Below are 72,089 nucleotides of genomic sequence, written 5' to 3' on the forward strand. Positions count from 1 at the left end.
CTGCACCTACAAAATTTCAAATGAATCGCAATTTGCACTACATTTCACGTACAAGTATGAAATTTAGTAGACACATGTAACAGCCCAATACCCTACACAAAAAGTCCTGGAAGCAAAATCGGAAAACCCAACAGGAAGTGAGATATTTAGAAATTTTTCTGCAAAATATTTGCTGTTTTTGTCATTTCCAGAGATTTTATCAGTTAAACATCATGTTTGGTCAGTCTAATCTAAAGGCCTTTGCATCATTAACTGAAGCATTAACTTTGAATGCGAGACAGAATACCCCTCCCCGCCAAAGCAGACAAAGAGCTGGTCAGACTGCCGGAAAGGCTGCGACCGCTCAATGTAGATTCTCAACGCTCTAACAGGGCAGAGTAATTCCAGCTCTCGCTCATCTGACGAGGGAGGCAGCGCTGAGAGGGAAATGACCTGTGCTCTAAACAGAGTTGAGAGCACTTTAGGGACATAGCTATGCCTAGGTTTCAAAATGACCTTGGAGTCGTTGGGCCCAAAGGCAAGCAGGGTTCACAGAGAGGGCCTGTAAGTCGCCAACATGCTTAACCGATGCTAAAGCAATTAGCAGAGTGGTTTTGAGCGTCAGGGGCCTGAGCTCAGCTGACCGCAGCGGCTCGAAGGGAGGTCCCTTGAGCGTTCTAAGGACCGTGGAAAGGTCCCAGGTGGGAACAGTAAGAGGGCGTGGGGGGTTTAACCGCATAGAACCTCTCAGGAAACGCACAACAAGGCTGCCCACTGACTGGCCCGCGATGGGAGTGTGGAACTCTGCGATGGCTGCTACGTACACCTTGAGCATTGAAGGGGTCAGACCCTTATCTAGACGCTCCTGGAGGAACGACAGTATCAGAGATATGTCGCACTCAACAAGGTCTTTGTTACGTGCCAGGCACCAGTCAACGAAAACCGACCACTTCTGAGCATAGAGGCATATCGTAGATGGGGCTCTCGCCTGAGAAATGGTGTTCAGCAAGTCCCCGGGGAGGTTTACAGGCTCCCGTCGAGGGACCAAAGGTGCAGAGCCCAGAGTTCTGGCTGAGGGTGCCAGAATGTCCTGTTTGCCTGAGAGAGGAGGTCCCTGACTCGTCTGATGACCTGAGGGATCAGAGCGATTGAGGAAAAGCATAAAGGAGGAGGCTGGGCCAGTCGTGGGCCAGCGCATCTTCCTCCTTTGAGAAATAAATTGGGCAGTGAGAATTGTCTTCTGAGGCAAAGAGGTCTACCTCTGCCTTCCCGAAGATCTCCCAGATCGTGCGAACTGTCTGGGGGGTGGAGCATCCACTCGTCCAAGGGGATGTTGCTCCGAGATAGCATGTTTGCTCCCAGGTTCGTTCTGCTTGGTATGTGCGTTTCTGAGCGACTGCAACCTTGGCAATGCCCACTCCAGGAGGCGCTGCGCCAGCACACAGAGGCAGCTGGAAGAAAGGCCGCCATGGCGATTTATGTAGGACACTACCATCATGCTGTCCGATTGGACTGAGACATGGCGTCCAGTCAGGAAGGCCTGGAAGACGTGAAGGGCTCGAATCACAGCCAGCATCTCGAGGCAGTTGATGTGGAGATGAGTCAAGCAGAATGAGTCGAAAACTGCCCCCAGGAAAATGATACGTTGGCTGGGAAGTAGTGAGCTCTTGGCAAAGTTGACCCTGAGTCCTAGGCACTCTAAGTGGCTGAGGAACACAGATCTGTGATGTTCTAGCTCGGTCTGCGACTGGGCCAGAATGAGCCAATCGTCGAGATAATTCAGAACCTGGATTCCCATCTGTCTCAGGAGGGAAAGCACCACGTTCATGCACTCCGTGAAAGTGCGGGGAGCTAGGGACAGCCCGAAGGGAAGGACCGAGAATTGGTAAGCCACGCCCTCGAATGCGAATCTCAAGAATCGCCTGTGGTGGGGGGCTATCTGAATGTGAAAGTAAGCATCTTTCAGATCCAGTAAACAGAACCAGTCCCCGGGGCAAATCTGCGCGAGGATCTGTTTCAGCGTTAACATCCTGAACTTCCGTCTCATGAGGGAGAGGTTCAGGAATCTGAGGTCTAAGATGGGTCTGAAACCACCATCTTTCTTGGGGACGAGAAAATAACGGCTGTAGAATCCCGACTTGCTCTCTGAAGGGGAGACCACTTCTATAGCCCCCTTAGCAGAGACATCACCTTGGCTCGGAGGACATGAGGGTTGTCCATGTTTATCGTGGTGGAAAGTATCCCACCATAGCGCGGGGGTCTGCGAGCTAACTGTAGCGAGTAGCCTTGATTTACTATCCCACTTTGACACTCTGGGGATGGCCTGCCAGGCCTCAGCCCGTGTGGCAAGGGGTAGAATGGCGTCAGATGACGGGCCACTGAGAAAGTTGGGAGCCGCCGGGTCCAGCGAAATCTTTGGCCGGGGCCCTTGACGCTGTCTCGGGAAGGAGAAGCACCTGGCGAGACGTGCTCGCCGGTGCTGTTCCTTGGGGGGGCGCTGCTTGGGAGGTGGAGGGAGCAGGCTTGCTCTGCTGAGCTGGTGCAGTCCTGGGGCAGCTCGAGGCAGAGGTAGAGCTGGAGCACTTAGGCAGGAAGTGTTGCATAGCCTGGGACGACTTCTGAGCTGCAGTGAAGCATTCTGTGAATCCCTCCACGGCTGGGCCAAAGAGACCGGTAGGAGAGACCGGGGCATCCAAAAAGACCGTCTTGTCCACCTCCTTAATTTCGGTCAGGTTGAGCCAAAGATGGCGCTCAAGCACGACCAGGCTGGCCATGGACCGTCCGATGGCCTGGGCTGTGGCTTTTGTGGCGCGCAGGGCCAAATCCGTGGCGCTGCGGAGGTCACGAAAAGCACTCACCATGCCCGTCGTCATCATGCAGAGGGGCTCTGCATGTGCCACAGCTGTGGCGCGGCATTTGCAACAATGCCGCCACCGTGAGAACAGCGATTGAGGGGCTCTTTTAGAGCGGTGAGGGCCACTGGAAGCTCTTTTAGAGCGGCGTGAGCCGCGGGAAAGCTCTTACAGGAAGCGGTGTTTAAACTGCGGGAAAAACGCTCTGTAAACAGCGCCGGATGGCGGCAGGAGACGCGCTGAGAGGTAGCCGGAAGCGGGAAGCGGGAAGCGGGAAACGGGAAGCGGGCGGCTCGAGAGCGGCACTCGAGGAGGCAGTCTGCAAGGGCATCGGCGCTGTCGTCGCTGGTGGTCTTAACTCAATCCGTTGCAGGTGCCTTTTCACCACGGCGAGAACTTCTTCCAGTCGGCGAGAGCTTCTTCCAGGCGGTGAAGGCTTCAGCTCGAAGATCCAGCAAAGAGATGTGAAGTCGTCGCTGAAGGAGAGAGAACTGAAATCCTACGGCGAAATGCCCACTTATATAACCATAAGCCCCGCCCGTTTTGGCTGGAATTTTCACACACTATTTCGCCATAGGCTCGCGCAGCTACGCCGCGGCGTCATTGGTTCAACAACTTCTCATGAGTTAACCAATGGCCGTGCAGTTGCACTGCATTTTTGAAAAAGGCTTCAGCAGCTTTATTCAAGAATCAGCTTGAGCGGCGCAACAAAAATAGACTCAGCACCGAAACGAATGCGGTACTGCCGCTACTGCTCTGCTCTGCTCCTGCGACTCGCTCCCATGCCACCCCTGCATCTGGTGTAATGCTCTAATCTGTTAACATGGGTGTCGGAAAAATCACGCACTCCTTATAGAGGGTATGCATCGACGTCACTTTCCCGTCGGAATGCGCTCCCTCAGCTGGACTGAGTGGCAAAAGAATTTAATTGGATTTAATAGGGGAAACTGCGAAAGCGCAAGTAAAACAAACAAATTACACTAAAGATTGGACTCGAAAGTGTTTCTTACAACTTGTCAAATAAACCTAATCCATGGATATTGACATGCAGCCAGGAGTCGTGTTTCCTGACATTTATATGTGCCTGATTTCGACGGCGGGGAAATACATAAAGCAAATCTGCCTGTGAATATTTTATATAACTACAATATAGGTAGGTTTAAATCCACGTAATCACTTATATCAATGTTAAATATATCGTCATGTTGTCCAGCCCTAAAACATATAGTTTTTGTCAGTGTTTATTTTAAAACACACATTATGCAGAATATAAGATGGAACATATTTAATTGATGATTTGTCAACATAATATATAACAATACAATATATACGGTATGATTTTACCTCAAAATCCAACAATTTGATACAAAATGATAACTGCAAATACATGTTTCTCTGCCTGGAGTCCAGCTGTTTCTGTGAATTGCAGCGATCCATTTGCTTCTTTTTTCTGTAGCTGTAAATATATACCTCAGGTTTTGTGTCAAAGCTATTTGTACAGTCAATCACAAAGCTCATTCCCGTTGTGGATGTGTTTTGTGTGTCTTTTGCGGCATTCACGTGAAAACCAATGCTGCTGCTCAGTCTTTTGCCACTCAGTGGGTGTGACCACAGTCATAACGGTCGACGGTGACGTCACGTGCATACCCTCTATTTCCGCTTGTGGTGTGAAACTGGCCTAATCATCACTGCATAGACTTCCACCCAGTGGCCAGTAGTTGTAACTGCAACCAAAATTTCTTCCAACCAAGATGGTCAACAGACAGCAAAAAAAGTTGATCATGGCAGGAAAATCGTGCCAATCCTTCTATCATAGAAGACCCTCAAACGAAAACATATGATGACATGCAGGCATGAAAGAATAAATGAACAGGCTGCTCTCAAATCGCTCTTGCTGTACTTTGACGCCATACATCACAGTCACATGGCATCTGCGCTGTCTCAAGTTGGACAAAATTTCTAACTGCCATGCATTGCTTCAAGTGATTATTTTTATTTATTTTTTTTAATGTGATATGTTGCTACACACTTTTTGCTATGTCATATGATGTAGGCTAAATAAGAGGGGGGGGGGACTCAAAAAGGGAAATTTTTGCCCCATATCTTGAATTTTAGGGACATTTTAACTACATTCCATAGGCTCCATCATGCAGTGAGTTGTTGCCCTGCACCATATTTGTCATCAGTCAACTGTATGTAATGTCAGATGACCTACGTACGTCTGGGATGGGCCATGAGCATTAAATGCATTAATAACTTTAATTAACATGTTATTTTCAAAGTAATTAATTAATCTAATTTTCAAAGTAATTAATTAATCTAATTTAATCTGCGTTAAATCGACAGCCCTAATTAAAACATATAGGGGAAAAAAATCCTGACTCACAATGACAATGACTCACAAGGCTGTCACAATTCATGCACCGGGGGCTAGAATAAAGTGTAATCTGTAACAGTGTGAAGTCTTTTCCTTTTAATCTTATTTTTTTTGTATTATATATAATACAAAAATATAAGTATTATATTTCTATTATATATATATATATATATATATATATATATATATATATATATATATATATATATATATATATATATATATATATAGAAATATAAATATAATACTTATATTTTTGTATTATATAATTTTTCAATTTTGGAAGTGTTTCTTGTCAATGTCAAGTTTATGTTCAGTTTGTTTGTGTTTTAGGGGCCGTTTACATGACACTGTTTTCAACTAAAAAACTGAAAGCGTTTTATGTGTTTTGTCCATCCATTTACATGACAATGGCATTTTGGGGCCTGAAAATGCAAACTTTTGAAAATGAGTTTCAGAGTGCATGCTTTTGAAGACGATACCATTATCGTCTCTGTGTAAACTACAAAAATGTGAATTTATGAAAATGGTGACATTCACATGCGTATTACATGTTCAATCTATAGGCGTGTAGTGTTTCTTTACAAAGTGCCATGGCCAACTGCTGGCCTGGCAGCATAATACAGTGTTATTAAATGTTTTTGCAGTGAATAGGGATCGTATTGTCATTTTTGACAATGTTGTCGTCTGTATGCGAAAAAACGCAAAGGAAAACTTCCATTTTTAGTACATCGCTGTTGTGTAAACGTACCATTAGTTTGGTTTTGTTCTGTTCCTGTTTGCCTGTGTTCTCGATCCTTATTTATTTCTATAGTTACTGGTCATGCCCTAGTATGTTTACATAGTTGTGATTAGTTTCACCTGCATTTAGCTCCCATTTTAGTGATGATACATGGGGCAAGTTTTTGAGCAATGTCGCCAGGAAGTGTTGCCAAGCATGTTGTTTGGGCACTTTCCCATTGAGAATGGGCAACAAATTTGAAAGTATCCATATATAAATTTGTTGCCTATTCTCAATGGGAAAGTGCCCAAGCAACATTGCCTCACAACATTGCTCAATAAGTTGCCCCGTGTATCATCACCTTTTGCTTGCCCTGCGTATTTATACGCTGTGCTTTAGTTACTGGTTGGTTTGGTTCTCGATGTGTCAATGTATGGTGTAATTGTGTAAAGTTTGTAAAGTTTAATAAATACTGTTATTGTTATCTCCTTCGTCTTCATCGTGCGATTCTAAACGTGACAGTTGAAAAGCCTGAATCACATATAAATTCTCCATCTGTCACAATATTTCAATTTATGTTTTACTACCAAGCACTATCTGGAAGTGAGTGATTTCAACTGGGGGAGGGATCGTATCCCATTCACACTGTAGTTCTCTTGACTAGCTAAAAACCAAACACATAATTCTGCTTTCACATTACAGAATAACAGAGGCAGTCTTCTTGGTGCTATGTCCACTTAACAGATTACAAGGGTTATTTTCACATTCTCATAATAAAATCTACAGTGTTTTTTTTTTTTTTTTTTGCTTTTCAGAATCTCAATATCATCTTTGTCTGTGGCAATAATAATGGACGGTTCTTTTTCCGAACTACAACGCTTGTCAGTAATACACTGCAGATTACAAATACAGTAAGGATAATATTTTTGAGCATATTGTTTTAGCACTTCTACAATCCAATGGACTTTTTTAAATTTTTGCAAGAATTTGTTTTACGAAATTATTCTGATGAATCAGTATTCTTTTTTTCCCCCTTCAGCCTAATGTAACCAATATCCAGGGTTTGATACAGTCAAGCTTGATACAGTGTGTTTTCAAAATCCCAATTGATGAAACCGTCACCAGTTTCCTAAGCAATGTCAACATCACAAATGTCAAAATCAGCAACAAGCTTAACGTATTCCTTGACATCTTGAAGGGTTCAACAAGTGGTGAGTTTGTTTATATTTCAACACATTACAGGTTGTTATAGGATATGTAGAAGAATTACATTTCATGAAAAGATCTGTAATACAAATACAGTGGGGTCCAAATGTCTAAGATATTAAAAATCTGGCATTGGAAATCATTTTGATTAATGACAAAGATAAAGTAATCTTCTTTGGTCCTTCCATGTCAGCTGACTTGCTAACAAGTTAGCGCATATGTTATAATAGTTGAGAATTATTTCCAAACTTAAATCATATGTGACTTTTCATTATTTGCAAAAGATTATCCATGCTTATTTTATATCTGGCCTGGACTACTGCAGTTCTCTATAACTAGGTCTCCCCCTGTATTCATTAACATGCTTGCAGATGGGTCAGAGAATGCAAGTCAAGTCAAGTCAAGTCAGCTTTATTTATATAGCACTTTTTACAATGCAGATTGTGTCAAAGCAGCTTTACAGTGATAGAGGGAACATAATTTTGGCTGCTCTAGAGCTGCTCTAGAAGAAAATGGTGTCATTGTCCATCTTAACCCTCTGATGGTCTTTGGGGTCTTTTTGACCCCAAATGACGTTTGATAATTTTACATGGTTTAGTGTAAGATTTTTTGGAAAATTCAGTTTTAAAAGTAAAAAAAAAAGATCACTTTTACCAGTAGATGGCTGCAGAGCCCCACTATTTGCTATTTGACTAAATGAAATACATCTTTTCACAATTTTTTTCCCCAATTGGATTCATATCTAAATATTATGAAATCACAATTATAACAATAAAAATGTATTTTTGTCAACGTTTGACATTTTTTTCTATTTGAAAAAATACTTAGAATCCATGTGCTTTATTTGCTGATTTGTTATTGCTGTTCAGTTCATTGCATTTTGATATTCATGTATAACTGAGATTTCATAATATTTAGATATGAATCCAACTGAAAAAAACTTGTGAAAAGATGTCTTTCAGTTAGTCAAATAGCAAATAGTGGAGCTCTGCAACCATCTACTGCTGAAAGTGATAATTTTTCAAAAGATGGGCAAAAATCTTTCACTGAACCATGTCAAATTACCCATGTTATCCCCACAAATGAAAGTTAGAAATGTGGGTCTTTTATTAAAGAAAATTTTACATAAAAAGCTGTTTTTGTACAAGAAAATATTTTTACATTTATTTATATACATTTAAAAAATATCATAAATCTTCCAAAAACTGCACAAAAGTAAGAACATTAATAAACAGTGTAAAATTACATTTGTTTAAAAAAATAAGTATATTTTGTTACTATATTACATTTTGTTGCCTAGGGTCTCCAGAGACCCCAAAGCTCAGTTCAGTTTGCATACAATGGTGTCAATGCAGCCAGATCAAAACACACATTGTTGAATATCAAGAATGTAGCTGCAAGAATGTTGATTGCATGGTACTGAAAATCATGATCATATTACCTCAGTTCTGGGCTTGTTTCATTGGCTGGCAACACTTTATTTTAGGGTCCACTTCTCACTTTTAACTAGCTGCGTTTAGCTTGCATATTACTAGCATATTAGCTGTTTATTAGTACTTACAAAGCATATATTAATGCCTTATTCTGCATGACCATATTCTACATCCCTTAATCCTACCCAATACCTCAACGTAAACACTGCAACGACTACCTTATTAACTAATAAGCAGTAAATTAGATGTTTATTGAAGCAAAAGTTGTAGTTTATTGTGAATATGTGTTCCCTACTAAAGTGTTACCCAATGGCTATGTGTCAATTTTGGAATTCAGTTAAATTTTTCTAATTGTTTTTAAAACCTTTAATATGTTTTAAGGTCCTTTGTATAGCATGGTCATAAGTCCATATCAATGTTTTGTTCTTCTTCCATGGATCATCAGGTTTTGCTTAAGGAGTCAATGTCAGATTAAGTGCTGCTGTCATTAAAGCAAATGGTGGACATACCAAATACTAACACATAAAATATGTAAATTTTTCTACTCAACTTTTCTCTCAAATTGTTTAACTTGTTGTGAGTGAAATAATAAATATAAAAAATGAAAAATAGTAGCATTTTTAATGGTGGCTTCAGATTTGCATAAACACTGAGCTGATTATGAAGATATACTGCCATTTTGCAATTTGTTTTAAAGGAACTGTGCTGGGAACACCAACAAGTGTACTTGAGTCGTCTGTTCTGGTGGATCTAGCTAATGTGAATTCTACTAATGTTGTAAGCACCACAGCTACTCCAGCTAGCACCCCAGCTAATTCAAATGCCAGCATCTCATTCACCAGCCTACTGAGTCATGGTAAATACATTTCTCAATAATTATCCAATGATGTGTTAAATCTCAGTTGATTCCACAATAACATTTATGTTGTTTTCTCAGTGCATACAGTTCAAATAACGCCTTTCTTGTTCTGAATTACAGCTGCAGTTTGCCTTGTCAGTATCTTCTTGCATCTGATCTGATGAGACCCAGAGAAAGACCTGAAGACTAATCATGCTTTAGAACAGTACATGGATATTGTTGGCATGTTTTCTTTAAGTATCCTATTTCTATGGGCTTGTTTCTTAATCTGATTCTTTCTATAAGATTATTCACAAACATATAAGAAACCCATATGTGTTTGACATATACATGGTGTTAAGTATTTTGGACACATATAAAAAACTACTTTTTTATTGTGGTGTTTTAATGATCTTTTAACATTGTTTACTGATAGTGGAAATGATCATGAAAAGTTGTTTTTTGAAAGAGAAACCATTATTACTTGACAAACTGTCAGTAGATTTGTCAAATGACACTGTCACTATTTGTTGAATTTTACTTTCATTTTTATGCTGAAGAAAAAAAAATACTCTGGATCAACTTAAAAAAAAATACTTTTTTTTTTTTTTCTCAAATTATATTTAAGGCATGGTTTAAACATTACAAATTGATTTAATATTAATTTTAAAAAAGAAATAAAAATTTCCAAAGACAAAAACATACAAAGTAAAAAGTAATTTATGGTTGCACTTTTTATTTTACATGTACTTACAGTGTACTTACCTAGTACTGGGTAATATAAGGTAACTACATGGCTTAAGGTTAGGTTTAGGGGTAGGTTCAGGGTTAGTACCTAGTTATTACCAAGTTATTGTAATAACTATAATAAGTACATAGTTGCCTATATGTGTTATGAGCTGCTCAGAGACACGAAGGCTGAGGATCCAAGTGCAGCATTTATTGAAGGGAATTACATAATTCAGGTCAAACATGCAGAAGTCAAACACAAGTGAGCAGTCCAAACAATGATTAAAATCCATATAACAGGCAGAACAGATAATCCAGAGAACATGGGAAATAAACCAGAAACCAAGACATGGGAAAACAAGAATACACAGCCTCTGAATTGCAGTCTAACAGACAAATAAGATCTAGAAATGAGTGACTGTGAAGACCAGGCTTTTATAGAGCTAATGGGGTAAATGAGACACAGCTAAAACAATAACGGCAGATGATGGGAAATTAAGTCATTAATGAAATGATGAAAGTCCTTGGTGAAGTGCCCCCTGCTGACTCTCATGGGCACTCCAGCTGGTGAACATTACAGTATGTATGTACATGAGGAACAGGACTGTAAAATAATGTGCTTGCTAATTTATTATAAATACCAACATACTTAAATTAGCTATAAAATGAAAGAAGAATTTTCACTGAATATAAAACTATAAACATTGTCAATGTTTACTTACTATACTTACTACTGTATAAATGAAAACAACTTTAAAACTTTAATGTTCGTGATGTCTCTTTAAAATATGCAACATATTTAAACTGGAAATGATGATTTTCAATTATACCAAAATAAAAATGCACTTTATATAAATGACACAGTTGTTTCACTGTTATTCACAGTTGTTTCTCAGTGTAGGTGCTATATTTCTATGTAATACTCTATTTTTTTCTGTATATTGTAAATGTTCAAGAATAGAATATACGAAAATAGATCAAATGTTAGAAAACAGATAGATAGGGTTAGATTTGTGATTTGAAATTTAGATTTTTTTTTTTTTTGGTGGTGTGCTGGATTAAAGATTTTCAGAGAGGCTAGCAACAGCAAGCTCACTTTGAAAGCGTAAGATTCCACCCTTCCTTCAGAGCACTCTCCAAAGTCATGCCTCCTTCAAAACACATGAACACAGAGTCTGCAAATCATCACGAGAAGAGAGATTGCATTAAATTACCTCATGTCTCAAAGCACATAACATTACAATAATAATGAATGTAAACAAATAAGCTCTTACTTGTACCACCTAACTGCTGCAGATTCATTTAGTCGTTGATAGTGTTGACAAAGAAACGCATAAATACGAGTCTGAGGAAGTGAACAGCTCCGGGTAGAATATCACGGGTTGCCATTTTGTAATTATGACCTTATTTTGTAATTATGACTGGTTATGACCTGGCGTGAAGGTAGCATATGGCCTTTATTAACCCCCGGAGCCGTTTATATGCCGGAGTACATTTATGATGTATGAATGCACTTTCTTGAGCTTCATACTCGTTCTTCCCATTCACTGTCATTATAAAGCTTGGATGCATCAGGATATTTATTAATATAACTCTGACTGTGTTCATCAGAAAGAAGAAAGCCATATACACCTAGGATGGCTTAAGGGTGAGTAAAGCTTTGGGTAATTTTCATTTTAAAGTAAACTAATCCTTTAACCCTTTCATGCATAGAGGTCACTACAGTGGACAGCTATTTCAAAAAGCATTTTCTTGCATATGCATGGGTTTTGATGAATAGTTGCACATCAACCTCTACAGTGGACCCTAGTGCATCATTGCCACCAAGTGGCAAGCCATTGTATATAGATTTTTTCCCCCCATCAAAACCAAGATGCTTGATGGCCAATCAGAAATGCCATGTTGCTCCAGAATATCAATCTATTCCTTCTATCCTAGGTGTAACAATACGGGACTCAGGCAGGGATCCATTTGCTAGCTTTATTTAAAGTGAGCATGGTCGTACAGACAGGGTCAAACAGGAACAGCAAGGGACAGGCAGAATCGTAGTCAGGATACAGGCAATGGTCAGGACAGGCAGATATCATTCACAGGTCAGGGAACAATACACAGTCCAAAGGCAGGCAGCAGAGGGTCGTAAACAAAAGACAAACAGGATCAGAAACAGGCAGGCAATCAATACAGGGAAACGCTCAGAATTGTAACACAGGTTAACAAGACTTCACAATGAGGTGGTGTGTGAGTGAGTCTTAAATAGTCCAGATAATAAGCTACAGCTGTATGTGGCAAATGATGATTGGTGTGGAGTGTGCATGTGACTGGCAGGGAGGATTATGGGAAGTGTAGTCCAGGAACTGACAGGAATCGTGACACTAGGAGACTCTTGGAGGTGAAAAAAAAAAAATGTTGTAGCATCAAGCAATATCTAATGAGTCATATCACAGTTAAATCTTACAATTATTGATTTTCGATTGGGAGAAAAACAATTTCAGTTACAATTCATACTATTACTGTGACTGATATTTTTTAAAATACTTCATCTGCAGTAACTTTTTTGACTGTAAATAAATGTATTTGTGATATTAGCATATTATTTGCATTAACATCAAAAACTAATGTGATTACGAAATGTATGTGAATTGTAATGCATTACTTTACTCATTAGATCAAAAAGTAATCTGATTACATAATGCATGTTACTTTTAATGCATTACTTTACCCGTAACATCAAAAAAGTAATCTGATTACGTAATGCGTGCTACTTGTAATGCATTGTCACAGAAGAGCCAGGCTCTCTCACCACCCTGTCACAGCGTGCATCATCCCCAGAGTTCTGACGAGACACACCTGTCCACAATTATGCTTCTATCACTGACCTATTTAAGCACACACCTTATTCCCAGTCTTTGTCTGGTCTCAAACTAAGTAACCAACTCATACCTGATCTCCTTGTGTGATTCAGCTTATTCTCCCGTTTCCTGCGTTCTCCAAGATCTACCCCGTTTCTCCTGAAGAAAGACTCCCTCCATTTCCTTCCTACTGCTGAATCTATGTCTGCTGGATATTTCCCCAATTCACGAGATGTGTGCTACTAAATTGTTCTCTACTTGACACTCTGTGAACTCGCATCCTGCACATTTAAAAAGAACTGTATTATTGCTTCATCTCACTCCTTCAGTTAAAGTATCCTGTTTTCTCAGTGCTGTTAATAAACTGCTGATACTTACCGTCTCTGAGTCTTTCTGTTACATGCATTACTTTACTCCGCATTTCAAAAAGTAATCTGAATATGTTCTGCATGTTACTTGTAAAGTGTTTACAGTGATAGAGTGGGGAATACCTGGGCGGGGTTCTGATGTCGCCATGGCCGCCCACAGCTCCTGACCCGCCGTGGACGCCCACGGCCTCTGATCCGTCCTGGAGACCTCCGTTCCTGTCCGCTCCTCTCCCTGCACCTGCGTGCGGTCTGCAGGTGCAGGGAGTCTTCCCACCCCCCCCTCCCTGGCTGTTCCATCTACGGCGTGAGGCCGCGCCTACCGGGAGGTACTGTCACAGTTCCCTTGTCTCCCGGACTCCATTTCCCAAGATCCTCCTGTCTCCACACCTGCACTCACTTCCTCATCTCCCCATCATCCCTATATAATGGACTCACTCCCTTCACTCCTTGTCTGTCCTATTGTTTGTTTAAACGGTTGTTGATGTGTGTAATCTCCTTCGTTTTGTATAATAAATACTCTTAACTACCACACCACACCGGTAACAATGTCGTAGTTTAGATATATTTTTGCGGTTTTACAGATGCTAGAAACACCTTATCATCAAAACATAACTATTATGACCTGGTCATATTTTCTCTTGCCATAACAAATGTGCTTTATAAAAACAAAGTTGCAGCAGCCGAAGAAAAACTAATGTTAAAAATGTAAAAGTAAAAAGTCCAACTAAAGCAAACACTGATTTACATAATGGAGGCAAACAAAGACATTAACCCATTAATTAATCTATGCTAATTGTTCAAGTTAATTGATTCAAAAGTATGAGACCACTACACTGTAAAAAGTTTATAAGTAGTATATAAAGAAAAACCACTGAGCAACATGCTACATAACAAGAGACGCCGGAGAAAACGTGGAAAACGGGGTGGTGCAGCTGTCCGTCTGAAGTTGGCTTGGGCGTCTGGCTCCACTCCTGCCTTGCTGCAGGCCTCAGCACCGCCGAACTTGGTTTGCCGCTCCTGGGATTTTCGCGGCATGGCGGAGCGTAGCTGTACGTGGATTCGCTCGATTGTCCCGCATTCACCTCCCACGACTACCCGACGCATCCCGCTACGGATCCGACGAAGGAAAGTAAATCACTGCAACCTGCGTGCTCTACGTAAAGCATCTGACGCTCAACGGGATCTTCCGCAGCTTAGGATGGGGCTTGCCAATGTGCGATCTCTGGCAAATAAAACTTTCATCTGCAACGACCTCATCTCTTCAAATGATCTTGACTTCTTCTTCGTGACTGAATCCTGGATAAAATCAGGTGATCCGAGTCCTCTTTCTGAACTGACTCCCCCTCAGTATGATTTTTTTAATACTCCCCGGCTAACTGGCAGGGGAGGCGGTCTCGTGACTGTCTTTAAAAATAAAGTTCAGTGTCGCCTTCTACCCATGGCCAGCTTCAGCAGTTTTGAAATTCAGGAAATACACTTAAACTGCCCTCATCCTGTTTTACTCTTACTAATCTACCGTCCCCCCTCTTCCAGCAATTTTATAAATGAGTTTGCTGACCTTTTAGGAGATATCTTGACTAGACACGATCATATTTTAATACAGGTGATTTTAACATTCATGTATGCTGCTCTACCAATGCCTTAGCTAAGGAATTCTTAAATTTACTTTCTTCCTTGAATATTGTTCAGTGGGTAAATGGTCCTACGCACTGTCATGGTCATACACTTGACTTAATATTGACTTATGGGCTGTCAGTGGCTGATATTGACATTAGTGATACTCCACTCTCTGACCACAGACCAGTGCTTTTTTCAACACTGCTCCCTGCTCCACCTAAAACTTTACCACTACAAGCACGTTGGTCTCGCATTTTGACCTCACACTCCAATCATGCCTTCTCTGACTTGTATCTGAGGACCGAAAACTCACTTATCAATGACTTCATCACGCCACATTTAGATGTTGATGAGCAGCTACAATATTTTAATAACAAATGTTCCAACATTTTGGACTCTGTTGCACCTTGAAGGCTTGTTTATCCCCGAAACAAGTCTCAGCCTTGGATCAACAATGATATCAGATCATTACGACAGCAGTGCAGACGATTTGAACGTAAATGGAAAAAAGACAGGCTTCAAATTTCATTTGATATGCTGAATGTCTCCCTTAAAAATTTCCAAAAAGCTGTCAGGGCTGCAAAGCATAAATTTTTATCTGATATCATTGTTAAAAATTCACATTGTTCTAGAACGCTTTTTACGACTATCGATTCTGTCTTAAATCCTCCTGTTAAGACTCCATCTGTGATCTCTTCTTTTGATTGTGAAAACTTCCTTAACTTCTTCTTAGACAAAACCAACACTACTAGAGCACAAGTTTTTAATTCGATACAGCCTGCAAGCCTACCTGATCCCTCTTTCTCCAGTTCACAGTGGAGTGAATTTGAATTGATCTCCCTTCAGACATGTAGGGAAATCACTTCAAAACTGAAACCTACTTTTTCCCCTCACGACATTCTCCCTTCTCGCTTCTTAAAACAGATCTTTGATATAGTCGGCCCAGACATTTTGCGCATGATTAATAATTGTTTAGTCACTGGTACTGTTCCAGCCTGTTTTAAACTAGCTGCTGTGACTCCTATCCTCAAAAAAACAGTACTTGACTCTGCAATATATGCAAATTACAGACGCATCTCTAATTTGCCGTTTTTATCCAAAATTCTTGAAAAAGCTGTTTTTATACAATTGAGGAACTACCTGCAAATCAACTCTATCTCTGATATTTTTCAATCTGGCTTTAAAACCCTTCATAGCACTGAGTCGGCTCTTTTAAAAGTTTTTAATGATATTTTAATGGCCACAGATGCTGGTGATACCTTGGCCTTAGTGCTTTTAGATTTGAGCTCTGCTTTTGATTTTGTTGACCACAAGATTCTTCTATCTCGGCTTGAATACTCGATTGGTATCACTGGTACAGTGTTGAAATGGTTCCAATCTTTTTTGTCAAACAGAAGATTCACAGTCAATTTAGGTGTTCATTCATCCTCCGTGGCCCACGTTACCTGTGGTGTACCCCAAGGATCAATTTTAGCACCGTTATTATTTTCGCTGTATACGTTACCCCTGGGATCAATTATGCATAAATTTGGGGTGTCGTATAGGAAATAGTTTGGAAATAGTCATCCACGCTTTTATCTCAACTCGACTCGATTACTGTAACTCTCTGTACACCGGGTTACCTCTCTCTTCCATCTCTCGCCTTCAAATGGTCCAAAATGCGGCAGCCCGTCTACTCACAGGTAGCCGCAAATATGACCATATTACACCATTTCTACGTTCTCTGCACTGGCTGCCAGTACGACACCGTATCAACTATAAGATTTTGCTATTCGTTTACAAAGCCCTCAATAATTTAGCTCCTAAATATTTATCTGATTTGATTACTATGTACAATCCTTCGAGATCACTTAGATCCCAAAATAGTCATCTTTTATTGGTACCACGATCCCGTCTGCAATGCAGGGGAGACCGAGCTTTCGCAGTAGCGGGCCCTAAGCTGTGGAATAGCTTGCCACCACCAGTCAGAACTGCCTCTACGTTTGCTGAATTTAAATCCATGCTTAAAACACATCTCTTTTCTTGCGCTTTTAACTGTTGATAATTTGTATGTGTTTTTTTTTTTTTTTTTTTTTTTTTTTTATGTTCGTCTTTCTCCTCTTCGTCTAATCTCTATGTACAGCACTTTGGCCAGCTCAGGCTGATTTAAAATGTGCTTTATAAATAAAACTAAATTGAAATTGAAATAACAAAATGAGTATGATTTTTTTTTTTTTTTAAGTGACCCGTCCCATGTACTACACTTCTGCTATGAACTGTTATCCTCTAGGAGAAGGTACAGAATTCCTTGTTGTAAACTGAAAAGGTTCAAAAATTAGTTTGTGCCGGTATCTATTTGATTGTTGAATCTGGATCAGTGATGCCTTCTTATTTCTCATGTGTTCTTTTTTTTAAGATACCTGTGATGGTGTGTATGGATGCGTATGTTTACTATGTGTATGGTACTTTTAATACGTGTACCAGGTGATGTTGGAATGTTGCTTTTGAGTCAGGGACAATAAAGTATATTTCATTTCATTAAATAAAATCTACTACATAATCTGATGACAATTGTATTTCCTCATGCATTTAATGGGGTGTGCTCAATCCGGTTCTGTGGGATTTGACTTCTATTTAAAGTACAAACACGAAGGAATTCATTAATCATTTTCCAATGGTTTGAAGATCAACGTATCTACTAGTGAAAACATCTACAGGTAAAAGAAGTAAAAGAAGCATATCTTATGCAAAGTTTATGATTTTGATTAAGGTTTGCAGAATTTGTTTAATTTTTGTCTGTATTTGAATGTTTATTTAATCCATTAATTTAATCCATGCCAATTATTCATAATAATAGATTCAAAAGTCTGAGATCACTACATTGTAAAAAACTAAACTCTTCTCCTTTTTTATGTGCTTTTTTTAATTTTACTTCTAAAAGTTGAGATCTATTTTTAATTTTATAAATTGAAAATGCATTAGATAAATAAATTGGAACGCATTAAATTAAGTTTACTTTAAAATAAACATTTTTTTTTTTTAAAGTGTAGTTATATTGTATAGTAAATAGCATTTTTATATTTTGCAATTTAATATACTACATTTACCCCAAAAGACAAGGCTTAAGCCTAGTCCCAGACTAAAATGCATGTTTGAGCTGTTTTAACTGAAAACACTTGCACTTTTTTTTCTCTTTGTGGACCATGGACCACAAAACCAGTCAGAAGTCAGTCGCACGGGTACATTTGTAGATTTGTAGTAATAGCCAACAATACATAGTATGGGTCAAAATGATCGATTTTTCTTTTATGCCAAAAATCATTAGGATATTAAGTAAAGATCATGTTCCATGAAGATATTTTGCAAATTTCCTACCATAAATATATAAAAAATGTAATTTTGTGAGTGAATATATGTTGCTAAGGGCTTCATTTGGACAACTTTAAAGGCGATTTTTTTTTTCAAGGCGATTTTTTTTTTTTTATTTTTTTTTTTTGCACCCTCAGATTCCAGATTTTCAAATAGTTGTATCTCGGCCAAATATTGCCCTGACAAACCATACATCAATGGAAATCTCAGTTTCAAAAAATAGACCCTTATGACTGGTTTTGTGGTCCAGGGTCATATATATATATATATATATATATATATATATATATATATATATATATATATATATATATATATATATATATATGTGCAAGATCTTGTGCTTTAGTGGAAGGAACTAAATCTGAGAGATTAGTTACCTATAGGAAGAGTGCACAACCTATAATATTTCTTATTAATTTTATTTTATAATGTTTTTTTAATTTACTTTTTTTTTTTTTTATTGTAACCTTTCTATTCTTAAACAGTTAACTATTTGTTATTTGAACAACTTGAGTAAAACATGCTTGTTTGTAGAATAACATTTAGTGTAGACAACATTTAGTTTAATTATAAAATGTTTTATCTAAATCAGTGTTTCTCAACCCTGGTCCTGGAGGACCCCCAACACTGCACATTTTGTAAGTCTCCTCTGTCTGACACACTCATTTCAGGTAGTGGAGTTTCTTCTAATGAGCTGATGAGTTGAATCAGGTGTGTTTAATTAGGGAGAAAGACAAAACCTGCAGTGTTGGGAGTCCTTCAGGACCAGGGTTGAGAAACACTGATCTAAATTATAATCCATACATAATTAATTCAATAAATGTGTATGATATCAGATGTATCATTCTAATTCAGATTAACTGATTAAATGCATATATAATCTCTTCCACAGACATGGAGAGTAAGCTGATGTTTTTAGTGGTTTGTATGATTGGCTGTGCAGTGTCTTGCATTAAGGCAGATGGCCACCTATCACCACCAACAAATTTGACTGTAAGATTTATGCATTTCCACCATTATTTGGTTCAAAGAACTACTATTTCCTTTTAAGCAATGATGGACAAATAGGTCATTTGTATAGAATCAAGATGTAAGATGTCACGAAAGCAGTTTAGGCTGTTGATGTTGACAAAGGCATAACTAATATTTCTGATTTTTCTTATTCATAGTCCAACATCACCAACAATGAGTGTGGAAAAACCAAACTGTGTTTGGACAACCCTAAAGGATGTGATCCTTCGGGTAGCTCTCAGTGTTTCTTCACCTCAGTTACCTTAACTAACATCAGCATCACGGTTGAGCTCAGTGGAAACTCTACCGGTTACATCGCTTTAGCAGCTGGAGTGACATCTAATGTGTCTCAGGTATACAAAACACATTTTACAACAAACACACTTCTATGCCTCTGTGGACCATACCTTAAAGCAAAGAGGATAACTTGTTTTGACCAAAAGTCATAAAATTGAAAGCAGATTTGGTGCTCAAGAAACATTTATTATTATTGTCAATGTTGAAATTGAAACTGGAGTCTTCTTCCCTGTAGTGAAAGAAATTAGACATTAATGTAGAAGTTTATAGGCAAAACTGATGGCTTGATGACAATGTATACAAGTTGGATTGGCTTAATTAAATGATCCAGTCAACATGTATTACTATGATGCAGGAAGGGACATGTTCGGTACACTTAGTTTTGTTGTGGCTGTGACATATAACTAGTGGGAATGTGATAATATGTTATGGCCACAAAATTATTTTGTTGAGGTAATGACATCCTTATGTTATGCCCACGCAATGTTAATATGGCCTCTATGTTGAGGGAACAACCTTTTCCTTGTTTAATGTGTAAACAAACCTGTGACCAAAATGGGATAATCATAAAGGAACATTTTTACTAAATTAAAGGTGCTACAGAGGATCTTTTCGTCAACTGAGAAACCAAAGACTGTTAGTGAGTTTTTGAAATGAGCCCATGCGTAAGAACAACCCCCCTCCTTCACAGCTCATTTCGAGGGAACGCCTCCCAAAACTCGTGCATGAGTATTGGAACACGAGTGTTTACCACCGGCATTCGCTGTGTCGTGTTAGTGGATTCATTATGTCGGACTCACAGCAGGTAACTCATAATCTGCAGTTGTTACTCCTGTCTCCTGACAAAAACATTGCATGCGGCACCTGTAGAGTGTGGAAAGTTACTGGAGTGCGCAGCCGCGCACGTCTCGCACAAGGAACGTCATGGCAGTGATTGACAAGCCAGAGGGCCAATCCGCACACGTCTTTCACATGGAACGTAATGGCAGTGATTGACAAGCCTGAGGGCCAATCGTTTACGTGATGATCGCGTAAACGATTGGCTGATGTTTTTAAGGCCCTACCTCGTGCACAGATAATGTATATTAACATTATTCCTTTCAGTGCACCTAATAAATAGTCTTTTATCAGTTAGTAAAGACAGTTTCAAGTAATAATGCAAAAATGTATAAAACAAAACATCCTCTTTAGCACCTTTAACTTTTTATTTATAATTAAGAAATTATGGCATGAAGACAGTGCAGAATGATAACATGGCTATATTATATAATATTAATTTATATGTAAATGCCCGACAATCATGCCAGTAAAGCTTTGATTCTCTATTTCTGTATTACCATAGCTGGCAATAAATTAAATAACTTCACTTTAAAATAATTTATTATATTAGGCCATTTCATTTAATTTCATTATTTCTTCATTTCGGCTAGTTATTAAAAGGCTATATTACTAAGTATAATAATATACATGTAACATGCTTTGTTGAAGAATGATAATAACAAGTATACAAAAATTCAAATATTCATTTCTGATAATTCCATATTGCTATGATCACATAGATTTGTTCACACATTAAACTTTGTTTACCCAACAAAAAAATTGTGGCCACGACAAAACTAAGTGAACCGAACCTGTGCCTTCCTGGTCACCATAATGCTCACTTATCTTCTCTATAAATCATGACTCGACATATTATGCATACTAGTTAGTACATACCTGAAATGACTGTTGTGTTTTCTTTTCTGCAGCCTGAAAGAAAAGAGCTAAATAGTTTATGAAAAGACCCATGAGAGTTTATACAAAAACTTAATACAATAGAAAGTATTATGCTTCCATGAGTTGGGAATGAGACTCCTATTCACTTAAATAAGGCTAGCAACAATCTATTCTATTTAGCCGCAGCAGTTTGCCCAGCAATGAAGCTCAGAAAAACATGATCCTGTGAAAAATGTTGTGCTGTTTATTATTATTATTATTATTATTATTATTATTATTATTATTATTATTATTATTATTATTATATTATTATTGATGCTCAATTATTAATGGTTCTTAACAAGAATGTTGAAAAAAAATGTTTTACTGCCTTTGTGGAAACTGTAATCCATTTTTCAGTAATTTTAATCAAAAGTATCTACAGTTTATCAACAGTAAAAACATTTAAGACAATAATTAATAATAATTGAGCAATAAATTAGCATATTAAATATTTCTGAAGCATAATGTGACTAAAGATTGAAGTAATGGCTGCTGAAAATTCAACTTTGCCATCACAGGAATAAATTACATTTTAAAATATATTAAAACAGAAAACAGTTATTTTATATTTTAATTATATTTTACAATATTACTGTCTCTACCCTATTTTGGTGAGCATAAGAGACTTCCTTCAAATACATAAAAAAAAAAAAAAAAAGTAAATACATATTTCAAACTTTTGACCAATACTATACCAATACAATACTATTTGCACAAAATACTGGAATGAACTACTCACACATTGCTCGAAATAAAGTCCATTATGGGCTTGATTAAACTCAAATTAAACACACAGTGACAGATACACAAACAGTGTCTATAAAGTAAATCTGACTGAATTCAGAGGTTTATGTCAGGGTTAGGGTCTGTTTTGGTTGCATGCCTATAGACTAAACACGCAATATGCACCGGTTCTAGACATTTGGAGGCCCTAGGCAAAATTTATGTTGGAGGCCCCTCACAACACCTCTTTAATATTTTTATATTGTAATAATTTCACAGTTATTTTCCAAATTAATGTTAAAACAACTTAAAGCAACTTAAAAAACATTGAACAATTGCAAACAGCAATAATAAAACAAAAATGAAATCTATTAATTTGTGATCTTACATCGTGCAACAAAACTGCATGTGCTGCAATAGGATTCTAATTTGATATACTGTGTCTCAACTGTACCCCGCTGACCACCTCGAACATTTCTCTAGATTTTACGATGACCTTGTATGACACAAAGTCATGCAATATGTCAGTTTTTAGAGCACAGATTAAGGTTTACGAAAATGTAAGTTAACTTTAACAGTCATGTAAGGATGAGAAGCTATTCAATGTGGAAGCGACGTGGTGAAGTGAAAAAATTACCTTAGAAAAAAAAAATTCGCTGATATCTTCAGACTGGAGAAGCACATACTTCAAATTTCCCACGATCGAAGAGGGTGCTAATACGCATGTGCTAAGCAAATTTTACAGATCAGACTTGTTGCGTACACAAGTTATTTAAGGTGTTTCAACTGTACCCCTGAGCCAACTGTACCTGGTCTACCCTACGTAATTAAAGCTGCGACAATTGAGTGCATGAAGTGAACATTCCACACTTCGTTTTTTTCGTTAATTTAGTGCATCATCCAGGTATTTAAAGCTTACTTTTTCTTTTTGGAATTTTCAGTGTGAACGCACTACTCGCACTATTTATACTTAAAAACGTCATAGAATAGTGCATAAGTACGCGAATTGGGACGCACCTCTAGTTTCCTAGTTGTTTGCATAGCAACCTATTCTGTCCACCTGCCCCTTTGATAACTCATTTATTTACTCCTTGTTTAGTTTATTTCCTTGTTTGTAATAGTATGTCTGTTTTCAGTGTTGTTTTGTTCCTGCTTGTTGATAAATCTTGTGAGTGTTTATTTTGAATAATTATTTATTAAAGTTTTACTGCTGCTATTAGATCTTTCCTCATAGATATAAGCAAAGCCCCTTTTTAAGTGTTATACTATAGTCTTTGATATAAGATCATAATTCAGTCACTTCTTTAGACCTATTCAGACAGGACTAGTTTGCCCTGAGGTGGTTGGGAAAATTGGTGAGAACCAAAACATGTTTGTTTGTTTTTTCCAACCCAGTTATAAAACACAACCTCAATAAAATTATGTTGCAATTCTTTTTTTTTTTTTAGTATCATATGCAGAAGTGTTCTCCTGATCCATTTTCTCCTTCTCATAATAATCCCCCCCCCCTTTTTTTTTTTTTTTTTTTTTTTTTTTTTTTTGCAGGATCACAATATCATCTTTGTCTGTGGCAATAATGGCAGTTTTTTCTTCCGAACTACAACGCTCGTCAATAATACACTGCAGATCACAAATATAGTAAGGATGATATCTGAGAGCATATTGTTTGACCACTTCTAGAGACCAATGGCCTTTCAATATTTTGATATATGAATCAATATCCTTTTTTTTTCAGCCTAATGTAATCAATATCCAGGGTTCCATACAGTCAAGCTTGATTCAGTGTGTTTTCAGCATCCCCATTGATGAAAAAATCACATCCTTCCTAAGCTATGTCAACGGCTCAAATTTCAACACCAGCAACATTGCTAACTCCCACATTCCCGTATTCCTTGACATTTGGAAAGGTTCAGCAAATGGTGAGTTTGATCATTTTTCACACAGTACAGGTTGTTATGGGATATGTATGTAATGCTGAAAGAAATATATTTCATAAAAAGATCTGTAATACAAATACAGTGGGGTCCAAATGTCTAAAGACATTTCAAAATCTGGCATTAAAATAATTTTCAATAATCAAGATAAAGAAATATTATTTGGTCCTTTCAAGTCCAGAAGCTGCCTCGCTAGCAAGTTAGGCCATATATGAACGCAAATGTAAAAAATCTGGGTGTTACATTTGATTCAGATCTCTGCCTTGATTATCCGTTTTGCCATTAAAAATACCTTCTACCAGTTGAGAACCATTCCTAAACTTAAATAATTTCTGACTTTTCATGATTTGAAAAAGGTTATCCATGCTTATATTTCATCAGAACCAGGCTCTTCCTCAGTCCTCATTAACACACTTACAGATTGACGTTCAGTTGACGGGTCTTAAAAATGTAATCATATTGTTTCAGTTCTGGGGTCGTTTCATTGGCTCCCTGTCCATTTTAGAATTCATTTTAAGCTTCTACTAATTGTTTATTAAAGCCTTTAATGGGTTTTTATGTCCTTTGTGCAGCACTTTGGCCAATGTAAGCTGTGATTAAATGTGCTTTAGAAATAACATTTACTCATTTGTAAAGCAATCAATTAAAAATTTATCAAATATTGTAGATTTTGCACTATTTCTAGGTCACTAATCAAATAAGCAAATTTGTAAAATGAACATGTAAACTGTAGGTTTTGCTTAAAGGCACAATATGTAAGATTTTTGCATTAAAATCCAAAAACTACTAGCACAGTGTTATACATTTTTCTTCAGTTGTGTACTTACATTATCCCAGATGTTTCCAACAATTTTTAAATCCAGAGAAATTTGCAGTTTTAACTAGTGTAACGTTTCATGTCATTAACCTTGATTTCTGATCCTATTAAAAACATGGAAACACCAAAGATGCTTTAATATATTATGCGTTTTATTAGACAGGTGAGCAACTGTTTGGATATCTTTATCGACAGAAAACTAACCATTGTTATATATCTCAAAACAGTTATTCTTATTGTTTTGAATCTCTTGTTTTCTTTACTGCGAGTAACATGATTGTGCCATGCCTCAGACACAGTGCTATTTTGTCAAGTGTCTAACAGCATAATTAGAAAGAGCTTTATTTGTAGTAACAGTAATACAGCATTTTCTCCAGTATATATATTAAACTAATTGCATGCCAAGCAACACAAGTACATGCAACTTTTATTAATATATTATAATATCGACTGATAATCTTACTGCAGTGTGCAACAAGTGTCTCATACCAGCCACCGAGTGAATACACAGACTAGCGTTATAACTTTCAATACACTCAAATGTATTTTTAGTATGATTGTTTTGACCAAGTAAAACAGCACTGTGTTACCCCACAGTTTTAATTCTTCAGATAAAGTAACCTGTATGATTCAGCACTTGCGACTGTTTCATTAGAATGAAAAAAAAGTGAATTTATGTGATAAAACATACACTATATTGCCAAAAGTATTGGGGCACCCCTCCAAATCATTGAATTCAGTTGTTCCAATCACTTCCATGGCCACAGGTGTATAAAATCAAGCACCTAGGCATGCAGACTGCTTCTACAAACATTTGTGAGAGAATGGGTCACTCTCAGGAGCTCAGTGAATTAAAGCATGGTACTGTGATAGGTTGCCACCTGTGCAATAAGTTGATTCCTGAACTTTCCTCACTACTAAATATTCCACGGTCAATTGTTAGTGGTATCGTAACAAAGTAGAATCAATTGGGAACAACAGCAACTCAGCCATGAAGCAGTAGGCCACGTAAAATCACAGAGCGGGGTCAGCGCATGCTGAGGCGCACAGTGCGCAGAAGTCGCCAACTTTCTGCAGAGTAGAAAGAAATAATTATAATTTAAAAAAAAAACTTTCTGCAGAGTCAATAGCTACATACCTCCAAACTTCGTGTGGCCTTCAGATTAGCTCAACAGTGCGTAGAGAGCTTCATGGAATGGGTTTCCATGGCCGAGCAGCTGCATCCAAGCCTTATATCACCAAGTGCAATGCAAAGCGTCGGATGCAGTGGTGTAAAGCACACCTTCACTGGACTCTAGAGCAGTGCAGACGTGTTCTCTGGAGTGACGAATTACGCTTCTCTGTCTGGCAATCCGATGGATGAGTCTGGGTTTGGCGGTTGCCAGGAGAGCGGTTCTTGCCTGACTGAATTGTATCAAGTGTAAATTGTGGTGGAGGGAGGATTATGGTGTGGGGTTGTTTTTCAGGGGGTTGGGCCCTTAGTTCCAGTGAAAGGAACTCTTAATGCTTCAGCATACCAAGACATTTTGGACAATTTCATGCTCCCAACTTTGTGGGAACAGTTTGGGGATGGCCCCTTCCTGTTCCAACATGACTACGCACCAGTGCACAAATCAAGGTCCATAAAGATGAGTGAGTTTGGTGTGGAGGAACTTGACTGGTCCTGACCTCAACCCCATAGAACACCTTTGGGATGAATTAGAGCAGAGACTGCGAGCCAGGCCTTCTCGCCAACATCAGTGCCTGACCTCACAAATGCGCTTATAGAAGAATGGTCAAAAATTCCCATAAACACACTCCTAAACCTTGTGGAAAGCATTCCCAGAAGAGTTGAGGCTGTTATAGCTGCAAAAGGTGGGCCAACTCCATATTAAACCCTACGGATTAAGAATGGGTTGTCATTAAAGTTCATGTGCACGTAAAAGGCAGGTGTCCCAAAACTTTTGGCAATATAGTGTAACTGTAAGAAAGGTCAAGTTCATGGAAAAAGGAGGCGGATGTTAAATGTAATTGCATAAATGACCAGTAATTTCTTATTACTAAATTCAGAAGAAACAGAGATTCTAATTTTTGGACCAAAAACCTCTTCACGTAATAACCTAGAATACTGTCTAACACTTGATGGCTGCTCTGTTAAGTCTTTGTCGTCAGTTAGGAACCTGGGTGTGCTCTTTGATACCAATCTTTCATTTGAAAGCCATGTTTCTAGCATCTGAAAAACCACGTTCTTTCATCTTAAAAATATATCTACAGTTAGTTCATGCGTTCATGACCTCAAGGCTAGATTACTGTAACGCTCTACTGGGTGGTTGTTCCGCTCACCTGTTAAACAAACTACAGCTCGTACAAAATGCAGCAGCTAGAGTTCTAAGAATCAGGAAGTATGACCATATTAGCCCAGTTCTGTCAACACTGCATTGGCTCCCTATTAAACATTATACAGATTTTAAAATCTTGCTACTTACTTACAAAGCACTAAATGGTTTAGCTCCCCAGTACCTGATTGAGCTCTTAACCCTCTACAGCACAGCGTTGCCCTCAGGCAATGGAAAGTTTTCTTAACTTTTATGTTTAGTACATTTTTCTTTAAATGATTACAACCAATTAGAAAGGTTGAGAAAGTACCAAAGAACAGTCCAGTAAGGTGTGGGAGTTATTTTCAAGCACCATTTAAAGGTGGGACATCCTGTTCTGACACAGGGGCACAGGAGCACATGGTGTGAGAAGAAGGCAAAATTATTTGCTTTAGTAACGTTATTTAAAATGTCATGAACTGTACATAAAAAAATGTGTGTGTATGAAGGTGTAGAGAATCCTTTTGTCAGGTTTTATGAAGTTTCTTTTATTCTGCATGTTCAGAAATTCAGTTTTTCTTTTTGTTGCCTCAGCGCAACGTTGTGCGATAAGGGGTACTTTTCGAGGATGTTTTGGACAGTACCTCACACTGGCAAATAATGTGTTACAAGAAGGGAAGATGCAGGGATCCTGGGTGTGCAGGAACACCCAAAGTGATGTGCAAAAATTGTAACATACACCACTATTTCACAGAAGAGAAGAACTGCTTTTTGAAGTTTTGTATGGAGTGAAATCTTATTACATGAAGTACATTATATGGCATGACACACTACATGATACAGAGCTATGCATGTATCAAATTCAATATATCAATGTCTTTTAAGTGTTTTTCCCTTTTTACTTAATGATTTCTTGACATTTTTTAAAAATGTCATTTTGATGATAATTTTCTCTATGATTCTGTACCATTGTTGCACAACTTTGCCCTGAGGAAACGGAAAAATATTTTGGGGTGGGGTGGGGGGAGTTGCAAACATTTTTTTTATAAATAAAATTTTCCCAAATGAACCAAAAAATTATGTGGAATATATATATATATATATATATATATATATATATATATTTTTTTTTTTTCATGTGCCATCAACATGTGTGCAGTAGAGGGTTAATGCATTATAGTCCTTCACAAAATATGTTGATCCAGGAACGTGTCTTACTTAGCAAAATCACGGTGACCGCGTTCTAGAATTCAGGCCAGTTGATATTACCTAGAATATCAAAATCAACTGCAGGCTGTAGATCCTTTTCATATTTAGCACCTAAACTTTGGAACAGTCTTCCTATCACTGTTCTGGAAGCAGACACACTCTGTCAGTTTAAATCTTGATTAAAAACACATCTGTTTAAACTTGCATACACATAACACATTATCTACTTCTATAATTCAAATCATGTAAATTGTTAGGCTGCATAGATTAGGTCAGCCAGAACCGGGAACACTTCCCATAACACCTGATGTACTCGCTACATCATAAGAAGAATGACATCTACGCTAATATTAGCCTCTCTCTGTTTATCCTGAGGTTTGCCGCAGCCTGCCAGATCCAGGCTGTATCCAGATGAGATGAAGTACCTGCATCTAGAAATGACGATAACGCAGCCCTGACATTTCAACTTAACTATCCCCTGGGAAGGCCTCCTTCCCTTTCATTTCCCTATGTATAGATAAATCATTATCAAAATTATTCCAGTTCGCATAGATCTGCGGACACGGTTTTCAGTAGGAAATTCATAATTTTTACAATGGAAGTGATTCAATCAAAAACCACCTTTAGCTCGATAATTATTTTCCTATTGTCACTGAGAAGCTGCTTTGAAACAAAATGTATTGTGAAAAGCGCTATATAAATGAAGATGACTTGACTTGATAAACAACAAAGCGAAAGGAGCGGCAGCGGCCAACTGCAGCATATAAGTGTAATAAAAACAGCAACGTAAAATGTTTTCAGCCTCGCCTCTTTAATATGATAGCTTACCCATGAACATAATTATAATAATAATTAATAATAATAATTCCTTACATTTATATAGCGCTTTTCTGGGCACTCAAAGCGCTTTACATATTGAAGAGGGAATCTCCTCAACCACCACCAATGTGCAGCATCCACCTGGATGATGCGATGGCAGCCATATTGCGCCAGAACGCCCACCACACACCAGCTTATTGGTGGAGAGGAGACAGAGTGATGAAGCCAATCAGTGTATGGGGATGATTAGGAGGCCATGGTGGACAGAGGCCAATGGACAAGTTTGGCCAGGATGTCGGGGTTACACCCCTACTCTTTTCGAAGGACATCCTGGGATTTTTAATGACCACAGAGAGTCAGGACCTCGGTTTAACGTCTCATCCGAAGGACAGTGCTTTTTGACAGTATAGTGTCCCCATCACTATACTGGGGCATTAGAACCCACACAGACCACAGGGTGAGCACCCCCTGCTGGCCTCACTAACACCACTTCCAGCAATAACCTAGTTTTCCCAGGAGGTCTCCCACCCAGGTACTAACCAGGCTCAGCCCTGCTTAGCTTCAGTGGGCAACCAGTCTTGGGCTACAGGGTGATATGGCTGCTGGATGATTTCTGCCTGATCGGCTTGCTGTGGAGCTAAAGACGACAACTCCCATGATTCCACGCTCATTGCACGGTGTCATTAAGCTACGGAAATTACATATTGTGCCTTTAAGGAGTCATTGTCAGTTTAAGGGCTGCTGTCATTAAAGCAAAAAGTGGATATACCAAAGACTAACTCATTATGAAATATGTACATTTTTCTATTCAATATTTCACTCAAATTGTTTATGTATGATATAAATTGTAGTGAGAAAAGTGTATAATAAATATAAAAAATGCAAAATAGTAGTGGCCTTAGACATTTGGTCCCAATTGTACATGCATAATCCCTGATCTGATTATATACTGACATTTATGAATTTGTTTTAAAGGAGCTGAGCTGGGAACACCAACAAGTGTACTTGAGTCGCCTGTTCTGGTTAATCTAGCTAATGTGAACTTTACTAATGTTGTAAGCACCACAGCTAGCACTCCTGCTAGCACCACAGCTAGAACCATAACTAACACCACAGCTTATTCAAATGCCAGCATCACACTCACCAGTCTATTGAGTCATGGTAAATACTTTTCTCAAAAGTTCTCCAGTGATGTGTTACATCATAATTTATTCAACAATAAAATAAATGCTGTTCTTTTGAACTTTCTGCTCATCAAAGAAATTTGAAAAATGGATCTCAGTTTCCACAAAGGCAGCAAAAACTTTTTTTTCAACATTCTTGATGAGAACCATTATTAAAGGGTTAGTTCACCCAAAAATGAAAATTCTGCCATTTATTACTCACCCTCATGCCGTTCCACACCTGTAAGACCTTCGTTAATATTCGGAACGCAAATTAGGATATTTTTGTTGAAATCCAATGGCTCAGTGAGGCCTCCATAGCGAGCAATGACATTTCCTCTCTCAATATCCATAAAGGTACTAAAAACATATTTAAATCAGTTCATGTGAGTACAGTGATTCAACATTAATATTATAAAGTGACGAGAATATTTTTGGTGCGCCAAAAAAAAAAAAGACTTATATAGTGATGGCCGATTTCAAAACACTGCTTCAGGAAGCTTCGGAGCATTATGAATCAGCGTGTTGAATCAGCGGTTCGGAGCGCCAAAGTCATGTGATTTCAGCAGTTTGGCAGTTTGACATGCGATCCGAATCATGACTCGACATAGAAGATTCATAACGCTCCGAAGCTTCCTGAAGCAGTGTTTTGAAATCGGCCATCACTAAATAAGTCGTTATTTTGTTTTTTTGGCACTCCAAAAATATTCTCGTCACTTTATAATATTAATATTGAACCACTGTACTCACATGAACTGATTTAAATATGTTTTTAGTATATTTATGGATCTTGAGAGAGGAAATGTCATCGCTGGCTATGGAGGCCTCACTGAGCCATCGGATTTCAACAAAAATATCTTAATTTGTGTTCAGAAGATTAACAAAGGTCTTATGGGTCTTATTTTTCGCTGTTGTCCTTGCTTGCTTACCTAGTCTGATGATTCAGCTGTGCACATCCAGACTTCCTGCCCTTGTCTAATGCTTGAACATGAGCTGGCATATGCAAATATTGGGGGCGTACATATTAATGATCCTGACTGTTACGTAACAGTCGGTGTTATGTTGAGATTCGCCTGTTTGTCGGAGGTCTTTTAAACAAATGAGATTTATATAAGAAGGAGGAAACAATGGTGTTTGAGACTCACTGTATGTCTTTTCCATGTACTGAACGCTTGTTATTTAACTATGCCAAGATAAATTCAGTTTTTAATTCTAGGGCACCTTTACAGCAAAAAGTGGACATACCAAAGACTAGCACATTATGAAATATGTACATTTTTCTATTCAACACTTCACTCAAATTGTTTATGTATGATATAAATTGTAGTGGGGAAAGTGTATAATAAATATAAAAAATGCAAAATAGTAGCATTTTTACTAGTGGCCTTAGACTTTTGGTCCCAATTGTACATGCATAATCCCTGATCTGATTATAGACTGTCATTTTGCAATTTGTTTTAAAGGAGCTGAGCTGGGAACAGCAACAAGTGTACTTGGGTCATCTGTTCCGGTTAATCTAACTAATGTGAATTCTACTAATGTTGTAAGCACCACAGCTAGCACTCCTACTAGCACCACAACTACAACCACAACTAAGACCACAGCTCATTCAAATGCCAGCATCACACTCACCAGCCTATTGAGTCACGGTAAACACTTTTCTCAAAAGTTATCCAGTGATGTGTTACATCATAATTTATTCAATAATAACAGTTATGTTATATACAGTTCAAATAACTCTCTCTTTTCTTGTTATGACTTACAGCTGCAGTTTGCTTTCTCACTATCTTCTTGCATCTGATCTGATGAGACCCGAGAGAGACCTGAGGACTGATCATGCTTTAGAGTTGTATATGAATATGTAACCTTGGCATGTTTGCAAAAATAGTCTTATTTCTATTGGCTTCTTTCCTTATCTGATTCTTGATTATTCACAAATACAGTCAAACCAAAATTTATTCAGACACCTTGAACATTTCATTCATTAATACACATAGTTTTAAAAAAAGGTAATAAAATATTACAAGATCTCAGAGTTAAACTGTGTCAAAAAAAAAAAAAATAATCTTAATTATGTCAGATAACACTTAAGCAAAACATGGTCAGGTCAAAGTGTCTGAATATTTTTTATTTTTTTTTCCAAATTTTTATCAATTTTATTGGTAGTCCACTGTATGAAGAATTTTTGGGTATAATATGTCACAGTTTACTTTATTTTGCTATCCTCACTTACATAAATGAACTATAGTGTCCTGCACCCACTATAAAAATATATCAAAAATACCAAAAATGTCTGGTTAAAGATTTTTTTGGTTTGCCTGTATATAAGAAACCTAAGTGTAATTGACATATACATGGTGTTAGGTATCTTAGACACATAATAATCCTACTTTTTTGTTGTGGTGTTTTAATGATTTCCTAACATTATTTACTGATAGTGGAATTGATCATGAAAATTTAAACTTGTATTTTGAAAATGATTTGAAGTTATATTAAAAATTATTCGTTAAAATAACACATACATAATACATATTATAAATACAATTAAAGTACAATGTTATTAAACTAAAAACATTTTGTTGGTCAATGTTTACTTGCTATAATTACTACTTACTACAGCTTTGTATGTATATTGTGATATCTTTTTAAAATATGCATCATATTTTCTGTCGTATAATGTAAAGTTAGTTCCACTACAGTGGTTCAGGCTGCAGGATTGATGAATGACTAAAGAATCTTTATCAGCATGATGGTGTAAAATTGTGCCTTTCTGCTCTATTACCATGCACTGCTACTTATACAAATGATGGAAATAAGCACAATTAGAATAGCAAATTATGTGGGAGAGCATTGTGCTATGTTGCATTGCTACTGGTAGCACTTTAATATTAATACTAATATTGTTCAGTACTAGGTAAAACAATTTATAATTTAAAGGGTTTAATAACAGTATTTAGTTATGGTTACATTTGAATTGGTTACAAAATATATGTATAAGATGATAAAACATATACAGTCAATTGTGCCCTTCATGTTAAGAGAAGGAGACCTGAGTCTGTCTGGCCTATGGCATTTAAGTTGTACAGAATGCAAAGCTCAAGGAGAGAAGAGGAGCAAAGCCACAAGAAAAAATAAATAGTAACAAAGCTATAATCTCCTTTTATCCCTTCCTCAATCATGTTAGAAAAAAACAAATGTAATAAATAGGGCTTTTCACACTGCACTTAACTCAGTCGGCCTAAACCTCGCTTTTAACCCCAGGTAAAGAAACATTTCACACATGTAATTGGCTTGATGCTTAGCAACAGACTCATGTGCCTCATATTTACATGCTTTGGACAATCATGGAAACACAGTGCATTGTATAAACAGTAGTTTCAGCTTTCAGTGAAGAACAGAAAATTTAATTCTTACCTTTATAGTCTGAAAAGTCCATTCAGAAAAATATAGACAATAGAGTCAGACTTACTCAGTTTAGAATGACCCAGGGTTAACTATTTCAAATGTGAAATGCTTTCTAAGGTGTGACAACCAAGGCTTTTCACACTGGGTTACTCTAAACTCTGGGTAAATTGAATGGTTATCATGCTTCATGTTTCATATTGTTCATAATTTACCTGGGGTTAACAATTGATCCTGGGTATTTAGATGATAAAGTTTCACATTGTAAACTCTGCAGTATTTGCATATGTGTCAGTCTAATTGATTTGACGGATGCCATTTCTCACTGTACAAGTTTTGGCACTGCAATGTGGGGTTAACACTGTAAAAGCAGTATTATCTCTGCTCTGGAGGGATTCATAACCCTTGGTAAAAAGCTTTCTTCTGTGAAACACAAAAGAAGATATTTTGAAGAATATTGGTAACCAAACCATTTACCTTTGGAATGACATAAGGGCTTTGGAAAAAATAAGGGTAAATGGGTGAACTATGCTTCAAACAACAATAACATTTGTAAAAAGTTAACACCTTATTTATGTAAGACATTGATAATTATCTTTCATCAGCCTCTTATGGCTCATTTCCACCAAGCAGTACATTACAATACAGTACAGTACGATTCGGGACGGTAAACCCTGATCCAGCTTACGTTTCCACTGCAACAGTACCCTTACTTGATAGGAGTGGTGTATGTCAGAAAGTAGCGATCGATGTTATTCTCCCGTGAAGAAGAAAGCGACACAGTAAACAACAATGGAGGACATACAGCATATCTTGTTCTTGCTTCTCGGCATGTGCAATGGTACATTTCTGCGTGCTGACATTGTGTTGCAACGGTATTGTGTTTCAACTGTATATTAAAAAGGCACCTCTTATGTTTGATTCTTTGTCAACCAATCAATGTTCTGCAGTGAGTCTATCTCCACCCTTTAGGTACCGGACGACTGTGCTAGGTACCCAAACAGAAGGGTCCCAAAAAAGTATTTTGGTACCATTCACAACTTCTGACAATCGGAATGGAAATAATTGTATACGGTACTGTACTGTACTGTACTGTACTCTACTGTACCATAACTCTTGGTGGAAAGGCATTATTGAAATAACCTTTGACTTGAATTAAAATTCATTAGAACTGCCGAGGTTCAGTAGTTGAAGTGAGAGGTTCAGTAGTTCACATTTATTTCTAATCCAAGAATAAGAAAGATAAGTACAATGCTTACCTGTATAATAAACAAATCTAAATGACACATTACACACAATTTCATAAAGATAAACAAGGCAGAAATCAAACCCACAATGTTTAGATCACGCGCTTGTTACTTATCGCTGCTCACCACGTGGAAAACACGCTTTCACCTCACTGCTGGGGTTTAGTATTCAGGTAATTAACTCAAAATGAAGATTTTGTGTATAAATGCACCACAAGTTTAGTTTAGATCATTCTGAGAAAGACACAATGTCTAGAAAAGAATCAACATTTGCACCTTTCCGGCCACAGAATGTGAAGTTGAGCTCTTGGTCTTCTTTAGACACCATTTTAGGAGGACTGCACTGGATTACTGCTAATGAGTTTACGGCAGTGTTTTGATTTTCTTTCATGATTGTGAAAATGTTTTCATTGTAGGTCATTCATGCTGCATCAGAATTGCCATAGTAACTCACATCATTGTTCAGGGAGAAAACCAAACAATGTAATACGCCTTTTCTATGTGTAAAAACACTAAGAGAAGCAGGTTGAGGGGGTGACAAGACGCCAAATAGCAAATCTATTGATAATGTCACTGATTAAAAACTGCCTAATAATGTCACTGATTAAACTGTCTATCACTCAGTAAAATATTCAATAAAAAATAATGACATTGCTGAGTGTTTTTGAAAGTTTTGTATTTAGTTTGGTTTAAAATTACCTTTGCAAGTATGACTCTAACAGTTTGTCGGCTTGTGAATTAGCAGAACTTGCACGCATCCACAAAAAAACTGTTCACAAGCTTCTAGGAATTTGATTTTGTTTGTTGTGTGTTGAAATAAATGGATAAAAAACAGTGTGTCAGAGTATGTCCTCTGAATGTGACCCACAATCTCTGATTCCCATCCGTGGCCATGGGAAAGTGAATATTTACATATACATTGCCCTCCACAATTATTGGCACCCTTAGTAATTATGAACAAAAGCAGCTGTGAAAATAAATCTGCATTGTTTATCCTTTTGATCTTTCATTCAAAAAATTCACAAAATTCGAACCTTTCATTTAAGGAAAATAATTGAAAGTGGGGGGAAACTCACATTATGAAATAAATGTTTTTCTCCAAAACACGTTGGCCACAATTATTGGCACCCTTTTATTCAAAACTTTTTGCAACCTCCTTTTGCCAAGATAACAGCTCTGAGTCTTCACCTATAATGCCTGATGAGTTTGGAGAACACCTAACAAGAGATCAGAGATCATTCTGCTTCTTCTCTTCAGTTCACTCCACTCATTTTTTTTAGTGTTCAGGTCAGGGGGCTGAGATGGCCATGGCAGAAGCTTCATTTTGTGCTCAGTGACCCATTTTTGTGTTGGATTTGATGTTTGTTTTGGATCATTGTCCTGATGGAAAATCCAACCACGGCCCATTATTGGATTTCTAGCAGAAGCGGTCAGGTTTTGATTTTTTTATCTGTTGGTATTTGATAGAATCCATGATACCATGTATCTGAACAAGATGTCCAGGACCTCCAGCAAAAAAATAGGCCCATAACATTAAACATCCAGCAGTATATTTAACCGTGGGCATGGGGTACTTTTTATCCATGTGTGCACCAAACCCATCTGGTGGGTTTGCTGCTTTTTTTAGTTTCATCTGACCATAGAAACCGGTCCCATTTGAAGTTCCAGACTTGACTGACAACTGAATATGCTGGAGATTGATTCTGGATGAGAGCAGAGGATTTTTCTTGAAACCCTCCCGAACATCTTGTGGTGATGCAGGTGCCGTTTGATCATTTTTTTAGGCTTTCTGAGACTCAAGACTCAACTAATCTCTGCAATTCTCCATCTGTGATCCTTGGAGAGTCTTTGGCCACTCAAACTTTCCTCCTCACCGCACATTAGGACGATTTAGACACGTCCTCTTCCAGGCAGATTTGTAACATCTTTAGTTAATTGGAACATCTTAATTATTGCCCTGATGATGGAAATGGGGATTTTCAATGCTTTAGCTATTCTCTTACAGCCACTTTCTATTTTGTGAAGCTCAACAATCTTTTTCTTCACATCAGAACAATATTCTTTGGTTTTTCTCATTGTGATGAATGATTACGGGAATTTGGCCTTTGTGTTTCCTCATGTTTATTCTCCTGTGGAACAGGAAGTCATGGCTGGACAATTTCATGTTCATGATCACCCTGGTGTGCTAAAAAATGTAAATATGAATGGGAATATACTTCAGAGATATTTTACTCATAAGAATTACTAGGGGTGCCAATAATTGTGACCAACGTGTATTGGAGAAAAACATTTATTTCATAATGTGAGTTTCCCCCCACTTTCAAATGTTTTCCTTCAATGAAAGGTTAGAATTTTGTGAATTTTTTGAATGAAAGATCAAAAGGATAAACAATGCAGATTTATATTCACAGCTGCCTTTGCTCATATTTACTAAGGGTGCCAATAATTGTGGAGGGCACTGTATTTATAACAATAAAACTTCAGTTACATTTAAACGTTTCCAACAAAGAATTATATCGACTTCTTTCAGCTTGTTAAACACATATTTTTATTTGGATATTTCTACTGTGTGATGGCTGAAGCAGCAGCGACATTGTTTTGATAGTAACCAGATACACTGTGAATGGATTTCTGCAAAACTACAGTGAAAACATCAAATTATCATGCAATGCTATAAAATAGCTTCTTTTCCCTGCAAACGATGCCATGGAGAATGTGAATATTTAATTCAAAATTGGCAAAAACAAACCATAAGGTGCAGGTATTAATTAAGAACATAAGTTAAGAACTAGAAGTGAGGAGATGGTGAGAGGGATGCTGATAAACTGTCAATGAACCGAGGTAAGTCTGCAGTATATATATACCTCTTGTTGTTGGTTGAATTGATTAGCTGAATGCTTTCCACTTGTGCTAATTAGGTTAATTATCTGAACCTGCTCCTCCCGAACTTTGTTAATAAAACATAATTTATGGTTAAGTATTCCCCCCAGTATATATTACAGTAATTCAATTAATATAAACATGCGATTAGTCGATGTCCTAAATGAACCATGAACTAGTCAACTAGAAAATTCTTTGCTTGGGGGCAGCCCTAGTCATGAAAGTGTGGACTTGGAGGAAGACCGTGAGGGCTTAGGGTTCCATTTGGGACAGGGCCATAGTGCATGTTTTCACCCCGTTGATGTAGTTTAGTAGGCTATGCCATAAGAATTGCCCTGAGTTTTTTTTTTCTTATATATCTATACAGTAGTTAAGAAATATCACACGAGCATGTGTGCTGTTTTTCCAAATATCAGCATGATTGTAAATGCTTATTGAACTCTTGTATATCAATATTACTTTATCAAGGATATATTGTAAGTTACATTATTGTCTGTTTTTGCTGTATTTCAGCAATGAAAATAGTTCCAAACAAAGACCACAGTAGAACTGTTGTAGAACAGTAACAGTGGTGTTTTGTTCCTGAACGAGTCACCCTTTTTGAACGAATCAATGATTCAATGATCCATTCATAAAGACAGTCACTTGATTTGGTCCTGAATGAATCAGCTGAATGAATGACTCTTTAATTTAGACAGTGGCTGCGTTCGGAACTGCATACTCACTGAGTAGGAACTTAATTTCAATAAGTACTTACTTAGTGAGTGCTAAAAGAATATGTACTATATAGCCTGAATGCGTTTAGCATGAATGCGATCTGACCATTATCCGCCATGTTTATATTATCATGTGACCCATGATGTAATAACAAGCACAACAACTTAGAGGGTTAGTTCACTTAAAAATGTTAATTCTGTCATTAATTATTCACCCTCATGTCGTTACAAACCTGTAAGACCTTCATTCATCTTCAGAACACAAATTAAGATATTTGTTAAAATAGTCCATGTGACAACAGTGATTCAACCTTAATGTAATGTAATGAAGTGACGAGAATACTTGTTGTGCTCAAAGAAACAAAAAAAAAAAAAAAAAAAAAAAAAAACACAAAAAAACACAAAAAAACACAAAAAAACATCTTTATTCAACAATTTCTTCTTTTCCATGTCAGTCTCCGTTTTCACATTTGGCTCCTAAACTCTGGAATAGCCTTCCTGATAATGTTTTGGGGCTCAGACTCACTCACCCAGTTTAAATCTAGATTAAAGACGTATCTCTTTAGCCAAGCGTTCACATAATGCCTCCTTGTATCCTTGTACTCCAGTTATATCAGATCAATTGCACATGACTATCTTTGCTTAATCTTATGAACAGCAGCTACGCTAATTATTCTTCATTTGCTTTTCTGTTTTATCTCAGGATGCCCGTCCCGAGGTCGCTAGAGTACATCAGCTTCAGCTTGGATCCAGCCTCTTATGAAGACTTCAGTTGACCAACACCTGTGATGAGACGGCTCCAACCCCTGCGAGGACTTCAGAAGATGCAATCTCTGGATCAACATGCACCATTCTAAATTTTCACCATTCCAATATATCCTAATCATTGTTAATATGTTTTCATTACTTCCATGAGCTAATTGTTTCTACCTTAAATTAATACATTGTTAGCTACACAGCAAAATCTCCAGAGTTAAATCAATTCTGCTCAGAGTACATATGGTCCATCTCTAAATAGTGTTAAAATAACACTGAAGCGGAGTTAAAGTTAAAGAGATAATTAAGCAATTAATTAAGTGATGATTGTACATTAGTGATTAACACCTGCTGTTAACAAGCAGAATCACTGAAGAAAATAGAAACACAAGAACTACAACTGACTTCAGTCACAGCCTTATTAATGTAAGTGTGTAACTGCGTAACTTGCATATGTACATTGCTGAAATTACAAAAATTGGACACAGTCATCTCTGATAACAGATTACTCTAAATTGTAATGTTGACATGCATTCTCTGTAAAGATGCTTTGAAACAATATTTATTGTGAAAAGGGCTATACAAATAAATGTGAACTGAATTGAATTAAATTGAATTAGAACTTATAAAGACTATGTTGGTAGACCAGCTTAAATTCACAATGGTGGTTCACCAGCTAAAACAGCACCAAACCAGCACTTCTAGTCTAGACCAGACTGGAAATTTTTTGATTCTAAGCTGATCAGCAGGGATACTAACATGATTGATTTACAATGATTTACATATAGAAACATTGACATAAGTCATGCAATTTTCTCTTATAGACTGAACATTTAATAACAATAAAATACATTCAAATTGCAATAAATTTGCAACTTCCAAGTGAGAGAAACTGTTACACTGTTACAACTGTTAAACGTGCAGAATCTCATGAATTCTTCTCACTGTATGGAAAAACTATTAGTTACAATACATCCTCGCCTCACTGTATGTGAAACCTTCTACACTACACCACTACAATTTGTCTAAAGGAGCCTATTAGCCATAGAGCCTAAAAACCCCTCTCTAATTGACATGAAGACGGGACAGGTAGAAAAATGGAATGGAAAAGTTGTGATTGATGGCCTGTGAATTTCAAGTTATTCAAAGACCCAGTAACAATGACTGATTCTGCTCTCAGGGCAAAGGGGAAATGGCAGCATTCTAGAAAAGAAGAAAACTATTTACAGGTGCTGGTCATATAATTAGAATATCATGAAAAAGTTATTTTTTTTTTTTTTCATATATTCTAGATTCCCTACATGTAAAGTAAAACATTTCAAAAGGTTTTTTTTTTTTTTTTTTTTTTAATTTGTTGATTATCTGTTTGTTTGATATCTCAAAATATTAGAATATTTACATTTGAGTTTCATTAAATGACCATCCCTACAGTATAAATTTCGGGTATCTCTTGTTCTTTGAAACCACACTAATGGGGAAGACTGCTGACTTGGCAATGGTCCAGGAGACAATCATTGACACCCTCCACAAAGAGAATAAGTCACAGAAGGTCATTACTGAATGGGGTGGCTGTTTACAGAGTGATGTATAAAAGCATATTAAATGCAAAGTTGACTGGAAGGAAGAAAGGTGCACAAGCAACAGGGATGACCGCAAGCTTGAGAATACTGTCAAGTAAAGCCGATTCAAACACTTGGGAGAGCTTCACAATGAGTAGAATGAAGCTGGAGTCAGCGCATCAAGAGTCACCACACTCAGACATCTTCAGGAAAAGGACTACCAAGCCACTTCTGAAACAGAAACAACATCAGAAGCATCGTACCTGGGCTAAGGAGAAAAAGAACTGGACAGTGAACAGTGGTCGAAAGTCCTCTTTTCAGATAAAAGTATATTTTGCATTTCATGTTGAAATCATGGTCCCAGAGTCTGAAGGAAGACTGGAGAGGCACAGAATCCAAGCTGCTTGAAGTCTAGTGTGAAGTTTCTGAAGTTAGTAATGATTTGGGGGGCCGTGACATCTGCTGGTGTTGGTCCATAGTGTTTTATCAAGTGCAAAGTCAATGCAGCCATCTTCCAGGAGATTTTGGAGCAAATTATGCTTCCATCTGCTGACAAGCTTTATGGAGAAGCTGATTTCCTTTTCCAGCAGGACTTTAGCACCTGCCCACAGTGCAAAAACCACTTCCAAGTGGTTTGCTGACCATGATATTACTGTGCTTTATTGGCCAGCCAACATGCCTGACCCCTGAATCTATGGGATATTTTCAAGAGAAAGATGAGAAACAGACAATCCAACAATATACAGATGATCTGAAGGCTCAATAGTGCCTCAGCAGTGCCACAGGCTGATCACTTCCATGCCACACTTCACTGATGCTGTAATTTGTGCAAGTCATTTGCTGTAATATGTGCTGCCGACCAAGTATTGAGTGCACAAATGAACATACTTTAAAGAACTTGAACTTTTCTGTTTTGCAAATCCATTTTTTGATTGATCTTAGGAAATATTCTAATATTTTGAGATACTGGATTTTGGACTTTCATGAGCTGTAAGCTCTAATAATCAAATAAAAAAAAAACAAAAAAAAAACTTTTGAAATGTTTTACTTTACATGTAGGGAATCTAGAATATATGAAAGTTTCATTTTTAAAAATAATTTACAATAAAAAACTTAAAAAAAACAATAAAGAACTTTTTGATGATATTCTAATTATATGACCAGCACCTGTATAGTTTTTAGTAATTGTTTTTGGTGTTAACAAGCCTTAAACCACTAGATGGCACAAAAACTCACCTCAGCATTTTTCTGAACATCTGCGTTTCACTATGCACCTGGAAATTTGGCTGATCCTTAACATGTTCACGTTGCAGTATGCAGTATCTCATGATTTCTATGCTGTATGTAAAACCTTTTAGTCAAAGTACAACCTTACCTCACTGATCTGAAAACATATTAATCTTTTTACACCTCATGCAGTAAAGAGAGACATACGTAACCGCTTTTCCAGTACGACTACAATTTGTCCAAATGAGCCTATTAGCCAGAGAACCTGAAAACTAATCTAACTGACATGAAGCTGGGATAGGAAGAGAAAGAGTGACTAATGGAAAAGAAGAATCATGACTGATGGCCTGCAAATTTCAGGTTATTCAAAGAGCTAGTAACTATAACTGATCTTGCTCTCAGGGTACAGGGGAAATTGGAGCATTCCAGAAAAAATAACGTATTGTTCAGTCATTTTTAGCAATGGAAGATGAACACTGAAGGACTCTCGACTGCTAACTGGCCAGTCCAAAAATTACTTTGCAGTCTGTTCATTTCCTAATGTGATGTAACAGTAAAACCCTCAGGTGGTCTAATAACCAGTTCCTCTCTGATTGCAAACGGATGAAGCATTGATCTCTGTCAAAGTTTCACTAGAGGACAGAAAGGCAGCTTCTCCAGGGACGGCTCTGGGGACACAAGGGTTGCCCTGGCAGCTCCTTTGAAAGTGGTTAGAATTAAAATGGACTGCACATACAATTTTTGATCAAACCAAAACTGCACATCAATGCAAATTTCTAATTAACCAAGAAAGGAGTCTTGTTTCAGAGTATGTTTGATCATTCATCCATCTATAACCATTTAAAAGCAATACAAAGTTTGCTCTCATTCATTCATTCATTCATTCATGCATTTTTTTTTTGTTTGTTTTTTGTTTTTTGTTTACCTGTCAACCAATTTGTTTTTGTCATACAAAGAAAATAATACATCTATTCATCTCCGAGCTCTCTGAGCCATCATTTTGCAATGGACATTCTAGCAAGATGTCATTTCACCACTCGTAATTTACAATGTGGACAATTAGCTTGAGCGACTGTCATTTGCAATGGAGTAGGAAGTCATTATGGAGTGAAGGAGATGCTTTTATTGGGCTCAGAGGGCATTCAGAGACAGATGAGAGCAAGGATATGAGCGCTGGCCTCTTTGATAAAGTGTGCCATTAAATTTGTGCTTGTGTGGAGACAAACAGCATCTAACTGCCCTGCAGTTGGACCTGTGAATCTGCTACTGTGGTTACACTATCAAATGTTGCGTACAGGAAGGTTGTGTGTTTACATACAGCTCCAAAGGGGTTTCTTTGGAACACAAAGAAAATGAGAATTAATTCTTATTACATTCTAAACTGTTATGTGTTATTGGAATATAAATGAATGTACACAAACATGCTGCAAATATGGCACTTGCAAGGAAGTAAGTCTAATATAGACTATTAGACATGCAGACAAAAATGTATTTGCCATATTCAACATATTATCACACTCATTCTTAAAATACAAAAGCCCTTTTATTTTATTTTGCTTTGTCTTTGTTTTTGAAATAACTGTTTAAAAACCATAAAAATACATGCTGACAAATACATTTGCAGAGACTCATTAACAGACATGCACATACAATCAGTTCAAAGCAATTTAAAAGCAATTTATAATTGCTTAACTTACTCATTATTACACAAACACATGCACACTTAAATGCAAAAAAAAAATCTTTTAAAAATGTAAATAATAATAATTATTTTTTTTTAATTATGTATTCTTGTTTTTTTATGTATCCTTGCACAAAGACTTCAGGATACACCAGGAAGATGTTGCATTAGGCAGTGAAAAGACTCTCTGAACCTTATTATTTACCATGAATAGAGTACAAATTGGTGTCCTGATTTAAAAGATTGGAGACACAAATCACACTGTTGTGAACTATTACCTACCTCTCACAGGAGTACTGAGCTTCTTAACTGTATCCAACAATTACAATTATATAACAGCATCATTTTTCAAAATCTGTTCTGTTGAAATGATATTCAGATCACTGTAGTATAAGTCTTTTAATTATTAGTTAATTTTAATCATCACAAACAAAATGTTGTCTGTGCACTACACTTCGCATTCAACACTGTTACCACATGAGTTTCCACCATGAATGTGGACACTTTCTATATAAAAAGAAAAATATCTCATTCCATTTTGTCAATCTGTACGCAAATTGTAATTGTCTGTATTTATCAAGCTCAACCTTCATCCCTGTTACCCAAGGTATTGTGAGAAAAAATGAGAAATATACTTTAGGAAATGGCAGAAACCACAGTTAGCCCTTAAATCAGCTAACCTCAACTAAGCGACAGCTTAATTTGGGCTAAATCTGCAACCCTGTTACCCATTCTGGACTTTGTTTTATAAGGACATACTGTAAGGGTTAAGTACCATTTGTTTGAAGAAGAAAAAAGAAATTTGGAAATTCAAGTGCTGTTTTGACACTGTGTTAAACGGGCTACTCTGACTGGTGTAGAACAGTTATATGGTCCTTCTCAATGTCTCTAAGTCCCTGGAGCCTTGTGGATCCTCAGAGGCCATTAGAACACAATTCAAGAGCCTGCTTAATACCAGCCCAGTTCTGCCCATTTACTCACTTCATCACAGGCTAAAGTGAGCATATTTCTTTCCTTAATCTAAATGTGGACCTATAAATCACCTGCAAAAATATCAAGAAGAGATGCAAAGAACAAAGAAGAAAATACTGATGCTCTAGAGATGGCCACAATGCATATTCTTTTTTCTAAAAATAATTTGTGTCTATATGTATGACAGTATGCAGATGTGTACAGTTTGTATGTGTGTGAGAGATCGCTAAAGAGAGAAGTTCATCACTGTAACAGTTCCTACCTTGGAAAAACCAAAATAGCTTTAAGACTTTGCTTCACTGTTCATCTATTTTAAATAAGCTTCGGGGCTTCATTTGGTGCAGAGTCAATTAAGACTTATCCAACAGGGAAATCAGTTCATGAGTCTCAGTTAAAGATTTTAAAGGCAAATGGAATCTGATACAGACTGTCACCCATCACACTTTCCTTTTGATAGACATTAATTGTAGGATAAAGTAAGATTATATCCAATTCAGATCAGATAATGCCTGATCTTACATAAATATCAGGTGCACTGTAAAAAAAAGTTAATGTTGAGAAAAAATATATTGGGCATGTAATTATACTCTATTAGTATTTTATTACACTGTAATTAGAACAAAATGCACACAATTGTCGGGGTTATGTTCAGTACGTTCTTGTGTTTTTATTCATGTGCCTGTGTTTCTTGTTTCCTTTCAGTTTAGTGTTAATTATTGTTAATTCCCTTGTTAGTTTCCTTGATTGCTGATTAGTTACCCCTGTGTCTCATTTAGTTCCCTTGTGTACATATAATCCCTGGTTTGTTCAGTTCTTTGGTGGTCATCGTCTTAGTTTCAGTGTGAAGTCGCTACTGTCCTGAGATTCTCCAGTGTGTTATGTTAGTTTAATAAAGACTAATTATACTGGAGTCATTCATGTTGGATTGCCACACAGCTGTGGCAACAAAATAAATGCTTATTTTTATAGCAGTTAAAGACACCTAATAAAAAGTTGGGTGTATTAATATGTAATTTTTGTCAAGCAACAGTCGACATGTTGAGCATACGCAAAGTCACTAAACTGTTTTTTAGAAGAAGAGACCTTTATTGTGTACAGACAGGTGAAATAAGAAATCAATATGTTCTTTTCAAAATGAGAATATTTGAAGAGCTCTTTTCCAAAACGCGATAAACGCCAAATTTAAAAAAAAAAAAATGAGTTCGTCATGCCATTTTGCTGTGTACTGAACCAATAGAGTGCCCCAGGGATGCAGGGATGACGCGTTTTTGTAGGCCAACCCGGCGTACGGGTTCCCTCGGTTGAAAGTCTATGCATTTTTCCCATATACTTTAGGAAAATCGCAGAAAATATGCTCTGTGTTTAACAAAGTGTTAGGACACTTACACGTTTTGTCTATCAAGATAATCTTTACAAGTTAACACAACATTTATAGATTTTGAAGCCTAAATAATGTCGTCAGATATAAAAAGCTAACAGTAGGTTATAAACGGACTACAGCACACCATGGTCACGGATCAACGTCGTCACCACCAAGCGTCCTCAAACTGTATTTAAAAAACAACTTTATTTAAAAACATGCTCGCTGATTATGATCTGCGCTGTGTATGAATACTTATCCACTTTTTCATGAGAAATGCTGTCCAAATGTCCCGTTTTTAATGATGACGTCAAAAGTCCCCGCCAAAGGAAGTAGTCCCTTTTAGCAATTTGTTAGCAACCGCCGATTTTAAGACACAGTAAAAATTTTAAAAACTCACAAGTGGGTTATAACTGGTGTGTTTTATGTCATAGATCAAAACGTGAAAGTATTTAGAGGCTTTGTTAACCACAGATTTTATTTCAGGCGATTTAGCAAAAACCCATTCAAAAAACCCATAGACTTGACGTCGTTGGAACCGGAAGTCCTAAAATGCTAACTCGCTTCCAGGTTTTGCCTACAAAAATGCGTCATCCCTGAGGCACTCTATTCTCTGCTCCATCAATGTTTCATGCCAAATCGCTATATTTCCTTGTTTAAAATGTACCGCAAGATGCCGTTTCTTTCCAAACCGCTATAAGCGCCGAACCTGTTTTTAGCCTAAATGCGATATGTCCTCTCAACCAATCAGAATTTGGCAAACGTTCAATGCAATCTAACATGGCGGTTCTATGAAGCGAGGGAGTTTGTTTTTGCTCAGTCTTCAAAATGAGTGCTTTAAACTCTTAACACTTTTGATGGCCTGGATGAGCCAGTGAGACCTACACCTGGGGGCCGGAGTCCGGAGCGCCAACTCGGCTCGGTTCCCGAGGTTCGTTTGAATATAAGGGTGTCTCGGCTCGCCTCGCCTCGTATGTGTGTGTGTGCGCAAGTGTGTGACATCGTATCAGGCGATCAACCTGTTCAGTAAACTGTTTAAAACATATAGTTACCTGATCAATACTGAGATTCTAGATGTTTTTATATAAAAAGGCTAAAAAAAGGATGGATTTGTAGCGTTTTGAAACAAAACAAAACAAAAAAAACTTTTTGTTTCATTTAACAATCATTGTTTAACATGTTCAGACTGAGCCAATAGACCATTTTAACAGGATAAATTGAATATTAACCAAATGTATAGGTCTTGGTAAAAAAAAAAAAAAAGTCATTTTCATGAAAACTATTAAAATAAATGTTATAGCGTTTTGGAAAAGAGCTCTTTATTTTGTTCCCTCAGGGTAAGGAAAAAAACATATTTTGTAATAGGTAGAAGATAGTTACATCCTTTTCAACCATGGTGGCCTGAATTACCAAAAGTGTATGATGATAAGATTTTTTTTTTCACGTTTTGTAGCAGTAATATAAGGCGTCACTATTTATCAGTGTGTTTCTCAGCACTGTTATCTGTGACAACCCGACCCAAAAACTTGTCTGAGATGGAAAATACACGTCATTATTCTTATGACTGTTCATTTTCTCAACTATGCACATCTTAACTTCCTCAGGAACTACCTGACATGCTCTCCAACCAACAGGATATTTAAGGAATATATGATGCATCCAATCATGACTCTGAGGCTTCATATTTTTGAATACTGATTTCAAGTTTGTCTTTTCAATTTATTCGCTCTCTCTCGAATAAATTGATTGCTTGGAGGTGAGGCAAGAAGATAGTAAAATAATTAAAATATTAATGATAAATGTGAAAAAAAATCTGATATAATAAATAATTCTGTTTCCACAATTCAAACAAAAAGCTTTGGTCAAAATAAGTGTTAAGTTTGTGCCTTAAGATTGCAAAGAAAAAAAAAAAAAAAAAAACTTTCTTATAACCTCAGAGAACTCAAATTTCCTGAAAAGCACCACAGTATACAGCTGTGTAAATGGGATTCCAAAATGTAGAAAATATCTATATAAATGTATAGTGCAATATGGAAAAGCCAGAATCTCTTGCATGCTAAATGAAAATATTGCCTCCAGTCCATCAGGACAATCTATTTTCAACAGCGGATCCACGTATTTATTAACTAATATACATACTCTCGTTTCAAGACATATTGTATTATAGCAGATGCAAGGAAGAAACTATCATATTAATTTTAATATCATATTATTATTATTATTATTATTATTATTGTAATAATACAATTACCCCCTACGCAAATCTGTCCGTGCTCGCGCATTACATTGATATGCTCGCGCATTACATTGATATGCTCTCGCATCACAATAATGTGCTCTCGACATTTGACAGTAAAATAACGCCAAAAAATAGATACAGCATAAAAATGGAGTTCAGAGGAAATACTGCTTGTCCAAAAGAAAATCTATGAAATACTCCTGCTATACTGTGTTTCATGTGAAAAGAGAGAGAGAAAGAGAGAAAAAAAGAAAAACGATGTCAATGTAGTGATAAGATGTGGGATTTTTTATCTATCATTAAATTTTGTTAGAAGGCTTTACAGCTGTTGCTCTTTACAAAAGTTGGATTGCTTTAGTTGAGACAGCCAAGTGAAAGCCCTGTACATGCAAGACACTTGTGGTTAGATAATTGTTAATAAGGCCTGTTTGTTTGGGGAAAAGACGTTATTGCTTCTGGAAAGCAATTCTTTAAAACTTAGAAGGGGAATTGGGGATTATGCATACAAGCAAACAATATTACAGAGAATCACACTTTTATCTGGCTTCTTGTCGTGACCCACAGCTAATCTATGAACAATTTCTTCTGGTAAAAATTTGAACGTGGTGTATCTCTAAAGTGATTTGAGAGAATGTAAAATGAAGCAACAAAATACCATTGTCATGACACACAAAATTAGCCATGTCTTCTCTAGACCAGTACAGAATTGCAGAGCTCAATCAAGGATATACATCTCTTTAGAACTATATATGTAGTAGTAAACATGAGCAGAGAAAATGCATTTGTGCATTATTCCAGTGTGTGAATTTGTGAATTGAGGATGTGTGGATTTGTTGTGTGTATTTTTAGATTTTGTACATGTGGGAGGTTTTGCTAACACAATAAAATAAATAAATCTTTTTGTTTAGATGTTATTAAACAGTAATGTTGGTTGTTTAAAATGTAAGTTCAGGTTAATACATGAAAATCAATTTAAAATCATTAGTGGATCTCTGAGACAATTTCAAACAAATGTTCAAACAATCGCTGTTTATGTTTCTGCCTTCACTAGTGGCTAACTGGTTAACACTGGATATTCAGAAAAGGCAGCTTGTTAAATTGGGTTGATGAAATTCCTGAGTTGAAGTGCATTCTGGCATAAATGAGTGCAGGAGGTGTCTTATGGTACGTGACAGTGTATATTCCTGCACTACTTTGTAACCTCTTCTAAACCATTATGCAGAAATAACCGCAAATTCAGACTGATGATGAAAATAAGGACAGAAAATAGATTTTATTTTAGTTTTTTATTCATCATTATTATTTGAGTCACCTGAATGATGTTCAAATGACATACTGCATTTGCTCCTGGTACTAATCCAGGACTTTCTCTCTTAATCCAGCTCATCAAAGCTGACACACACCTCTATCTTTTTCTAGAGAGCCAGCCTGGTTGTTTTAATTGGCTTGCTCAGTGCCGCCACATTTTTATTCAACCCACTAACTGAGAAAATTCTAAGTTATTATGAATTCATTTTTGAAAAAGACAATAATGAGTTAACATTTAGTAATTACCCTTTATTATATTATTATAATATTTAGTTTATTCAAGTGTCCTATTAGTATACTTCTTTTAAACTAAAAATAAGAAAGTATACTTTCAGTCTACTTTTGTGTACTTCTCAGAAATATACAATTACACTTAGACTGACAGAAAAGTCAAAGTACATTTGGCCTATAACTATACTCAGTCTTTTGATTGAGATATACTTAAAAGTATAATAAAGTATTTTAAGTATACTTGGCTTGAAGTTGTGTTTAGTAGCCTATTAACCCCCGGCATGAGGGTAAGTAATAAATGACAGAATTTTCATTTTTGGGTGAACTAACCCTTTAACTCTCCCCAATACATGGAAAGGAAGAAGCTGGAGAATGATCACTGGAGCAAATCACTGGAGAAAATTGTTGGAGTAATTGGGGAAATCACTATAGATCAGGTAAGTAGTCCACTTCATTAAAATGAGACCAGACTATGAGCTGAGACAAGGTGTGTGATTTTATGGGTGGCTTGATTAGGGTGCAGACGAGGTGCAGGTGTACGTAGTTAATATTCGGGTGATGGAGTGGGCTGTGATTGGCTGATGACAGAGCCTGACAGATTCGTGACAGTATAGTGACCAGGACAGAGACTTGGGCTTGTTCTTTAATAGACTGGTGAGTTGGCTGGTGATGGTGCTGCAATTCTGGATGAACTGTAAGTAAAAGCTGGCAAACCTCAAGAAGCATTGGAGTTCTTTAATGGTGGTTGGAGTGGGCCAGTTCCCCTCTACCTTCCCTTCATCCACCCGGATACCATGGCTGCTATTGTTGTACCCAAGGAACTGCACCAAGGATTGGTGGAATGATCATTTTTCAGCTTTGAGGAAGAGGTGGTATTCTCTCAGGCATTTCAGGACCTCTACAATGTTCTGGCGATGTTCGGCCATGCTCCGGCAGTAGACGAGGATGTCATCAATATAGAGGAGCACAAAACAATGGAGGAATTCATATGTCATCACAATGTACTCATGTGGCCTGTAGGTGTCACAAAAGCTGTCTTCCACTCGCCCCCCCTCACATATCCGGATGAGGTTGTAAGAGCTACGGAGGTCCAACTTGGTGAACACTGTGGCTCTGCGGAAATGTTCAAGTGCCACTGGGACGAGGGGAAAGGGGTAAGGAAACGTGACTGTCATTTTGTTGAGTGCACAATAATCAATACAAGGCTGCAAGCCTCCATCCTTCTTGGCCACAAAGAAGAAACTTGAAGCAGCAGGGGACACAGAGGGGTGGATGTAGCCTTGTTGTAAAGACTGTTCTATGTACTCCTCCATGGCCTTCTGTTCAGGAAGTGACGGGGGATGAATCTTCTCACCCGGAATATGATCGATGGCACAGTCCCATGGCCAGTGTGGAGTATCAAAGACTGATGAGAAACAGGTCAGGGAACTTGTGGGAAACAATCATTGAAACATTTTTTGCCGCACTTCAAGACTTCACCAGTCCTCCAGGACATGGTGGGATCATGCTGCAATAGCCATGGTGGAGTGCTCCAGAATTATCATCATCATTGGCGGTCACTCGAAGAGAGTATGACTGTCCTTTCTGTTGGGTCTACCTGTGGGTCTTCAGATGGTTGTAGAGGCCAATCTGCATACTTTAGAGCAGTGTGAGCAGGGGACTGTTGATCGTTGATGGTGGTTGAGCCTTTTTGTTTTTCTCCTCGCTTTGTCTCTGTGGCATGTCTTAAGTCTTGGACGTTATTATTGTTGTTATTATTATTATTATTATTTTGGTGTTACTGTGATGTATATGGTATTGTGCGTGTAGTACATGGTCTTCTCTTTCACTCTCTCTCCCTCTCTCTCTCTGGCAGCGCCACTTGATTGAGACCAGCTGCGGCGAATTAGGTGGAAGAGCGGGAGCGCTTAAATGCAGGAAACAAGGACGGTGGTGCTGAGCTGTGTTGTGCTCGTCGTGAGGCTCCACGTGTGTTCTGTCCTCTGTCTCCTGCACCAGACAACTTTTAAGAGTGTTATTGTGTGACCGATGCTGTTGTTGTCAGATTGCGTAAGAATTGCTTTCTCCTAATCGTGTGACGGAGATCCCTTACCAAACTGTACTCAGTGAGAATTCATTCATCTCGTTCTTTATTTCGTTCTACACATTGTGATTATGACATTTGTTTCTTTAACCCATTTTTCTTTATTTTTGAAGCTGTAGGTTGGGGGAGCATCACTTTTGATTTGTGCAATCTTGTTTTCTCCTGTTTTTGTTTAGTTGGGGAGCTAGGGCAGATTATTGTATTTTATTTGTAATTTTCTTTGTCAGGTAAGTTAGCATTTTCTAAACCCTTAGTTAGTTCCCTTTTTGTTTGTTGTTTTGGCCTGAACCCCCTTACGAAGAAATGCTTTTGTTAATATTTGGTTTACGAAGAGAATAAAGAAAAGATTTACAATTCAAAAACTTTGTGGTTATTGTGAGCTGGGACAGGAGAGGAGGAACTGTCGATAACTTTAAGTTTATTATTATGTCAGTTTTATCTTTGTCACTGATCTATCCAACCCCTAGACTGGGACGGATTGTGACACATGGCAGAGTTCTATTTCATGATGTGCTACACCGTCCTGCATTGATTTCTTCCAGGAGCTTCTGTCCAGTGCAATGTGCTCCCAGTTCCTCAATGTGATTTGAAATTTCTTCAGAATGGCCTTGATATTGTCCTTTTTAACGTTTCTTTTGCCTGACACTTGCTTGACCACCTGCCTTCAGCAGGGAGTACAGGATCTGTTTGGGGAGACTTGTATTGGACATGCAGATGACATGGCCTGTCCATCCAAGTTGGTACTGCATTATTGTAGTGGTGAAGATGGTCATGTTGGCTTCCTCTTCAGAGTCTAAAGTAAGGGCATAAGCGCTCACAGCTGTTGCTATCTGGTTGTTGGCAAGCAGATGGTCATGAGACGCTCACTAATCCCCACAGGAAGTTTATAGAGGTGACTGATAAGATTGTTCCTAATGGCAGTTCCAATACCATGGATCCTGGGCTCATCATCAGCTTTTCCTTTTCAGAAGAAAGTGTAGCCACCCTTCTCCTCTTTCAGTTGTCCTTCGTCTGCTAGTTAGGTTTCAGAAAGGGCGGCTAGGTCAATCCGGTATCTTCTCAGTTCTCTAGCAATGTTTGCGGTTCTCCTCTCCAGTCTGTCACTGGTTGCACTATCCATCATTGTGCGCACATTCCAGGCTCTAAAGTTTGTAGTTTTATGTATCTGACCGCAAATGGTGATCACTCTGGACACGATAATCCAGTCAGGAGGTTTAAGCAAGGCTATTTTTAGGGCACCTTTTCTAGCCCCTTCCCCTCATGGGGTGAGCAGAGTAAATCCTATAGAGGTCTCAATTGCTGGGCTCTTGTTCCAAGCCTTCATCCAAGCCTTGTCCCAGCCTTCATCTGCCTTCCCAGCCATTGTGATGCTCATGTAAGGCCAGCCATCATCCTCCCCCTGCTCCACTGTTGAGGTCTTTGTTGGATTGCTCTTCATCAGGGAGCTAGTCTAGTGTTGTCTATTTGCATTGGTTCAGTGCCTAATTGTGGAGTGCTGATGGATGACTGCATATGATTGACATCTCTGATGGATAACTGGATGAAGTGTTCAAGGCTGATGGAATCATCGTATGCAGTGAGATGTAGCCGCACTTTGGGTTCCAGTCCCTGCGGTTAGGTGGTGAGGAGCGAGTGCTCATTTCATCTGCTGACAGCCACAAGAGTCCTGAACATAATCATTAATAGACATTTTTCCTTTGCAGAGATGATAAAGTTGCTCACCAACAGAAGTATCTCCCACAGGCTTTCCAAAAACCTCATGAAAGTGATTGATGAAATTGTCTATGGACTGTGTCACTGTACCAGCCTGAGTCCAGATGGGTTCCACCCATTGGAGCACTGGCCCCGTCAGCAGGGAGATGATAAAAGTGGTTTTCACTCTGTCTGAGGCATAGAGATGTGGCAGCATTTCCAGGGCCACCGAACACTGGAGGAGAAATCCGTTGCAATCCTCCGCCAAGCCAGACTAGGCTGCTAGTTTGGCCATGGGACTGGTGACAACTGTCTGTGAAGGAGTGGTGGTGGTGGTGACGGAAGTGGCGGTAGAATCCATGATCTCTTGGAACGGGTCAGGTGAACTTAGGTTGCTGGTACTGTCTTGGTCCGGTCTTCTGTTATGGAATGTAGACTCAGACACAGATATGACAATCAGTGAAGATCTTTATTGACAACAGCTGAGCAGAACGGTGATAACAGGTAAGTAGGCAGTGCAATGATATGTTAGAGGATAACTTGGTAATGTTGATAATTCTTGTCCTATAGGTCCAGAAGATTGTGGATGGGATGACTAGTGGCAGATGAGATGCACACACCTTGTCTGGATGGGTATATATACAGGTCTGGTTACAGGTGCAGACAGGAGACACAAGGGAGAGGAAGACATTGGAGAATGATCAGTGGAGGGAATCACTGGAGAATATCGCTGGAGTAATTGCTGGGGAAATCGCTATAGATCAGATAAGTAATCCACTTCGTTAAAGCAATACCGGACAATATGCTGAGACGAGGTGTGTGCTTTTATGGCTGGCTTGATGAGGGTCCAGACGAGGTACAGGTGTGCATGGTTAATATTTGGGTGAGGGAATGCATTAAGATTGGCTGATGAGAGACCCTGGAAGATGAAATAGGCATATTACAACAACTCTAATCAGTTATCAGTAAGTTATTTTGGAAATGAAACAACTAAACTGAAAAAATACTAATTTAAAACAACATAATTAGTGTACTCATTTAAAGGTCAAACTCCCTTTTCCGAGTTGAGACACCTCTTGCCTTTTCAATCGCTTTCTCTCATTCTGCTTCTCTTTTTTATAACTGAGAAAATAGTCACCACAAATGGGTTGAGTTCACAATTTGGAGACAGATCGGTCTGGCGTTTCAGTCATTCATGTAATTTTGCTGGCTGTAATGAGTCATGCTTGTCTTACTCACCCACGGTCTCATTTCTGAACACTACAGTGACATGCTAGACTTCACTTATGACACTGGTGCCATGAAGATGAAAGAGGATGTGAAGTTCAGTAATAAGTAGATGGAACCACTATCGATTGAATTCTATCTGATTTTGTGCAGCACTTAGAAAAAAGCAATTTGATGCTGCTGAAAACTTGTCTCCTGAAAAAAAAAAAATGGGAGTTTGTGAAAGAAAGAATGAAATAAAACAAAACAAAACAAAACAAAACAAATAAAACTAAATTAGAAAGAATGAACTCCAACAATCACACCTTTGACACTTTTAAGATCAAATATTAACACTGACTCTTCAAAATCTTTCTCAATTGAATGATAAATTAATAATAAATAAATTAATCTCTTTTTTTATTCACGTTCATGTATGTGTCTTGTTCTGTAGTGTGGCTTTCCAACACGCAAAACTCATTTAATAAATGCAAATACTAGCATTTAATGAACAAGGAGAATACTCAGAAGAGTCATAGGAGAATAACAAAGCCATGCACACTATAACTAAAGATGATAACTGACAAGGAACTGAAATGTAGGGCTATATATACAGGGGATAGACAAAGGCAACTAATCTAGAGACAGGTGGTGCTAATGAGTAAATATGGAAACTAATAAGGTAAAATCAAGAACTAAGGGTACAATTGCATGACAATAATGTACTAAAAGTTCTTCCTTTGCATTTTTGAAAGGTTTCGTGTATAGACGACAATGTTGTCAAAATGATCCCCGTTCACACTAATCTGCGAAAACGACTAAAAACTCTGAATTATGCATGCCAGGCCAGTAGTTGGTGATGTCACTTTGTAAAGAAACACTACATGCCTATAGACTGAATGCATAATATGTATGCATGCACAAAAACATTTGTGTTTTTGTAGTCAATTTGTAGTCGGAGACAATAACAGTACTGTTTTCAAAAACCTGCACATTGAAACCTGTTTTCAAAATTTTGCGTTTCAAAATTTCAAAATGTAAATTAAAGGTGCCCTCGAATGAAAAATTGAATTTATCTTGGCATAGTTAAACAACAAGAGTTCAGTACATGGAAATGACATACAGTGAGTCTCAAACTCCATTGTTTCCTCCTTCTTATATAAATCTCATTTGTTTAAAATACCTCTGAAGAACAGGCGAATCTCAACATAACACCGACTGTTACGTAACAGTTGGGGTGTACGCCCCCAATATTTGCATATGCCAGCCCACGTTTCCAACATTATAAAAGGCATTAGACAAGGGCAGCCAGTATTAACGTCTGGATGTGCACAACCAAATCATCAGACTAGGTAAGCAAGCAAGAACAATAGCGAAACATGGCAGATGGAGCAATAATAACTGACATGATCCATGATAACATGATATTTTTAGTGATATTTGTAAACTGTCTTTCTAAATGTTTCGTTAGCATGTTGCTAATGTACTGTTAAATGTGGTTAAAGTTACCATCGGTTATTACTGTATTCACGGAGACGAGAGCCGTCGCTATTTTCATTTTTGATCCATTTTGAGGGTTATATTAGCTGTGTAAACTTTGTTAAGGCACTGTTCAAGGCAAGCGCGAGCTCTGTGGGCGGAGAGCACGGGATTTAAAGGGGCCGCAGCATAAAATCGGCGCGTTTATAATGATGCCCCAAAATAGGCAGTTAAAAAAATTAATAAAAAAAAATCTATGGGGTATTTTGAGCTGAAACTTCACAGACACATTCAGGGGACACCTTAGACTTATATTACATCTTTTAAAAACATAATCTAGGGCACCTTTAAAGTGGACATGTTTATTTCTCATATGAGATAAAGCACATGAATGAAACATATAAAACATATTATAACTAAACAATGTAGTATTAAATATGTATATGTTATTAAAGGAATGTAAATAAAAAGAAAACAATTGCATAAAGCTATTTATTTTTATACACCTTAAAGCTGCAGTCTGTAACTTTTTCAGTTAAAAATGATTCAAATCCATTTTTGAGCAAGTATATAACCAGCCAGTGTTCTATAGTGTTGCATATTACTAGAATGTTGGCTGTTTATTAGTAATTATTATGATAAGAATATTGATGCCTTATTCTGCATGACCTTATTCTACATTCTTAATCCTACCCAATACATAAACTTAACAACTAACTTACTAACTATTAATAAGCAGTAAATTAGGTGTTTATTTAGGGAAAAGTCATAGTTAATAGTGAATACATGTTCCCTATACTAAAGTGTTACTGATGTTGTTAACATTAACAGTTTGAAAACAAAGTATAACAACAATAATAATTTGCATGGTTTGACGTGAGCCCAGCTTAGCGATCATTAAATTTAATCATCACTGGCAGCATGATTTATCGTAATGCTTTTTTTTCTCAGTTGGTCAAAACAAAAGTAGCAGACATGTTACTTACTTGTTCAGATGATATTTTCCAATGAAAATTCTTAATTTGGCCATACTTCCAAGAAGTAGAATCTGTGATTTCAAAGTACAGTATCCACAGCAGTGTGGTCACTGACAGCAAACATTAGATTCATCCGTGCTGAAGAGCCGTGCCGATGAACAACCCATGTACAGTAAAGATAATTCTGCAAATAACTGCAATTGTAGGTTTCAAACAGAGATGGCGACAAATGTAAAACTTACGGTCTGCAGCTTTAAGAAATCTTCTCGGAGTTACATAAAGTAAATTTTGGGCAAAAATTATGGCAAAATTTAAGTTACGTCAGCTTGACATTTTTAGTGCAGTCAAGACAATTAATGGAGACTAGGGATTTTAATACTTTTTTCTTTAATGCCAGTTTTATTATGCGCTATTTAATTTTTTTTTTTTTTTTTAAATGAAAACTAACATTTTTCTACAAATTAAAGTTGTTTTAAAACCTCCTAATTAACCTTAAATAGTGTTTTGCAACCTATCCCACTACTGGGTGAGGTGTATCAGAATGTGGGTTGTGTAGAATATTGACGTAAAAAATGTACATTCAATTTTAATCAAATGTACTAAAATGTTAAAAAAATGATTTTTATATCAACCCCTTAGGCTAGTGATTAGGATAGTGATTTCATACTTGTACCTGTAAACTGGTTAAACTGATGGTGTCAAAACTCTGTGTTACAACTGAAGTCCATAACTGTTGCCATCATTTTTGACAAATGAAAAATTACACTTATTTTTAACAGTGTGGTCAGAGATGGGCTGTTTATTTGGTATACAGAAGATTCTGCAGTCTCATTAAACTGAAAAACTACCCTCACAACCTTTATACTCAATATATGCAAATCCTTATATTTGAGATCCAAGACTGAATATTATCCAAAGGGTATTCCAGCATATCTGTGGACAGACATGGAATCTTTAATGGGTTGTAGCTTTATAATACAAATTTGGTGTCTTTCTGAAACAACACTTGTGAATGTTGTGTTTGATCAATTTAACTGTTAACATTTTCACTTTCATTAACTGTAAACCAGACTTAGCACTAATCCATGTCATCTCACCATGTCACCATTAGCACAGGCATAGAGTAGAGCGCTCCGCTTCATTTCAGAATCTCCCAAAATCTCTTTAACAAGCAGGGCCCACAGGTCAAAAAATCAGCAAAAGATATATTCTGCTGAAATTCACGTGTAGGATGAATACACTACAGACTGGAACTCTCATATTTGCTTTTAATACACACAAAAAAGTTAATTTTTAATTTGACATAATATAAAAATCATTGCAATTCTATAGGAAAGCATGTTACTCTTTAGATACATTCATTAAAAAATCATAGATTCAAGAAATGAAAAGAAGTTTAATATATGGAAACAAAAATATTATTAGTATACAATAATGTTGAGAAATGTCAATACTTCATTTAATCAGTGATTGTTCCCTTCTTGTGTCTGGCAAACGAATGAAAGATTATCTGAAAACCAGTCTTCAGGACACAAAAAGAATGAGATTTATCATTAACTAACCTCACCTTATATTTTCTAATTCATGAGCTGGCTATCAAAAACTCAAGATGATGATGCACTGGGGAAATCTAATGCCTTCACAAAGCTTGTTAAATTTTTTAACCAAGAGCAAAAATATAAACACAATATTGACCAAAACATCAATAAAGTTCACAGTCGCAGTTTAAATAAAGATCCCATGAATCTGTAAATTATTTCTAAGATTCCTTCTATTATAAATAGGGGAAGATTATAAATTGATGAATAAGATATGATGAATTTTTATCAGATGTTTTTTTATCAGCATGCAAATCAATTGTACCTCACTGACTCTCCGAATCAATAATGCAAGTCCCCTCGCCCTTTTTATTCACAAAAACATTTGTATTCTAGTGTTATTACTTTTTATCTCCATGTTATTTTTTAAACAAAAGAAATTCAAGATAGATTTAGTGTTTTTTTTTTTTTTTTGCAAACATACTTTGCAGACATTCTTTACAACTTAAAATTACTTACTCTGCTCAGTTATACAGTAACTTAAATAAGCACAAGTCAACCTGGCATACTAAACAAGACCACAGGGAGATGCCAATGGACTGCATATAGCTACTATACAGATACATTCAGAATTATTAAACACACCAAAATACAAATGAAAAATGAAAACAATCTGAATGTATAGAAACTCTGCGATCTGATGGCGGGTCGATGTCCTCAGTGAACAGTTCTTCTGTCAGAACAAGCAAGACACAATAGACACGATTGACAACAAGCATAAACACGATTGCTTGTTCTGACAGAGTAACTGTTCACTTATGAAATAGTTCACAAACTCCTCCAAAACACGCTTCCTCAGCGAGCATCCATTATAAAACACTCACAGTTGTACATTAATTTTGACAACTATGTGAATATATTAAACAGTATCATGCAGAAATATGATGTTATAGCCATCAGTGAGCCAAGAGAGCACATACACTGTTTGTTTGTGCATCAATGATGGACTCGCGTGCATGCCTAATGTTCGACTCCTGTATGTCACTGTAATCTTCTTTACCTTCATTACCTCCATCAAAAAAGAATTAGCGACACTGGTTTTCTTTATCCAACTGAGAGATGTAGTTTGCGTGTCCTATGTTCATGAAGCGGTTTGGTGTTTTGAGCTGCCATTCAGTCTGTATTTCATACAGCACGTCTGTACCCGAAAACGTCTAGGTTACTATTGTAACCCCCATTCCCTGAAGGAGGGAGCAGAGACGTTACGTCGATACTGAAGTAATGGGGTCTCGCCTGGAGCCCAATCACCTCCAAGTGGTACAAAACAAGCCAATGGGAATTGGCCAGTGAGATTTACATGCCGGTCAACACCCCCGGCATCCGGGTATAAATAGGACCGGCATACTCACTTCCATTCATAGTTTGCTGAGGAGCTGAGACAAGGAACCCGGCCATTCAGCAGTGATTCAGGGCTATGGCAAGGGGACGTAACATCTCCATTTCCTCCTTCAGGGAACGGGGGTTACAATAGTAACCTAGACCTTCCCATTCAGTCAGTCACGTTCGACGTTACGTCGATACTGACGTAATGTCCCAATGAAAAACGCCATAGCAACTGAACCACGTTACGAGTGTTGAGGAAGCAGATGCTGGCAAGCCATGGCGTGCCCAATGCAAGTGCTACCCCAGATGTTGTAACCTTCCAGCATCCGGAGTAAGCCCGAGGAAGTCTTCCATTCCAGTGGGATGGAGCAGACAGGGCATTACTCAGGGGATGGTTGAAGCTGCTGTTCCTTACCCCTGGGGAAGAGTGCTTCAGGACTTGATTCCCACTTTTCTCAGCCATGACCAAAACGCAAGGAAAGCATTCCCAGTCCAATGGAGAGGAAAGCTACGGAGACCACACCCTGCCTGATGGGAGGTGGCGTGTGGAAGACACATATGGACTGACCTGTTGGGCAGTAACGCGTATGCACCTGTCAGAACTTAATTTCCCATAACCCACTGCCTGGACTCATTATCCCTTGATTGCACCAGTTGTTTTAAGTTTGTCATTAGTGTCTGTCTATTTATACTCAGTTGTTTCTGTCCTTGGTGGTGGTTTGTTATTTTGTGTTACATGCACTTTGTACTTCTGGCTTTCTGTTTTTGTGGACTGTTACTGTGGAGTTTGACCCTTGCCTGTTTCTGGAAATACGACTTTGGATTATCCCATTAAAGCTGCGCTTGGATCTTACCATCTTGTCTCTGTGCAATCCGTGACAGAACAAACCACCATTAACAGATACCTCAATGGGAGATGGAGGGGCTGCAAATTCTGGATTTTTGGGATTTTGTCAGATATCTCTCCTTTAGAAGCCAATGGGCAACACATGCTCAGCCAGAGCCCGCTCCAGCCCGTGAGTTCGCTCCCGAGTTCACAGAGGAGGTGGGCACGGAGTCACCGCCTCACTCTCATAAAAGGAGGAAGAGGAGAAGGAAGGCTTCAGTCATCCCTCAAGGCCTGGAGGCCTGCCCAGAGTCCGCTCCAGCCAGTGAGTCCGCTCCAGAGCCCGCTCCAGCCAGTGAGTCTGCTCCAGCCAGTGAGTCCACTCCAGAGCCGCTCCAGCCAGTGAAGCCCGCTCCAGAGCCCGCTCCAGCCAGTGAGCCCGCTCCAGCCAGTGAGTCCGCTCCAGCCAGTGAGTTCGCTCCCGAGTTCACAGAGGAGGTGGGCACGGAGTCACCGCTTCACTCTCGTAAAAGGAGGAAGAGGATGAGGAAGGCTTCAGTCGTCCCTCAAGGCCTGGAGGCCTGCCCAGAGTCCGCTCCAGCCAATGAGTCTGCTCCAGAGCCCGCTCCAGCCAGTGAGCCTGCTCCAGCCAGTGAGTCCGCTCCAGAGCCCGCTCCAGCCAGGGTGTCCGCTCCAGCCAGGGAGTCCGCTCCAGCGCCCACTCCAGCCAGGGAGCCTGCTCCAGCGCCCACTCCAGCCAGGGAGCCCGCTCCAGCCAGTGAGCCCGCTCCAGCCAGTGAGTCCGCTCCAGGCAGTGAGTCCGCTCCAGAGCACCCTGCTTTCCTGGTCAGTCCTGTCTTGGCCCAGAGGGCTGTGCTCACTTTTTATGTTTTGGCTGTCTTGCGTGTGTGGAGGATGAACTCCAACTATGGACTTTGGAGCAGTCTGCCAGCCCAAGGCCGCTGTCGTCCCAGAGCAGCCTGAGCAGCCCGCTGTCGTCCCAGAGCAGCCCGAGCAGCCCGCTGCCATCCCAGAGCAGCCCGAGCAGCCCGCTGTCGTCCCAGAGCAGCCCGAGCAGCCCGCTGCCGTCCCAGAGCAGCCCGAGCCCACTACCGTCTCAGAGCGGGCCGCCGCCATCTCAGAGCAGGCCGTTGCCATCCCAGAACAGTCCGCTGCTGTCCCAGAGCAGTCCGCTCTCCATGTCAGTTCGGTCAAGGCCTGGAGGACGGTCTTAGCCTTCTACTTCTTGGCGTTTTGCGTGCCTGGAAGATGCACTCTAGTTGTTATGACTCTGGACCAGTCTACCAGCCCGAGCCCGCTGCCATCCCAGAGCTGCCCGCTCTCCCTGATACGGCCACGGAGGCCGTCACCGAGATGCCCGCTCTCCCTGATATGGCCACGGAGTTCCCTTGCTCTGCCCTGCCGCCCAAGCCGTCTGCCCTGCCACCAGCGCTGCCCTGGCAATCAGCCAGGACCCCAAACCTGCTGGAATCCGCCTGGTCAGTACCTCCAGCACCACCCTGGAAGTCAGCCAGGACTCCAGACCTGCTGGAACCCGCCTGGTCAGTTTCTCCAGCACCGCCCTGGCACTCAGCCAGGACTCCAGATCTGCTGGAACCCGCCTGGTCAGTTCCTCCAGCACCGCCCTGGCACTCAGCCAGGACTCCAGACCTGCTGGAACCCGCCTGGTCAGTTCCTCCAGCACCACCATGGCACTCAGCCAGGACTCCATATCTGCAGGAACCCGCCTGGTCAGTTCCTCCAGCACTGCCCTGGCACTCAGCCAGGACTCCGACCCCACTAGAGTCTCCATGGGCTGTCCCTCCGGCTCCCCCCTGGGACTTTGGACCTGGACCACCGTCCCTCCCCCTGGTCCTTCTCCAGTCCACCTCCCTCCTGAGAGTTTTTGTTTTTGTCTCATGGAGCATCTGGTAGCCGCTCTGTAAGGAGGGGGTACTGTCATGATCACGAGTTGGAGTGCCCTAGTTTACCACTAGAGGGCACTCCAACATGGACTTTTGTCACCTGTCAGAACTTAATTTCCCATAACCCACTGCCCGGACTCATTATCCCTTGATTGCACCAGTTGTTTTGAGTTTGTCATTAGTGTCTGTCTATTTATACTCAGTTGTTTCTGTCCTTGGTGGTGTTTTGTTATTTTGTATTACATGCACTTTGTACTTCTGGCTTTCTGTTTTGTGGACTGTTACTGTGGAGTTTGACCCTTGCCTGTTTCTGGAAATACGACTTTGGATTATCCCATTAAAGCTGCGCTTGGATCTTACCACCTTGTCTCTGTGCAGTCCGTGACACCTATATGCAGCTAAAAACTATACAGACCTTCACAAAGAAATTAATTATATATCCCCCTACCCACCTAATAAATATATTGCAATATAAAAGGCTACAATGTGGTATTCAATATAAATGTTCCACATTTCCACAATCCATGGTAAATTACTACAGTTCATTTATGGTAAATGTTTGTGTAAGTGTGGTGATTTTGGGATTTAAAAGTCTTCTATCTTCATTCATGGCATGTTTCTCCTGTTTTCCTCATTGTTGGGAATGTTGAGGCTGTTTCATCCTATTTAAAACTAGTTTAATCATCGAGTGTTTTGTGGTTTGTAACCAAAAGGTGTGTGTCAAATTTAAACGTTTCTTACTGGATATCACAACGCTGTTTAATAATGGTGACCGGGAATAAACGCAACTCCTTTAAGCTTTTTTTCCGTTATCCACTGTGTAGTTCAAAGTAAACTAATGATACACCTGAAAACAGCGTTATTTGTACTGTATTTGTTATTACTGACCGTGAAACAACTTCAGATGATTCAGTGACAGAGCAGTCTGAACGAATCCAAATCGTTTCAGATTGTTATGTAAGCGTGTTTGGCCAATTCATGGAAAAGAATCGAGACAAAAGAATGATTAATTCATGAATGATTGGTATCGCTGGTTCAAAATGAGTTTTGGCGTGCATATGATACTCACTTTATGGCGTGCACATAATACGCTTGGTAGTCTTGGGTAGGATTATTGGTGTGGGTGCCCACGGGCTGGATGAAGATGATTAGCGGGCCGGACTTGGCCCGCAGGCCGCCAGTTGAATAGCCCTGTCATATGGGCATCTAGCCCAGTACAAGGGCTGACCACCCGGGCATGCACACGAGTACTGGACTCGGATGCAGGAGGAACTCCACAGGGTTCACCATCTGGGGAACTGAACTGAGGAGCAGAAAAGTGCTCGCATTCCCTCGTCAGAAAGCGAGAACCCGTGGCTATCCATGTGTAGACAGCACACGGGAGGACACCGGGTCCACTCGGAGATTATAAAACCTCAGAAATGTGTTTGGTGTCGCCCAGCCTGCAGCTCTGCAGATGTCCGCCATAATGCCGCCGTGTGCCAGTGCCCAGGAGGAAGCAACACCCTCACATTGGAGTGCTCACAATGGCTTGCCTTAGTACTCTTATGCCAATGCGATGGCATCCACTATCCAGTGGGCCAACCTCTGTTTGGAGACAGCCTTTCCTTTCTGCTGACCTCCAAAGCAGACAAAGAGCTGCTAAGAGCTTCTGAAGCTCTGCGTGAGGTACATGTAAACGTGCAGGGCGCGAACGGGACACAACAATGCTAGGGCTGGGTCTGCCTTCTCCAGGGGCAGCGCTTGTATGTTCACCACCTGGTCCTGGAAGGGAGTGGTTGGAAATTTGGGCACATATCCAAGCCGGGGCCTCAGGATAACGTGAGAGGAAGCCGGTCCGAATTCTAGGCACAATTCGCTGACCGAAAATGCTTGCAGGACCACCTGGGGGTGGAGTCTCCATTCCCCCGGGAGTGTAAGCTGTCGTGAGAACGCGTCGGCCGCACGATTGTGGTCGCCTGGGATATAAATGGAGCGTAGCGAGATGGCGGGTGAGTTGTGACATGCGACGGGAGTGTAGACCACCTTGATGGTTGATGTACGTTAAGGTCGATGTGTTGTCCGTCCGGATCAGTACATGCTTGCCATGCAGCAACGGCCGAAACCAGTGCAGGGCAAGGAGTACTGCTAGCAACTTGAAGCAATTGATATGCTACTGCAGACGGGGTCCTGTCCAGGAGCCTGATGCAGCATGCCCGTTGCATACACCATCCCAGTTGTGACAACAACATGCCTGGACACTTATTCTAGAGGCACTCCAGCCTGTAGAAAGACAAGTCTGACCACGGGCTGACCGTTTAAGGACAGCTCAGTGTGGTGGCCACACCGAGCATGCCCTGGTGCCATGCCATCTCTGGACTCGGCTGTGTAGCCAGTGCTGAAGCGGTCTCATATGCATCAATCCGAGCGGCTACGGATACCATCTGCCCCAGGAGCCTCTGAAATTGTTTCAGTGGAACCGCTGTCTCCCACCTGAACACATTCCGGCAGTTCAGCACTGACTGTGCATGCTCGTTGGTCCATCTCCATACTAAGAAAAGAGGTGCTCTGCTCAGAGAAGAGCTTGCTCTTTTCCCAGTTGACCCAAAACCCCAGATGGCTGAGGTGCCTGAGCACCAGGTCCCTGTGTCCCAATCTCCGCTTACAGGACAGATGCGTCCTTGTCTGCCATGAGGCTGACTGTCTGAATGGGCCAGCGGAACGGGCTGGGAAGCTCTAGCGAGGCTCCCAAGGCCCGTATGACGGACCCTTGGGAGCAGTGAGGGCGCTTGTGCCTAACCCGGGAAGCACAGCCTCCCGAAGTAGAGGCAATGAGTGTTAGACTGATCGACTCCATGCCATGCCGCATTGCTGCACTGATTCAGGCAAAATGAGCCCCAACTAAGTATTGAGTGCTGTACATGCTCATACTTTTCATGTTCATACTTTTCAGTTGGCCAAGGTTTCTAAAAATCCTTTCTTTGTATTGGTCTTAAGTAATATTCTAATTTTCTGAGATACTGAATTTGGGATTTTCCTTAGTTGTCAGTTATAATCATCACAATTAAAAGAAATAAACATTTGAATATATCAGTCTGTGTGTAATGAATGAATATAATATACAAGTTGCACTTTTTGAATGGAATTAGTGAAATAAATCAACTTTTTGATGATATTCTAATTATATGACCAGCACCTGTAGATAACATATCAAATGTTAAAAGTGAGACATTTTGAAACGTCATGCCAATTATGTAATTTTGGATTTCAATAAAAGAAAAGTAGAAAATAGAAAAGTTAAATGTACATATAAGGAACGGCTGGAGGACCAATTTGCAACTTCTTAGGTCAATTGGCAACATGATTAGGTATAAAAAGAGCCTCTCAGAGTGGCAGTGTCTCTCAGAAGTCAAGATGGGCAGAAGATCACCAATTCCCCCAATGCTGCGGCGAAAAATAGTGGAGCAATATCAGAAAGGAGTTTCTCGGAGAAAAATTGCGTTTGAAGTTTGATGTTATCATCATCTACAGTGTATAATATCATCCAAAGATTCAGAGAATCTGGAACAATCTCTGTGAGTAAGGGTCAAGGCCGGAAAACCATACTGGATGCCCGTGATCTTTGGGCCCTTAGACGGCACTGCATCACATACAGGAATGCTACTGTAATGGAAATCACAACATGGGCTCAGGAATACTTCCAGAAAACATTATCCATGATCACAATCCACCGTGCCATTCGCGTTGCCGGCTAAAACTCTATAGGTCAAAAAAGAAGCCATATCTAAACATGATCCAGAAGCGCAGGCATTTTCTCTGGGCCAAGGCTCATTTAAAATGGACTGTGGCAAAGTGAAAAACTGTTCTGTGGTCAGACGAATCAAAATTTGAAGTTCTTTTTGGAAAACTTGGACGCCATGTCATCCGGACTAAAGAGGACAAGGACAACCCAAGTTGTTATCAGCGCTCAGTTCAGAAGCCTGCATCTCTGATGGTATGGGGGTTGTATGAGTGCATGTGGCATGGGCAGCTTACACATCTGGAAAGGCACCATCAATGCTGAAAGGTATATCAAAGTTCTAGAACAACATATGCTCCCATCCAGACGTTGTCTCTTTCAGGGAAGACCTTGCATTTTCCAACATGACAATGCCAGCACACATACTGCATCAATTACAACATCATGGCTGCGTAGAAGAAGGATCCGGGTACTGAAATGGCCAGCCTGCAGTCCAGATCTTTCACCCATAGAAAACATTTGGCACATCATAAAGAGGATGTTGTAGTATGAAGACTTAAGACAGTTGACCAACTAGAAGCCTGTATTAGACAAGAATGGGACAACATTCCCATTCCTAAACTTGAGCAACTTGTCTCCTCAGTCCCCAGACGTTTGCAGACTGTTATAAAAAGAAGAGGGAATGCCACACAGTGGTAAACATGGCCTTGTCCCAACTTTTTTGAGATGTGTTGATGCGATGAAATTTAAAATCAACTTATTTTTCCCTTAAAATTATACATTTTCTCAGTTTAAACATTTGATATGTCATCTATGTTGTATTCTGAATAAAATATTGAAATGTGAAACTTCCACATCATTGCATTCTGTTTTTATTCACAATTCGTACAGTGTCCCAACTTTTTTGGAATCGGGTTTGTATAAGGTGTTGTTTATATTTACTGCTAAAGCTTATAATAGCACCAACTGATTCAATACAAACAACATTTCTGAGGAAAAATATTAACGATATATACTTACACTTATTCTAAGTTATTTCCACTATTGTATGTTGTTGTTTTTTTTGTTGTTTTTTTTTTACAGCACTTTAAGTTAAGCCATTATAAGAAAAGAAAAAGAGTGAAATATTTTTTTTCTATAGATCTATCATAATGCGTGCGGTAGAGGGTTAAAATTGCTGTTTTCTGAGTGTTCTCCTGATAGCAATTAAAATTGCTGTTTTTTGCTCAGAAATGTACTCTCAATAGAGGTGAATTAGAAAGAGTGATCGCTGTACAACCTCTCAGCTCCGAAGCAAAAGTATGAATGGAAGTGAGCATGCTGATCCTATTTATACCCGGATGCCGGGGGTGTGGCCCGGGCATGCAAATCTTACTGGCCAACTGAATAGGAACTACTGTTAGATACCTGAAAAACCTGAAAACCACTGTTTATTTTATTTGTATCTTTGCTCTACTGTATTTATTTGTGCTGTTGCTTATAGTTTGATTTGTTCTTATTTTCTTTATTTTTATTTGACACTAAGTCCTTTTTTTCGCTGAACATAGCAATTACCTAACCGTACCGAAACCGTGACCTATGGTCCTAAACCTAATAGTGCTAAAAACCGAACCGTGAGTAATTTGAACCATTTGTAACGTCTGGATGGATCCGTTCAGAGTCAATAAACTTTGTAGTTTTCAGAGCGCTTTTAACCTGGTGAACTTTGTTTATAAATCACTAAATCGGCGCCGGACGGCTGTGACTTTCGGCAGGTTTGTGGGCCTGCGATGGTAAACAGAAAAGTCCAACTTCCTCACTTTGGTGACTTCAAAAGGAGCACCCCCCCCAAGAGACTGACCAGATCCACATTCCAACACCCCACACACACAGGGACACACAAAAACACACACACAGACACATATAGAAACACACAATCATACATTTTTGACTGTAAAATACAACTATGCTGAAATACATGTATTTCATGTATGTATTTCAGCATGTATTTTAGGGCCTATGCATGTTTCCTAGTGTTTAAATGAGTGTATTTGTGCTAGTGTGCATTTTAACGATATAATTTTGTCTGTAAACCATAACTCCTTTTCTATGCCTTTCTGACCTATCGAGTTTGATCTCGTTTTAAAGCTCCGGACTCGAGCTATTCATTGAGATATTTCACATAGCGGACAAATGCATTTTTCTATGTGTTTAATGATCCTGTGAAGAACACGCTCCATCTCGAAATCCGATCTGATGGGCATTAAGTATGCAAACTCAGCTAGGATTCCAAACAAAGGAACTTTGCCCGCCAAATAGTGCTGCGCATCTATTGGTCGCTACAATTCAGGAGGTGTGTTAGCTTGGGTTCCATAAAACAACGACACACACCTTCACCTCGCTCTCTTCGCGCTCTCTTCTTCTTCTCCTTTGTCTCCCGACTGACTCAAGAGCACCTCGTGCACGGACGCCTCAGGTGACCGCGCTTCCCAACCACGCGCGCAGTTCGGGAGGACCACTTCCTTAGACTCTCTCTCTCTTCGGCTAAGTTACTTAAGCTTAAACCTCTTTTGAAAACCCCGCCGGAGAAACCCTCTCTGAAAGGACCAACCCAGCCAGGCGCATTGAAACTGCTACACACGGACTTGAACCAATAAGCAAGTATTATCATTTATCTGAATTTGTCTAAACTGATTTCTGTGCTGGCTCTCTCTCAAAAAGGTTTAACAAAGAATTTGCCATCCTTTGATCATCTTTCTTTCCATGTCTTTTCTTCATTCTCACTCTTGTGTATATATATGTGTATACCTTCTGTATATATTTTAGACGTATAATCTCAGTCATAGTTGCATATATTAAACACTTTAATTCATGCTCGATTGTTCTGTTCGTTCTTTCAACTGAAGACCAAGTCACTTTAACGTTTTTCGATCGCTTTTTGCTTTGAGGCTATAATAGCAAGTTATTTTCATGGCCAGAAAATAACTCTGTTTATAATATTCTGTGAGGGACTTAGTTTGCTGGACAAACGAACAGTTTCTCTAGATAATTATTAAACCAGAACTAATCATATATGTAATTGATTATAATTCGTTGTAATTGATTCACAATATATGTTTAATTCCCCATTGGGTTGATATATGAATCATAATTTATTCATAACCTTATGAATTATTATATTCATATTTCATCCATAAATTGATTAATAACTGTACGAACCGCTACATTCGTTATATATTACACATTGCACCCCTAATGGCCATCCGTTCAAAGGGGCAATCTGCTCCAAGGGAGCACAATGTTAAGCCACTTGTCCACAGGACCAGGAGAGGCCTCAGGAGAGAACAGTGCCCTGTCAATTGTATGCTTTACCAAAGAACATAGCAATGTTCTTCACACTGAATAAGTCCGCAACCGAACCCCTAGGGAAGTGCTCTACCTACAATTGGGTGTTCTAGAAATAGTTGACATCAATCGTCTAACTATAACCCTACTCAGAGGGTTCTCATGGCGCTTTTGTACATACCCTTCCAAGTAGCTCTTATTGGTTGATGGTTACCCATTTCTACAGTTCTATCGTATGACAGAGAGCAGACCGATAGCTGCGACAGAGTCCACTTTTATACTCTGTTCCAATACCCCTCATGAACCAATAGAAAAACATGCTAACACACTATGTCTATATAGACTGGAAGGGCGACAAATAGAGGTCTGTGTGTAACTGTTTTTTCGTCCCACTCCCGCCCACTCCCGCAATGGTTATATTCCACACGCACCCGCTCCCGCATAAAATTCACTCTGTCTTCACCCGCTATCCGCATATAGTAATTTCCTTCCTGACCCGACGGGTCCCGCTAAAGATCGCTTCCAGAATCTCGCGTTTAAACTTCCCCTAAAGAAAGAGAGTGATTGGGGATAACAAATATAAAATGTTGCAGATACATGATTTGTATTTGTTACTTGTCTATGATGCTGTCAACACCCTAAAAAATGTCAGAGAAAAAATGTCACAAAGAATAATAGGCTAAATATCACAGAGAAAAATAGGCTAAATTAAATAGCCTACAACATGTCCCTCAAAACTATAGGCTAAGCCAAAGTTACATAAACGAAAACTGTTGGCTTACTAGCTATACTGCAAAATTAAATATTTTTATTAATATATTAATCTCGAGATTGCAGACCTCTAGCGACAAATGAAGGAGAGAGATGCTGCAGTGGAAAAGTTCATTCTTGATTGATTGATTGAAAAACAATTGCACACAACTTGCACACAATTAACACACAGATAAATTAAGAAACAATGAATACATGATTAAGAACCAGTGAGACATGATACAGTTTCATAATTAAAAAAATAATAATAAAAAATTGGACAAAAGAACTTCTCATTCGTCCCAAAAGAACTTCTCATTCGACCCCCCCACCCCCAAAAAAATACAGCATAAAAAAGAACATTAGCAAAAATCCCTTGATAAAAAACATCTAAAAGCTTTGTGGTGACGTTGAATGACCTAAGTTTCCTCAAAAAGAAAAGTCTAGACTGGGCCTTCTTCATTAGGACATTAGTATTCTCTTTCCAATTCAGTGTTTCATCCAAGTGGACGCCTAAGAATTTATATGACTGCACATTTTCGATCAACTGACCATTAATTGTGACTGGAAGGACCTTTTCTTTTTTCTTTCTAAAATCGATCACAAGTTCTTTAGTCTCCTCTACATTCAGTTTTAAAAAGTTAGACTCACACCAGCTGAAAAATGACTGAGCCTCCCTTCTGTAAGCAAAATCATCGCCCTGATTACTAAGGCACTATCATCAGAGAATTTTTGTACCCAACAGGATGGCTGACTATGCCTATAGTCAGCAGTATAAAGTGTGAATAAAAACTGAGCTAAGACTGTGCCCTGAGGTGCTCCAGTATTAGTTAAAATGGTATCAGAAGGTTATTACTAAGCAATTACAAACTGTGGTCGTGATAAGAGGTAATCTAAAATCCAGGAAATGGTTGTATTGTGCAATTTAAAATCAATTAATTTGTTGGCTAAAATATGTGGCTGTATAGTGTTAAAAGCACTCGAAAAATCAAAAAACATGATCCTGACAGAGCTGGCAGTAGTTTCAAGATGACTGTAAATGTTATGGACCATAAAAAGTAGAGCACCATCTACCCCCAACACCCTTCCTATATGCAAATTGAAAGAGGTCCTGAAAAACAGACACCTGCCTAGTCAGGTGATCCAGTACATCCCTCCCAAAACACTTCGTAATGTGTGAAGTTAAAGCAATAGGTCTCAGATTAGCAAGGTTGTTGGACACCTTAGCTTTTTTGGGAATAGGGATAAGGCAAGATGTTTTCCAC

At 38.7% G+C, this 72,089-nt stretch overlaps 2 protein-coding genes across 3 annotated transcripts in view; both read left to right on the forward strand.

Annotated features, from left to right (window-relative positions):
- The window catches only part of LOC125244149 (putative ferric-chelate reductase 1), a 14,122-nt gene extending 3,131 nt beyond the window's left edge, over positions 1-10,991 (forward strand). Inside the window, exons 4-7 of the mRNA XM_048154163.1 lie at positions 6,745-6,840; positions 6,969-7,140; positions 9,266-9,424; positions 9,548-10,991. Coding sequence (XP_048010120.1) covers positions 6,745-6,840; positions 6,969-7,140; positions 9,266-9,424; positions 9,548-9,588 — 468 coding nt within the window. The 3' untranslated portion in view covers positions 9,589-10,991. The remainder of the gene's footprint in view (positions 1-6,744; positions 6,841-6,968; positions 7,141-9,265; positions 9,425-9,547) is intronic.
- A 6,571-nt stretch (positions 10,992-17,562) lies between these two features.
- Positions 17,563-32,354, forward strand: LOC125244222 (transcription initiation factor TFIID subunit 12-like). Of its 2 annotated transcripts, XM_048154269.1 has the most exons (8): positions 17,563-17,665; positions 19,213-19,313; positions 19,490-19,684; positions 23,655-23,747; positions 23,845-24,028; positions 30,158-30,343; positions 31,809-31,994; positions 32,111-32,354. In XM_048154269.1, the coding sequence occupies exons 2-8, from the start codon at positions 19,215-19,217 to the stop codon at positions 32,149-32,151; spliced, it is 984 nt and encodes a 327-aa protein (XP_048010226.1). In that variant the 5' UTR covers positions 17,563-17,665; positions 19,213-19,214; the 3' UTR covers positions 32,152-32,354. The 2 variants fall into 2 exon arrangements, with proteins under 2 accessions (XP_048010226.1, XP_048010227.1); XM_048154270.1 differs by lacking the exon at positions 30,158-30,343.
- The last annotated feature ends 39,735 nt before the right edge of the window (positions 32,355-72,089 follow it).

Source organism: Megalobrama amblycephala, linkage group LG13 (genome assembly GCF_018812025.1).
Source record: "Megalobrama amblycephala isolate DHTTF-2021 linkage group LG13, ASM1881202v1, whole genome shotgun sequence".
Taxonomy (NCBI): domain Eukaryota; kingdom Metazoa; phylum Chordata; class Actinopteri; order Cypriniformes; family Xenocyprididae; genus Megalobrama; species Megalobrama amblycephala.

Coding starts and splice junctions, on each gene's coding strand:
- LOC125244222 (XM_048154269.1), top strand. CDS start 19,215: ATGGAGAGTAAGCTGATGTTTTTAGTGGTTTGTATGATTGGCTGTGCA. Junction 19,314..19,489: donor CACCACCAACAAATTTGACT/GTAAGATTTATG, acceptor TCTTATTCATAG/TCCAACATCACCAACAATGA. Junction 24,029..30,157: donor TTGGAAAGGTTCAGCAAATG/GTGAGTTTGATC, acceptor TTTGTTTTAAAG/GAGCTGAGCTGGGAACACCA.